This window comes from Oryx dammah, unplaced genomic scaffold (assembly GCF_014754425.2).
Source record: "Oryx dammah isolate SB20612 unplaced genomic scaffold, SCBI_Odam_1.1 HiC_scaffold_1, whole genome shotgun sequence".
Taxonomy (NCBI): Eukaryota; Metazoa; Chordata; class Mammalia; order Artiodactyla; family Bovidae; genus Oryx; species Oryx dammah.
Genome location: NW_024070185.1, coordinates 102,028,691 through 102,100,779, shown reverse-complemented (window position 1 = coordinate 102,100,779; position 72,089 = coordinate 102,028,691). Strand labels below are relative to the sequence as shown.

Below are 72,089 nucleotides of genomic sequence, written 5' to 3'. Positions count from 1 at the left end.
TATTGAGATTTTAGACTGGATAATTCTTTGTTGGGAGTGGGCAAGGGAAGCTGTCCTATGCATTGTTGTATGAGATTTAGCATCATCTCTGGTCTCTATTCACGAAATGCCAGTACCATCCCTCCCCAAGGTGTGACAATCAAAAATGCCTCCAGGTTAACTAATACAAACAATACTGTAAATTAACTATACCTACATTTTTTAAAATGCCTGCCAGTATTGCCAAATGTTGCCCAGTTGAGATCACTACCCTACAAAAAGGATCCAAAAGGACAAAATATATATCCCTCTCTCCCAGCCATCCCCATACCACTTATCCAAAACACAATAAACAAAGAGGGGCAGGATAACCATGATCAATACCTGCTTGGACAGAAAGGGAAACATACGAGAGTTGTAAGTCTAGAGTGGTTCTGAAATCTTGCTAGGCAGACTTCAGGAAGCCTCCTGCTCTGGGTAAGAGGGAATGATGTTCTCTCAGAGCCATCAGTGAGTGTCCATTGTTCTCATGACCCCAGCGTCCACCTTTGGGAGCCACGCATGACCTTTCTTAGAGTGCGTATTAGGGATTATGTTCTGCTGGACATTGTATCTTTTTCTTTGGCAAAAAGGTTGGAATCCCAATAGTTGTTGTGTTTTTTTTTTTTAATTCATTTCTTTATTCATTATAGTTTCATTATCTGCATTTATTTTTTTAATTTTTTTTTATTTTACTTTACAATCCTGTATTGGTTTTGCCATACATTGACATGAATCCACCACGGGTGTACATGCGTTCCCAAACATGAACCCCCCTCCCACCCCCCTCCCCACAACATCTCTCTTGGTCATCCCCGTGTACCAGCCCCAAGCGTGCCGTATCCTGCATCGGACATAGACTGACAATTCGATTCTTACATGATATTATACATGTTTCAATGCCATTCTCCCAAATCATCTCACCCTCTCCCTCTCCCTCTCCCTCTGAGTCCAAAAGTCCACTATACACATCTGTGTCTTTTTTGCTGTCCTGCAGAATGTTCACCGCAGCACTGTTTGTAATAGCCAGGACATGGAAACAACCTAGATGTCCATCAGCAGATGAATGGATAAGAAAGCTGTGGTACATATACACAATGGAGTATTACTCAGCCATTAAAAAGAATACATTTGAATCAGTTCTGATGCGATGGATGAAACTGGAGCCGATTATACAGAGTGAAGTAAGCCAGAAAGAAAAACACCAATACAGTATACTAACACATATATATGGAATTTAGAAAGATGGTAATGATGACCCAATAGTTGTTTTAAGCCTGAAAGATTTTCTAGACCAGGCTTGTGATTTCTTTAGCATTGCATTTCACTACTATAATAGGTTTCTGATCTATTTCCACTGACCACAGCCAAAGCTCTTTTTAAGATATAGTTCTCAAATCTGTCCTTTTCCTTTGCTTTCTCACTCCCTTGCTTCTCTCCCTCTTAAGCTAATGGCAGCTATCTTGAGACTATATGGAAAAAATCAATGAGAAATCTGCTCTTTTCATTTGATCCATCCCCCAAGTTATTTTTCCAACTGAGAGGTCTTACTGGACCTTTTCCACCTAAATCCTTATAAAATCTTATCTTTTATTGTGTGATGTCTTAAGCAGTATGCAATCCAATTTCAAAGCCTCGAATTTCTGGACTCTCTTTTCTTAATTTCTGCTTGCAATCCACCTCAGAATTTCCTGAGCTCTTCTCATACTTATAATACCTTGTCAAATGCAGCCAGGCCACCATCATTCTATTTTCCTACATCTTCCCTGGAAAGACAAGTACAATAAGCTCAGGATCCACATTTTCAAGTCATCACAAGGAGCAACTTACAAATACCTTGCCAATGAATACTCTTACCTCCATCTTTCCTGTCTCCAACACACTTTCCCATTACCTGTCCCAATACTAAGATATCATATATTTTATGTTTTTGTTATGGAGCACTTCACTTCTTATAGAAATTTCTGCATTAAAATAATTAACAGTAGCTGTCAAAACAGATAAATCCTACAGTTTCAGTGGCTTAAAAGAATAGGGATTTATTTCTCATTCATTCAAAGCCCAATGAAGAGAAGATGTCCTTTTCCATCTCAGAGCTACAGAAGAGCCAACTGCTTCAAGAGCCCAAGTGATAAACGATGAGATTTTAAAAAGGCTTTGAATGATAAAGCCCAGTAAAACCTAGGTAGAAAACTCAAATTAAAGGTGTGTTTCCTCTTCTCTCTCTCTCTTTCTCTCTCTCTCTCGGCCTTTGGTAAACCTAGTGGACACATGTTCTAACTATAAGATGGAAGAAGGCCATTGATAGTTATATTCACCAAGTGTTCCATAAACATCACCTCCCTGCAAGCTTCTTGTCCAGTACTAGCTCCTAAACATCAAGAGGAACATCAATAAATTTGGGAGGCCTTAATCAAGGGACTAGCTTCGAGAGCCTGAGACTGCAGTGTGGGATAGGCGACTGTGGCGAGCCACATCTTCCTTCACAAATATCCGCAGCCCCTTCCTGACTGCAGAAGTTTCCTCCTCACCTCTCTGACGGGAGGCTCTGACTAATGCAGCAGGATTGAGGGTGAGATCTGTCAATTCCGCTAGAAGCTTTCAGGACCAGGGTACAGAGGCCTGTGTTCTCATTTTCTTCAACGAATATAGTTGGCAATGCTTTATTTTTGTTGTTGTTGTTGGCTTTGCTTTGTAAACCTTTTAATGCATTCATTTGAAATCTGGGGGCGGGGAGGAGAGGGCAGTTAACTTGAACTTCCCTCTGAAGAAATGACAAAAACATGTTGGGTGTCCCATGCCCTCCCTCGCCTCCACCGGCCAAATAAATACCTGCTAGGAGGTCACTTGCGCTGCCTCTGAAACCCTGAACCAGATATCAAGTGTTCAGGTTATGCGCATGGCACAGAGGGGGCCCTGGACACCTGGCAGACGGACCATCACTGGGTCTGGACAGTTCCGTCGGGTGCCGTGAAAAGGGCGCAGGGGTTCTGGCTGCGCTCGGCCGCCGGCAGGACCCAAGTGCTGCACGGGATTCAGTGCCAATGGAAGGCCGCCTGCAATCTGTCCAGGAAGCCCTCGGGAGCTGGGACGCTGGGACGCCCTCCTTCAGGCTTTGCATTTGTGTGTTTCCACTGCGAGCCGGCTGGGGCGCCTGGCACTGTCCGAGGGGTCTGCGGCCAGGGCATGACAGTGTCCGGTGGACTGCGGGGTAAGGCCTGGCCGCCCGTATGGACCTCAGGTCAGTGGAGAAGCCAAAGGACTCGTGACGGCCAGCAAAGCCTTCATGACCAACACGGGGGTGGCGACCACCTGGGAGATCCCCAGGACATGGTCCGTCTTGTTCGTGGACAGTGGACCTCCACCAGGTGGATGGGCTCCAGGAGCCGGGGCTGGCGGTCAGCACGTGGCCTAAACGCAGCACCCAGCGCGGGGCGGGGGCCCATCCGAGGCCGTCGGCGTGCTGCGTCACATCACAGGCATCAAAGCACATGCTCTGCGGTCCTCCCCCAGCGCCCCCACCTTGGTGGACCAGCTGGCACTCAGAGAGAGGCGAGGCTTGGCCAGATGGGATCCCAGAATGAAGATGAACCCGAGCAGTGGGTCTGGCTCACAAAGTGAACATACAGCGTGAGCAAAGGACAAAGATTCTCTCCTCAGCCACCTCTAGTCAGGCTCCTATGAACTGTCTTCTCAAACAGGCTTTGATTTTTGAGCTTCAGTGCTCATCTTTGCATTGCCAAATACCATCAAGTCAGTTTGGCTAGACTCCTCCATCCTCCATGTCTGACGGCTCTCAACATTTGGTCAGGTCTTCATCCTCCACCACTTCCCAGGTGATGTGTAATCACCCTGGCCTGCCTTCAGTGAGAATCCTGTTAGAGCCAGAATCGCCTTACTTCTGATATTTCTTCTTAGCTATTTTCCATCCACTGATCCCCATTTCCACTTGCCTATGCTATATTAAGAGCTGAATCCAGTCTCTGCAGGGCCTTGAGGTGGTCCTACACCCATTGAAATACCACTTGTCCTCTTGAATGAAGTCTCCTTGCCATTCTTTAACAAGTGTCATGAATGACTTTTTTCTTTACTACAAGGAATAAATGCTTGTTCCTGAGAGCCCCTGAGATGTTGAGATTGTTTGTTAGCATAGCATAACTTAGCCTGTCCTGACTGGTTACACCAGGGGAGGAACTGCAGATGGTGGTCCTGAAGAAGAGAGACCCCATGGGAACATAGCCATTGTCATCAATAGCCTGAAGAGTCAAGTGGAAAGGCAGCACCGAATTTGCTCGTGTGATGTTCCCAAATGGAAAGTCGCAGAGGGGGCTCAGCCTGAGCCTCCCAGAATATTCTGAGAGTTAGTACTAAGTGGCTGGTCTTTGGAGTTCCCTGGAGGGCTGTAAACAGAGTGAAATGGGAGGACGGGAGGTGGCATGCAGGCCTCTTCTGGGACTGTGGTTACAGGGAAAGTCTATGTCATAGGCGACCTTTTACCCTGGGCTTTCCACCTGTCAGTGAGGAAAGCCCAGAGACTTAGGACTCCCCAGCACCTCAGGTAAGCCAAAGAATCCCTCTGCCCAGGAGGCCCACAGGGCCAGAACACAGTCCTTCTCAGGAAGTTTATGTTTTTTCTCCATGAAACACAGCTACCCATTGGGAGTTTGCATCACTGTCCTTTCTTATTCTCTGTCCCCATCTCTCCGCCTCTCTGATTTCCTCTCTCATTGCCCTGGTTTCTGTGCACCTTTGGATCTCCATGGCATTATCTCTGTGTGTCTGTGTCTTTGGGTTTTTCTTTTATGTTGTGTATTTCGGTCTCCATCTCAGTCTGTCTCTCTGCTTCAGTGTATCTTCTCCTCCCTCTCAGTCTTCACCCTGTCTCTCCCTCACACACACTGTGATGTTTATACCACTCAGGCGTTTTTTGATGATCCCCAAGAAACCAGTCCTTGGGCTTCTCTCTCACCAGAACTGGGACTAAAACTAGCTGCTTGTTCAGCCACACCTTCCATCTCTTGATTCTTTTTTTATCACTTCTTTTTCATCCCTAGAGTAGAGCTCCTCCCACAACCAGACATTACTCATCTTTAGCCCCAAAGGCTGGAAACATTGTGCTCAATCTCTCCCTTCTAAATTCCAAAATCATCTCTGGCCCTGGTTCCAGGGCAGTGCCTTGCCCTCCTTCACTGCCTGAGCTCTCTGTCCAGAAATATTCCCCAGAAAGCCCATGACAAGGGTGTGGCCACTGCGGACTTTCTTGGGCGTGCAGGGTGGAGGTTTACGGGCTCTAAACAGAATGTCCCTGACCACGGACACCCACCCTGACCTCAGCAGCTGCCCAGCCTTCTACTGCAGCCTCTCCTGCTCCTCCACACCGTCCTCTGCATGTGTCTAATGGCTCCCGCCCCATGCCTTGGCTCGGAGCCTGACCTCCAATGGCCACACCCTCTGTGCATGGCAGTGTGACGGGACGTCAGGAGCAGAGCACAGGCCTAGGAACTTGGGGCGGGGTCCAATTTAAACTTCAGCTCCAGCTCTACAACTCACTTTTTGGGTAATTCTGAGCAAGTTGCTCATCCCTCCATTGCCTCTTTCTTACTCTTAGAAATTGGAGTCATGGTGCCTATCTGCCAATGTTGTGTGATAATCAAGTAAGATCGTGCATAGGAAGGTTCCTGATGTAGAGCTGATGGTGAAACATTTATTCCTGTTCTACTTCTTCACCACCCAAACCCCAGGCCCCACGTCGTCTCCCCTGTCTGACATACAGCTGGTAGACACCAAGACAGCAATATCAACAATCTGCTTTCAGAGTCTGCTCTGATGGGTGAGCAGGCATGCAGTTCCGGTTGTTACTTACCTTGACTATCCCCACCCCATCATTACCACCACTCCCCCCCACTCTCCCCTTCCCTCTCTATGCAGGCAACCCACTTCAAGGACCAAACTAAACCACGCTCCCTTATCTCTGATCTTCCCTGAACCCCATCCAGGCAGGGATAATCTGTCATTACTTTGAAGTCCCAGTCACTGGGCGCTGACAACAAGGTCAAATGCACGGTGTTCCCCCAACTTTAAAGTAGCATCTCCAGTCTTCCCTGAACTTGGGAGACTTGACAACGAAAAAGGCAGAGTCTCTGCCCTTGAGATGGTCACAGGCTGGTGGGCGGGAAAGCTCTGTAAATAAAGCAGGACAATACAATGTGATACGACTTCAGTAATTGAGGTGTGGGCTGGACACACTGCGAGGAGGGAGCGCTAGCTCTGCCTGGGGCCGCCCCTGTGGATACGGCTCTGCCTGGGGCCGCCCCTGTGGATACGGCTCTACAGTGGAGTCCTCTGCTCCTCTACTGCCAGATCCCCTTGATGCAACGCTGCACGAGGAGCCAGTATTGCCCATGTTGAGAGAAAATAAGCCAAGGACAAAATATTACCAGTCTTCAACCTCAGATCTGGGTCAAATATGCATATCCAGCTTCTGGTTCAGTCTGGGCCACGAGGGTAGGTATCCGAGGAATCGGGGAATACCCACACCCACAGCCAGGCTTCACAACATAGCCACATTCTTGGTTGAAACTGAGTAATACCAGAAAGGTCAGAGAAGAAAGAAAGACTTCAAGGAAATAGTCTGGTTGTTTGGCCAGGACAACTCAGATTCCATCTTCCCTGCTCCAAATTTGTTCCAACACTTTCTTCACCCAAGCACTCTCCTCCCAACCAGAACATTTCATGTATCCAAAGAGGTCTCCTCTATTTTTTTTTTTTTTCTGTAATCGAATTGTCAACAAATACACAATCAGGCCGTTTAAGGGAATGCTGATTTAAGGGAAGGCTTAACAATGGGACCAGGTTCAACTAGACTTCATTTTCTAACAACATCAGTCGCTGGACCAGAACTAAGAACTAAGAAGAAATCAAAACATTCCTTTGTAAGACCAAAGCAGTCACTCTGAAGTCTATGTGTTGAGGCTCATCCATATGACTTGTTGGAGAGTCTTTCAGGAACACACACAGCATCCACTGATTCTTGTTTTTTTGTCTGTTTTTGGATCTCATAAAGACAGAATTGGAATTGTCATAATCCCTGGATCATGTTACACACGTCAGAGTCTATGCTTGGACTGCCTTTTAATTAGTCAGTTAATTAATTAGCAATGTTAGTAATAACATTACCAATTAACGCACGACATAAAAGGAAAGCCAGGACCTTGAGGGGTACCATATGAAGCCTCCTGCCACCACCCATTTACTGTCCCAGCTCAGGGTATTCCTCATCCTAAGTCCTGTGTTCATCATTGTTTTATTCTCCTTTATAATTAGCTGTATTATATGTGTGTGTGTGTGTGTGCGCACACGCATTGTTTTTAACTTCATATAACTTTGCTATATATAGCCTCTGAGAATTTACCTTTCCACTTAAAACATTCTGCTAAGATTCCTCCATATCGAGGCATGCTGTGCTGTTCCTTCTTTTGAACGGCTGTATGATGCCTTATTTGGTGCCTTCAGCACACTCTATTCACCACCTTGCCTGGTGACATCCAGGTTTTTGCCTCCATGGTGATTGCTATGGCAGAGGTTCTCATATGTATCTCCCGTTGAACATGTGCAAGAGTCTCTCTTCGGCATGTGCTTAGGAGTAGACTAGTTGGCTCTAACCTGCTTGAGAATTATGATAAATCTAAAGGGCATGAATACCTAAATGCAAGACTGTAAACCAGAAAACTCCTAGAGGAAAAACTGACAGAACACTCTTTGACATAAAATCATAGGAATATTTTTTCTGAATCTGCCTCCTAAACCAAATCTGTCTCCTAAAGGGGCTTCCCTAGTAACTCAGTTGGTAAAGAATCTGCCTTCAGTGCAGGAGACCCGGGTTCAATTCCTGGGTCAGGAAGATCCCCTGGAGAAGGAAATGACCACCCACCCCAGTATTCTTGCCTGGAGAATCCCATGAACAGAGGAGCCTGGCAGGTTACAGTCCATGGGGTCGCAAGAGTAGGACACGACTTAGTGACTAAACCTCCACCACCACCACTTAAAGCAAAGGAAATAAAAGGAAAAACAAATTAATAGGACCTAATTAGACTTAAATGTTTTGCACAGCAGAAGACCATTGATGAAATGAGAAAAAGTCTAGTAAATGGGAGAAAATATTTGCAAATGGTATGATTGATAAAGGGTTAATATCCAAAATAAATAAATAGTTCATATGACTCCACATCATAAATAGAAACAACTCAATTTAAAAATGGGCAGAAGACCTGAATGAATTGAAGACCGCTTCTCCAGAGAAGACAAGCAGATGGCCAACAGGTACGTGAAAAGATGTTACACATCAATAATCATCAGTTCAGTTTAGTTCAGTTCAGTCGCTCAGTCGTGTCCGACTCTTTGTGACTCCATGAATTACAGCACACCAGGCCTCCCTGTCCATCACCAACTCCCAAAGTTCACTCAAACTCACGTCCATCGAGTCAGTGATGCCATCCAGCCATCTCATCCTCTGTTGTCCCCTTCTCCTCCTGCCCCCAATCCCTCCCAGCATCAGAGTCTTTTCCAGTGAGTCAGCTCTTCGCATGAGGTGGCCAAAGTACTGGAGTTTTAGCTTTAGCATCATTCCTTCCAATGAACATTCAAGACTGATCTCCTTTAGAATGGACTGGTGGGATCTCCTTGCAGTCCAAGGGACTCTCAAGAGTCTTCTCCAACACCACAGTTCAAATCATCAGGGAAATGCAATTCAAAATCACAGTGAGAGAGTGCTGCTTACCTGCCATAATGAGTGTCATCAAAAAGAACACAAATAACAAACGTCGGGGAGGATGTAGGGAAAAGATTGCAAATAGCCAAAACAACCTTGAGAAAGAAAAACGGAGCTGGAGAAATCAGGCTCCCTGACTTCAAATTGTATTACAAGCTACACTAATCAATAAACATAGCATTGGCATGAAAACAGGAATCAGTGGAAATCAGTGGGAAAGGATAGGAAGTCTACAGATAAACCCAAGCACCTATGGGCATCTAAGCTATGACAAAGGAGATCGGAGTACACTGTGGAGAAAAGACAACGTCTTCAATAAATGGTGCTAGGGAAACCTGACAACTACATGCAGAACAATAAAACTGGAATATTTCCTAATACCATACACAAAAATAAACTCAAAATGGACTAAAGACCTAAATATAAGACTGGACACTATACAATTCTTAGAGGAAAACATAGAGCACTCTTTGACATAAATTGCAGCAAGTTTTCCATTCACCTCCTAGAGTAATGAAAAATAAACATAAAAATAAACAAATGGGACTTAATTAAATGTAAAAGCTTTTGCAGAGCAAAGGAAACCATCAAGATGAAAAGGCAACTTTCAGAATGGGAGAAAATATTTTCAAATGAAGCAACTGATAAGGGATTAATCTCCAAAAGATCCAAAAATCACATGCAGCTCAATATTAAACAAACAAACAAATCAAAAACAAACAAACAAACAAACAATCAAAAAATAGGTGGAAGACCTAAATATGCCGGTTGGTGCTGGTTTAGATGCTAAGTCGTGTCCGACTCTTGCAACCCCATGGACTATAGCCTGCCAGGCTCCTCTGTTCATGGGATTCTCCAGGCAAGAATACTGGAGTGGGTTGCCATTTCCTTCTGCAGACCTAAATATACATTTCTCCAAAGAAGACATACAGATGGCCAACAGGCACATGACAAGATGCTCACAGTCGTTAATTATTGTGCATGTGCTTAGTCACTCAGTCATGTCATTAATTATTAGAGAAATGCAAATCAAAACAATAATGAGGTATCATCTCACCTTGGTCGGAATGGCCATCATCAAAAAATCTACAAACAATAAATGCTCTAGAGGGTATGGAGGAAGGGACCCCTCTTCATTGTTGGTAGGAATGGAAACTGGCACAGCCACTATGGAGAACAGTATGGAGGTTTCCTAAAAAACTAAAAATACAACTACTACTATCCAGCAATCCCACTCCGGGGCATATGCCCCAGTGTTTATTGCAGCACTATTTATAATAGCCAGGACATGGAAGCAACCTAAATGTTCATCAGCAGAGGAATAGATAGAGTAGATGTGGCACACATACACAATGGAATATTATTCAGCCACATAAAGGAACAACATTGGGACATTTATCAAGATGTGGATGGACCTAGAGACTGTCATACAGAGTGAAGTAAGTTAGAAAAACAAATATCATATAATACATATATATGGAATCTAGAAAAATGGTACAGATGAACCTATTTGCAAAATGAAATAGAGGAGCAGACACAGAGGATAAATGTATGGATACCAAGTGGGGAAAGGAGAGATGGGATGACCTGGGAGATTGGGATTGAGACATATACACTACTATGTATAAAATATAATAGGTAACTAATGAGAATCTCCAGAGAAGGAAATGGCAACCCCCTCCAGTATTCTTGCCTGGAGAATCCCGTGGACAGAGAAGCCTGGTGGGCTGCTGTCCATGGGGTCGCACAGAGTCAGACATGACTGAAGCGACTTAGCAGCAGCAGCAGCAATGAGTATCTACTGCACAGCACAGAGAACTCTACTCAGTTCTCTATGGTGACCTAGATGAGAAGGAAATTCAGAAAAGAGGGGAAATATGTATTTATGTAGCTGATTCGCTTTGCCATACAGCAGAGACTAACACAACCTTGTAAAACAACTATGCGTGTGTGCTCAGTTGCTAAGTCATGTCGGATTCTTTGCAGCCCCGTGGACTGTAACCGGCCAGGCTCCTCTGTCTATGGAATTTCTCAGGCAAGAATATTGCAGTAGATTGCCATTTCATTCTCCAGGGGATCTTCCTGACCCATGGATCAAACCCAGGTCTCCTGCATTGGCAGGCAAATTCTTTACCACTGAGCAGAAAACAACTATACTGCAAAAAAAAAAAAAAGTGTCATCAAAGATGTAAAGAAAAGGGAACCCTCATACACTGTTCACTGATGGCAGAATGTAAATTGCTACAGCCACTGTGGAAAACAGCTGGAGAGTTCTTAAAAACCTAAAAATAGAACTACCATATGACATGTATGATACATACTGCTGGGTATATATCTGAAAAAAATAAAAACACTAATTTGAAAAGACCCATGCACCCAGCTCATAGCAGCATTATTTACAATTGCCAAGATATGAAATCAACCTAAGTATCCATCAACAGAAGAAGATGTGGTATAAACATACCACATGTAAAGTAGATACAGCATTTTATTACAATGGAATACTACTCAGTCAAAAAAAGAGAATGGAGTTTTACCACTTGTAACAACATAGATGGGCTTGCAGGGTGTTATGCTAAGTGAGATAAGTCAGTCAGAGAAAGACAAATACTGCATGATATCATTTATATGTGGAACCTTAAAAATATAACCAACTAGTGAATATAACAAAAAATAAGCAGACTCAGGTGCAGAGAACAAACTAAGTAGTTACCGAGGGGAAGAGGGAAGAAGGGAGAGGTGATGAGAAATTAAGAGGTACAAACTATTAAGCATAAACTACAAGGATGTGTTGTCCAACTCAGGGAAGATAGCCACTATTTTGTAATGACTATAAACCTTTGAAAATTGTGACTCACTATATCGTAGACTTGTATAATATTATACACAACTCTGTGGTGGTAGTGGTTTAGCTGTAAATTGTGTTCAACTCTTGTGACCCCATGGACTGTAGCCCGCCCCGCTGCTCCATCCATGGATTTCCCAGGAAAAATACCGGAGTGGGTTGCCATTTCCTTCTCCAGGAGATCTTTCCAACCCCAGGATTGAACCCAAGTCTCCTGTTTGGCAGGAGGATTCTTTACCGCTGAGCCCCTTCGATACAAATAAATAAACAAACAAACAAATTTTTTAAAGGAAGAAAGTTCTTTCATCAAATAGCTTATTTCCCAACAGAACCAGAAAGGGGAAGCTCTGCAGCCAAGAACACCATTCCAGGAAGGTGGAGATGTGCCCTGGATTAGCAAACTCCTGGGAAGACTGTGGATATTGCACAAGTCAAGACATACTAAGATGTCAAGAAGTAATTACTGAAAAAATGACTGGTTTTCCCAATTTGGGAAGCAGCAAGGAAAACTCCTCCTCCCTATCCCAGCTCCCCATGCTAATTCCTCATTGCACATTGCGGGGAAGTTACATGGTACGGTGTGGGAAAGGGCTACTCAGCAAACAAGGGTGTGTAGAGACGGGTAGGGGGAACAACCAGTGAAAAGACACAGAGAGACCCTGAAAACATTGACGCCGAAAGCACCCTCAGCAATAATCACAAAGCTCAACTCCTTGTCCCCATTTTACAGATGCAGAGACCAAGGCCTGAAGAGGAGAAATGATCTAGACTGATCCTGTCTCAGTGAGACCAAGAACTGTAACAGACAGCAACTTCAATCATCTCTCTAATAACTTAATTTCTCCTAAAATATCCCCCAGTAAGTGGTTATTCAGGTCTTATTTAGTCATTGGGCAGAGAGCTGCCACCTTTGGAAGCAGCATGGTTTATCATTGAAGAGCATTGATATAGGCTTAAAATTGAGCTGAAATATGCCTCTCAGTAAGTTCCGCTCCTTCAACTCTATGGTTGCTACACAGACTGGCAAAATAATAACAGCACAATGATAATAATGTGTGTGCGCATGCTCAGTTACCTAGCTGTGTCTGGCTCTGTGGGAACCCATGGACTAGCCCGCCAGGCTTCTCTGTCCATGGAACTGGATCTTCCCAACCCAGGGATCAAACCCACATCTCTTGTGTCTCCAGCATTGGCAAGTGGATTCTTTACCACTGCACCATCTGGGAAGGCCTAATGGTAATAATCAATAACCTCAGATATGCAGATGACACCACCCTTATGGCAGAAAGTGAAGAGGAACTAAAAAGCCTCTTGATGAAGGTGAAAGAGCAGAGTGAAAAAGTTGGCTCAACATTCAGGAAACAAAGATCATGGCACCTGGTCCCATCACTTCATGGGAAATAGATGGGAAAACAGTGGAAACAGTGTCAGACTTTATTTTTGGGGGCTCCAAAATCACGGCAGATGGTGATTGCAGCCATGAAATTACAAGACGCTTACTCCTTAGAAGGAAAGTTATGACCAACCTAGATAGCATATTCAAAAGCAGAGACATTACTTTGCCAACAAAGGTCTGTCTAGTCAAGGCTATGGTTTTTCCTGTGGTCATGTATGGATGTGAGAGTTGGACTGTGAAGAAGGCTGAGCACCGAAGAATTTATGTGTTTGAACTGTGGTGTTGGAGAAGACTCTTGAGAGTCCCTTGGACTGCAAGGAGATCCAACCAGTCCATTCTGAAGGAGATCAGCCCTGGGATTTCTTTGGAGGTAATGATGCTAAAGCTGAAGCTCCAGTACTTTGGCCACCTCATGCGAAGAGCTGACTCATTGGAAAAGACTCTGATGCTGGGAGGGATTGGGGGCAGGAGGAGAAGGGGACAGCAGAGGATGAGATGGCTGGATGGCATCACTGACTCGATGGACGTGAGTCTGAGTGAACTCCGGGAGTTGGTGATGGACAGGGAGGCCTGGCGTGCTGCGATTCATGGGGTCACAAAGAGTCGGACACAACTGAGCGACTGAACTGAACTGAACTGAATGATAATAATACAAGTCCACAATCCAAAAATGTGAGGGAAAAAAAAAAAAACCTAAAAATGTGAGACGCAAATGTAAGACGCTGATATGATGCATTTGGCACCAAACCTAACTTGAAAACATAAGTGTGTGGGTGTGTAGATAAATCTCACTCAATATGAGTTGGCTTACAGAAATATCTCTGTGTTTGATTAGAGCACTGTTCCAGACCCACTAGAAAAGTGTTACGTAATATAAGACATCTGGAATGGATAGTTATGATGAAGCATATATATTATTAATATGGGTCAAGAATGGTCTGATATTGGCAATTTCTTATGGTTCAGTTTAATGTTTTTCTAAAATCTGGTCCTAATGACGACCTAGGGCTTTTGGTGACAGAGTCTGAGGCTCTAAAGCACATGTTCCAGCTTTCTTTCGTGTTTAGCTTAGGTTTTGTGAGTGCATTGCTATTTACCCCATGAAATCACGTGTACAACACTCTGCTTTGTAACTGGACTTGTATTATGTCTTTTTTCTGTTACCACCCATTTCATATTAGCTGCACGGTTAGTCAGCTTATAAGTAAATTAACCGTGAATTATTTTAGTGGCCTGTGAAGTAACTAGTCCATTTTGTGGTCTTTTGACACAGTTTTTATAATTTGCATCGTTGGCTAATTAGTTGATACTTAAAATTCTTTGACGATTTCTCTGTGGTTTCATGCTTGATTTCTTTCCAAGTATTTGTGAAAGAACAGTTCTGTATGTTTTCCTTGCTGTTGGAGTTCTCTGATGTGTGTCTGCTTTCATCATTGGTTTTGATTTCCTGTCTCATCCTGTTGTCTGCTTAGTTGTCGTCAATCCAGACCCCCCCTCCCCGCCCCCGAGGCTGTAGTTTACCCATCCATCTCCCCTTCCCCGTCCCCCGGCTTGCTCTGGTCATAGCCATGCTGTGGTCCACAGCGTGTGTCCCCTTAGTGGGGTTTGTGCTTTGTCTTCATGTCTCATTAAATGGTGTTTTTCCCCCATAGCAGTAATTTGAGTTGGTGTATCACTATGCAGTTACAGGAGAAGGCAGTAGCACCCCACTCCAGTACTCTTGCCTGGAAAATCCCATGGACGGAGGAGCCTGGTAGGCTGCAGTCCACGGGGTCGCACAGAGGCGGACATAACTGAAGCGGCTTAGCAAGGACTTTTCATTGACAATCTGTAATCAAAAGAGGAGCCTCCACTTTTTGGCACCAGTTATGTGATGGATTCTACCCCAAGAGTGACTCAAAAATAAATGTCTCCTCCCAAGTCTTTCCCCGGGACTCCAGACTTGCCATCCAACTGCCTCCTTGTAATGTCCTCTCTGCTTGCAGTCTAAAATCACCTTAAAGGGTGCACATCTTGATCTGAGATGTGGAACTCCCACAGTCTTCCTTGTCTCCATCAAGAGCATCTCCATTCTTCTGATGCTCCAGGCAAGAACTTGGACCCAGATTTTTCTCTTCTCTCTCATTCACATTCAGCTCAGTAAGAAATTATGTCTGCTCTATTTCAAAATATATCTGGAATCTGCCATTTCTTGTGATCTTCCCTGCCACCACCCTATCCAATTCACCATTACTCCTCACCTAGTTTACTTCAATAGTTTCTAACCTAGTCTCTCTGATTCCATCCTTCTCCTTTCAGGCTATTCTCAACATAGCAACCAGGATGATCCTTTTGAAGTTGAAATCAGAACCAGCCAACTTTCTGCAACACATCTTCTAAGACTTCCCATCTCCCAGAAGGAGAAGCCAAGTCTTACCCAAGTCTCACCTCAGAGGCCCTGTGTGGTCAGGCTCCTGTGACACTGTTCCAGTCTTCACGACCACCTTGATGCTCCTTAAACACACCTGCTTCAAGGTCAGGAGCAATCTTCTATGATACCAGACACCCACAGGGCTTCTCCTCATTCCAGGTCTTCAATCAAATGTCCACTCTCAGGAAAAGTTGCTTTTTCTGACCACCTTATTTTAAATTACAACTAAGGTAATTCCCTAGCTCTCTTTTCTGTTTTTTTTTTAATTTGTTTTCTAAAGCACTAAGGCCATCTCCTATACCATAAATTCAACTTATTTTTTGTGGTCTACTGGCCATCTCCCCACACTACACTATAAGCTTCATGAAACCAGGGATTTTTATGTGTTTTCATCACTGCTTTAGCCCATCACTTAGAACACTATCTTGCACTCAAGTATAGTAACTCATTATTTCTCTGTAAGCTACTTACCTCTGCCTTGGAATTGAGACTCTCCTTCTGCACTGAGAATCAAGGAGGAAGGGAGAAGTACATTGTAATAGCCAAAACAGATGTTTGTCTCACCAAAGAGGTTATACAGATAGCAATAAAGTGCATGAAAAGATGTTCAATGTTGTTAGCCATTAGGGAAATGAAAATTAAAACCACAATGAGACAACCCTATACACTTAACATAAGAGCTAAAATTAAAAACTGTAGTATCTCTAAGTTCTGGAAAGAGGATGCAGAAAGGATGTTGGCTCTTTCACACATTGTTGTGGGAAGTAAAATGATACAACCACTCTGGAACAGAGTCTGGCAGTTGCCTATAAACTAAAGGCAACTGTGCCAACTGCATGACTCAGCAATTTCACTCTTGGGCATTTACTCTAGAGAAATGAAAACATGTTCACACAAGAACCTGTACACCCGTACATTCATAGCAGCTTTATCCTGCTCTCAAAACTCTAAACAGGAAATAACCCAAATGTTTAACTGGTTAAACAAACTGTGGTCCATCCATACCATGGAACTCCATTCAGCAGCTAAAAGAAATGAAGTATTATTTATGTAATAATTTGGACAGAGCTCAAGGAAATGATGCTGAGCAAAAAAAAAAAAAAACAACCAAAGCCAGCCCCTAAAGGACACAGACCGCATGATTCATTTCTATGATGTTTGGCAAACAGCATAATTACCAAGTTGGAGAGAAAATCTGTGATTGTCAGGGGTTAAGGGAGAAAGACTCTTGAGAGTCCCTTGGACTGTCAGGAGATCCAACCAGTCCATTCTAAAGGAGATCAGTCCTGGGTGTTCTTTGGAAGGAATGATGCTAAAGCTGAAGCTCCAGTACTTTGGCCACCTTATGCGAAGAGTTGAGTCACTGGAAAAAACTCTGATGCTGGGAGGGATTGGGGGCAGGAGGAGAAGGGGACAGCAGAGGATGAGATGGCTGGATGGCATCCCTGACTCGATGGACGTGAGTCTGAGTGAACTCCAGGAGTTGGTGATGGACAGGGAGGCCTGGCGCGCTGCAATTCATGGGGTCATGAAGAGTCAGACACGACTGAGCGACTGGACTGAACTGAACTGAAGGGAGAAAGAGGGGAGGACGGCAGCTGTGACTATACAATGCAGCGCGCCGGATCTCTGTGGTAGACATTTTTCTGTATCTTGACTGTAGTGATGGTCCCGGGAATCGATACATGTGATAAAGATCACAGGACTAAACATATACACAAAGCGTGCATATAAAGCTGGTAGAATCAAAATACCGATGTCAACTTCCTGACCATGGTATTATATTATACTTATGCAAGATGCTGTCTTTGGGGAAAGCTGAGTAAAGGGTATAAAGAATCTCTCTGTATTTTTTCCTCTGTTCCTGAGGACCCTCCAGGCAAGAATACTGGAGAAGGTTGCCATGCCCTCCTCCAGGGGATCTTCCCAGCCCAGGTCTCCCGCATTGCAGGCAGATTCTTCACAGACTGAGGCACCAGGGAAGCACATTTTTCCCTTACAGCTCTATGTAAATGTACCTCTACAATTATCTCAAATAGTTGTCTAATAGGTCTATGCCCTAACACTCTTATCCTTGCCCCACAGGAAGTTCCCCAGGCACAAATTCAGAATCCATTGACCCTTACTTTAAACAGAATTAGAACAAGGCTGTGTGTTGCGTTCTAAGTCGCTTCAGTCGTGTCCAACTCTGCGATCCCATTGCGATCCCATGGACATAGCCCACCAAGCTCCTTTGTCCATGGAATTCTCCAGGCAAGAGTACTGGAGTGAAGTTGCCATTTCCTCCTGCAAGGGGTCTTCCTGACCCAGGGATTGAACCTGTGTCTCTTACGTCTCCTGCACTGGCAAGCGTGCCACCAGTGCCACCCGGGAAGCCCATAACAAGCTTATTTACCACATTTTGCAGATAATCAGATACATCAGAACGAGGAGAGTGTCCTGGAGTTCTGAAGGTCGCACAACCACAAGACTAAAACTGAGGTCTCCAGATACCCTGTCTAGTGTTTTCATTATTCACCTTTTTTCAAGACCTTCTTATATTGAAGACGATAATACATACCTCTTCATTTGAACCCATACATTTACCACTTTTAAGACCACGGCTTGATCAAGCACACCAACTGTCTAAAAATGAACTACAAGGTTAAGTACACATTTATAAACTCCTCCAAGATGATTTGATACTAAGTGTGATTACATGTTTAAAAGTTACAATAGCAAAGATTTAGGTTAATCTCAAGGAAAAGTTTCTTATTAGATTTGTTAAACCAAGAATAGGTAACCAAGGAACACACCCTTGGCTGGGATTCTTTGAGAATATGCTAGATGCTTATTTCAACAGGTGTTGGTTAAGATTCTATGGTGTGACAGTTACTACGTTAGAAGCAACAGGAAGGGACATGTCTGCCATCTTAGATTTGGTACTTTACTGAGCATGATGAAACAGTCACAGTCTAGTATGAAATAGTCAATGATGGGAAGAATGGGAGGCTATAAGAATATAGAGGAGCATCTCACCCCATCTTGGAGGCAGTGAGGTGCAGGGAAGGTTTCTACTTGAAGTTAAAAAAAAAATAGAGGTGTAGGGATATGAAAGGAAAGAAGTGGAAGCTTTCCCAGTGGAGGAACGGCAAATACAACAGGGCTGCTAGTCCACAGTGCATTTGAGGGAAGCACAGCTTGGAAAATAGCAAGAGAAAAGCTGGACGTTAAAGAGAGGTGACGGTGGGCAGGTCATGCAAGGTTTTTCCAAGTAGCCTGAAGGGTTCCAGCTGTGATAGAAGCAGAAGTAGTCGCTGAATGGAGGCACGAGTCAGACTAGTCTCCACCATATGCCACAGGACACGCTTACGTATTCCTCTTTCTGTAACCGGTCTTTTTGTAGGGCCCTCTCTTCTTCTCCAGTATCACCCTCCCTAAGTTTCAGGGTCTTGTTCCAACACCACCTCTTTCTCCAGGAAGCCTTTGCAATCTGTACCTGGAAGGGATGACAGTCTAGGTAGAATGGGTGTGGGTGTCCGTGGATGTGCAGTGTAATGTAATGGTTAGGAGTCTGGAACCAGCCTGCCCCGGTGCCAAGCCTGCTTCTATCCCTTATTCTCTACTCTTTTCTTATCTGTCAGGTGGGAAGAGCAACATTTCTACACCAAAAGGTCATCTCAGGACGGAATAATTTCATTGATAGATTTCACTCACTCAGAAGAGTGACTGGCACAAAGCCAGCATTTAATCAGTGCTAGCCTTTGTTACATGTGATGGCCCCCAGGCACGCCCAGCTTGGGCTCAGTCAACTTTGGACTCATCAGAGGGTGTCCTCCCCGTATAGACAGTCACCTCTTATTACCTCATCCTCTTGCCTCAGACAAACACAGGTTGGTCAACACAAACTAAAAATACACTTTCCTTTCATAAGCAACTGTGTGAAAGAAGCTTAAAACGTGATTTGGAAGAAGTAGATCGACTTCCTAGCTCCTGTGTCTTAATCCCTGGCTGACCTAGGGCAGCCTTTTCATTTCAGGACATCAGTCATCCCATCTGTGCAATGGGAATAAGCTCCTAGGAGACCTAAAAAAGTAGAGGGCTTGGCAGCACTTTGCAAAGTGGTGATGCAAACATGATTTCCATCTGCCACTCCTCAAGCCACAGGGCACACCTCCCCATCCTCACTTTCACTTCCAGAAGACGCACACTCCCAGATTGGCACGTGGGCAGGCCTCCAGCAGTCCAGGGAGCAGGTAAGTTTTCATTGGCTCCACCTGCTGACTTGAATTCTTTTTCTCCTCCTCCAGGGACTTTCCTGACTTCCTTCTATAGATGAAGGAAGGAGCACATGAGCACACTGTATATAAATATGCTTGGGAAAGCTTTCTTCTTCTTCTCCTTCTCTTTTTTTTTTTTTTTCTTAAACCAAACTTGGTTTCTGTTGTAGGCGGTACATTCCCTAGCGGGGTGGGGTGGGGCCAAGTGTGTTGTGGAAAGGGGGAGGGGGGAGGGCGGGCAAGGGGAGGAGTAGGCAGTGATTAATTCGTCCACTGTGAGAGCTGGGCTTCTATTTAATGGAGGGTCTCTCTGCCCAGAAGGAGTTGGCGGCAACTCTAGGATCAGCAGCAGCATGGCAGAGGGCCTGACGCTGGGCTTCGGGGAAACGGCCAGTGTGGAAATGCTGCCGGAGGATGGTGGCTGCAGGCCCAAGGCCAGGGCTGGGCTGGCGTCCAGGAGGAGCCGTGCACACTGGCCTCTGACCTGCTGCCTGCTGTCAATCCCCATCCTGGCCGCACTCACCACCTACCTGCTCGTCGGCCAGCTCCGGGCCCAAGGAGAGGCCTGTGAGCTCCAGGTAAGTGAGACTTCTCTGGGACCTGGGGGTCCGCAGACCTCCGGAGGCCACCTGGCCACTACTGCAGCTCTGGACAGAGCTCCAGGATCCATCACAGTGCTTGCTTCCACATGCAGAGGAGAGGTAGAATGTGAGGGGTGGCGAAGTCCAAACTGGTTTTTACTCTCAACATTTTCAGGGTATGAATTGTGCCTTTGGATGTTTATTTTGGAAAGAACTTCAAGCCACAAATTTAGATACTTATAATGTACTGATAATTTGGGGATATTCCTTCTCTTTAAAAAAAGCTAAATTATTGGGGGGGGAGTGCGAAACTAATACATAGTTGTCGAAAAAAGATTGAAAATACAGATAAAGGGAAAAAGATAATTATCATTACCCATAATGCATGGAGGTGACTACAATTAACATTTTGGGGTATATAACTTCATATTTTTCAATAAGATGGGTTTATTTTTGCATCTCCTAATATATTGTGATTTTATTTATTGTTAGTAAATTCACAGCAGCATGATGACATAGATGGTTGTATTATATTGCTGTATATGTATGTGTTATACTGTATTTAATCAACCCCCTTTCTTGGGTTTGGAAATATTCTTTATCAAAGCTCCAAAGAGCACCTCCTACTTGATTATTTATCTCTCTGATCTTGGTCGGGGTGGGGTGTCAAGGAGCTTAGTCAGAGAACATTGGGTCTAGGAAAGCAATGATGCAATGGTTTGAGAGTGCTGACAGGTGATGGGGGAAAACAGTTCCAGACTAGGAACTCAAAAAACCTCAAAGCCTGAAGAATGTGTCATTCAAGCAATACCCTTTAAAAAAAAAAAAAACTCTCCTGCATAATCTGTGATAAGTTATTTAACTTCAGTCCAAAGTATTAAATTCCAGAGAGGAAAACAGGTTCCTCAGTTGGTTTAACTGGAAACCTGTTCTCTAAGCACTGCTGGTGACTTGAAAGCAGAGACATGCTGAACCAGTCGTGGTGAGCGTAACTCTCACCACCCGTCAGGAGCCACAGAGATTGGGACCCTGAGACGACACCGGCTGAGATTCGGACACCAGCATCCATGGCCACATGCCACCACTCAGGAAATGTAGAACAGGCAGACAACCAGAATTGCTGCTCATAATTACAGGAGAACAGGAGGGCCTGGGGGTCTGGGCTGTGACCCCTAGACCACCATGGGGCTGGTTCCTACAAAGTCAAACTGTAGAGTCCAGTCAACATTCTAGACTCTGCCCCTCTTTAGCCAGAAAGAGTCGGGTGCTCTTGAATGAGGCACTAAGTGCTTTCTACCCTGAGCTCTCCTTGGTTCTGATGCAAAACCCTGTCTCTGCCCCCAAATGACTGCCCAAGGGGTGTTGATCTAAAAGTCCATCAGGCGGGATGCTGTGGTCCCACGGGGGCAGTGATGTACCCAGTCAGGAAGAGAGTCGAGCCGCAAGCTGGCACTAGACAGGAAGCTCTGTGAGTGGAGGAATCACGTGCCTGCCCTGTTGCAGGCACTCAAGAGACGCAGAAGTTAATATTCCGTTCTGTCATTGCTAAATCAATCTCCCTGGAGAGTAGACATGCGGGGACTTTTGGAGCTGTGGTTTGGTCAGGCTATACAAATTCTTGGTCAGAAGAAAGAGAAAGGGAAATGAGGTTAAGGCTGGGGAGCATGCAGGAACTGGAGTCCTAAAAAGAAACACCAGCCCTGTTCAAAGAAAAGACTTAAATAAGAATGTTTAAAGAATTTAAAAGGGGTTCAAAGAAAAGTCAATTTGCTAAGACGGATTAATGGGAACCACAGGGCTGGCAGCATCCTGGTGCTATCAACGGTATAGAGCTGGTCACCGCCTCTTGACCTGAAGAGGCAAACAGAGGGAGGCGCTTTAAAAGAACCCAAGGAGACCTAACTTGTAGAAGAGGGCCTGCCTGGAGGGGCAGCAGGGAGGCAACAGAAAGCGGGCAAGGGAAACTCTAAAGTGTCTGGTCCCAGCCTCTCATCCCATTGGACAGAACTCAGCTGGAAGCTGGGTTCAAAAGAGCCAGGCAGGCAGCCTGCCAGGAGGGCAGCCTGCCAGGAGTGCAGACTCGCCAGGCACAGGACAGAAAGTGGACCCAGAGAGGCTAGCAGATAATAACCAGCTCAGAGGGGATGGAAGACAGTGGGATTCAAGAAGGAAAATCAGTTTACCAGGACAGCTTGGGTAGACATCGCAATGAAATGTCAAGGTTCTTAGCCGCCTGACTTTGAAGCCCGGCTCAGTAGCTTCCAGTTGTGTGCATAAGCATGAGGCTTCTGTGTGTGTGTGTTTGCCTGTTTCTCTTTCTGCCAGAAAGGATTCTAATACCTGTGTTCTGACGGCACTAATAAAGCACGTGCAGGTGCAGTTTACATGCTGGAAACATGGGGAGAGCCGCAGGAACATGTTCAGAGGACTTGCCAGCACCGGCTGTCACGCAGAGTCCATCCAAACTTCCTGTAATTGGAGTGACAGCTGTGGTCGCTGATTGGTTTTCTCTAGAGGAAAAGTCAACTTCTAATTTCTCTATGACAGAAGGTAGTTTTGCAACTCGGAGCAAGGTACCCACCTAAATTAGGTACCTACCTTTGTACTGTAACTGGGAGGTGGGGGCATTATCTTTCCTGATGTTCACATTTCAGAGAGATGCTCCCAGGTCCAGGGAGGGGGTGGCGAGAAGAGACCTATGTGGTCTTTGAAAGAGTTTCTATACATTTCAAAGCAGAGAGAAAGCACTTATGAGTTTTCTAACATAAATGCTCGAGGAAAGAGGAAGGGAAAGAAATTTCCCTTATTTTGAACAGGGGGAACAAAGCTTCTTATTTTTCATTTGCACTTGTCCTTATGACCTAGATGCCACAGTTATTAAGACCTAGAGCCACATCTCAAACCCAGATCTGTCTCTCTCAGAGCCTGAATCATTCCACAAGCCCTACAGATACAAAGCCCCGTTGTGATCTGCCTGAGGGGACTGCCCCAGATACACCTAGGGGCAAATCACCACCTTCCCCACCCTCCTCTCCACGGGCTTCCCTTCTGTGTCCCTGTCCACTCCTCCTCCTCCTCTTTACCACCCCCACCCAGCCCCACAACCACCATCTTCTGCCAACAGCCTTCAATGAGATCCATGGAATCTGAGCTTGTTTAAGGAATGATTTTTCAGGCCCAGGCAAATCAATGCTAACACAAGAAAAATTAAGAGAGGAGGGTCACCCAGACCTTCAAATACATTCACAGGCCTGAAGAGCTGGCTGAGCAGCAGAGGATAAACTGATGATAAGACGTTAAACACAATAATGACAATATGCTATGAGCTCCCATCTCACACGTGTAGGGAGAGTTCACAAACATGATCCCACTGGATGTTCATCCCAACCTAGAGAGGCAGCAAGAGGGGGAACAGAGGCATTTGGCAGACGGGGAACTTGGAGCGAGAGCATCATTGGAGCACCCAAGTCGCAGACTAGGGGGATGGAGCAAAGCCTCAGAGTTGACAAATCCAAGGTGCCTTGGTTTCTTTGTTACCTCCCCTCCTCCACCACCCCATCCACAATCAAGCTTTCAGCCAACAAAAGCACTTTCCATGTGCCCCTTTGCATGGATGAAAGAGGGGATCACCCTCATGTACTGGGGAGTTGAGGAGCATAGGTAATAGGAGAACTCTTCAAAATGAGAGATCCTGTAAAGAGGAGCCTGACCCTGAGTCTCCCCATGGGAGCCACAGTGATTCTCAGGAGCCTCTTCTCTGCACTGTGTCCTGGCCCCACCGCAGTGGCTCAGCTTTCACCCCTCACCCTCTTTCCTGTGTCTGGCTCCTCAGCCCCTCTGTCTCCCCGAGGTCCTGTCACGGCCCCAGTGCTCTTGCGCTCCAGGTCATCTTGTGCTCCAGGTCCTCACCTGGCCTCTTCCCCCTGTGAGGGCTGCACTGAGAGACCTCATTCCACCCATGGAACAACCATAGGAGGCCAGCATCCCTAAGGATCTTTTCTAATCTACCTCAGAAGAGAGCTGAGGCTTGAGAAGAGGAGGCTCAAAGGGGCTTGAAAGGAAGAGAGTGAGCAATGCGCAGAAGCTCCCCAAGATTCCGTTTTCCCATCGTTACCCACCCCACAGAAGAGCCCTGAGGATTCTAAGGAAAATCCATAAAGCCCCTTGAAAGTACTTGGCAATCTAGGCACTGTTGGGTGTTTGTCCCTTCCTTCCCCTTAGTAGAAGAGAGATTTATAGAAATTAAAAGATGGAAATGCCCTTAGTCCAAGGGTCAACAGCTATGACCCATGGGCCAGATCTCACCCACTGTGTTTGGTGGAAACACAGCCACACCCATGCACTTACACAATGAACACGTTCACACTGGACACATTACACACCGGACGTTTTCATATAAACAGCAGAGTTAAGTATTTGCGACAGGCCCTGTGGTCTGCAGAGTTAATATTTACTATGTGGCCCTTTCCAGGAAGTGTTTGCTGACCCTTGATCTAGTCGAATGTTCTCCTTTTACAGCTCAGGAAACCAAGAATCAGAGAAGGGAAGGAAAAGTCCAGGGTCACAGAGCAGGTTAGGGGCAGGCCTAGAATTAGATCCTATGTCTGTGTTTGCTTGGCCTCACTACCAGAAAACAGGACCACTTCCTTTCTTGCTGGGTCCCTAGACTAGACTTTGGAAAAGCAACAGCAACTTGTGAGTAGTCTTCCAGGTTTTTCTTAGAAGCAACAAAAATGGTCACCAATACTGTTAAAAAAAGAAAATACTTTAAATATTAAAATACTTTAATACTTCAGGAAATGTGTTAGGAAAGATTCAATGTGACATATTATCCAGTAAGTTGAAGAGAAGAAATAAAAATGAGATTTGAGAAGGTTGGGCTAATTGCCTTTAGATGAAGTGATCATAAATACAGCATCAATTAAATATATCATGGTCCTTTCATGCAATGGGAAACTAAAATGAAGCATCTCTGTATGAAAGGGTGGGAATTTCTTGAAGATGTATGTTAGGTGAAAAAAACCAAAGTACATAACAGCATATACAATGTGAAATACTTCATTTTCTGAAAAAACAATGTATATTAATATATATGAATGTGTCTATAAATGCTTAGACTATCTCAAGGAAGATGATCAAATAGACTGATAACTCTGTTAGTATCCAAGTGGGAAAACTGGGTGGCTGGGTAACAAAGGAAATAGGGAGATATTTTTGAACCCATAACATTTTGGACAAAATATATTTGTTACCTATACAGGAGAAAAAAAGAAAGATAGACACAGTGAAGCATTTGAGACTCTTGAAGCATGCTAGATAGATTTGCATTGTGGAAAAACCATGAGTCAAAAATTCAAACCCAATTTGAATTCTGGCTTAGCCACTTCTTAGCCATGTTACCTAATCTTCCTGGGCCTCAGCTTTTTAATGTATGAAATAGGGATAATTAGAAATAAAACACTTAAAGTATCTGGCAGGGTGTGGAGTATTAGCAGTTGTAGCAGCTAGGCCCCGGGAATTTCCCTGCTCATTGAAATTACGTCACAAGAGGACGATTTCAGCAGCCTTCCTGGAATCTGCCATCAGCAGTCCAGAGAGCAGGTTCTGGCACTGGAAGGCTTTTCTTGGTCTCTTTTGATATTTGTGAGCTGTCTCCATACCTCCTTCTCCACGCTGGTCTTGCCCGCTTCACCCACACTCCAATCCATCTTCTCCCGCTGCTGTTGAACACGGCCTGGGCGTTCTTTTGGCCTTTAGTGGCAGTCTACGTCCCCGACTCTGGCCCACAGGTACCCGGAGCCTAGGCCTTCATCTTCCCTCCAGCACAGAGCCTGTGCTCCAGGCATAGCTGAATGCACCGCACTGGCTCAGCCCGAACTCAGCACAGATCCGCAGGTCGCGCCCTCAGCACTGTGTGATGAAGAGTCAGGAATGCCACGGGAGGCATGGCTTCCCAGGGCTGTACCATCGTCAGTTTCGGTCCTTTCCTCCAGGTCCTACTTCTAGAATCATCTGCATGCACTCTCCTCACCTCTCCTCAGTCCCTCCAATCTCAGTTCCAGCCCTTCCTGAAAATCCCTGCAAGGCTCCTGGTTCTTGTTCTCTGCACCCCTCTTTCTCCTACACATGGCCCCTGAGACGTCCTGGTTTTGCTCCAGATCAGCGGGACCCAACAGTGATGCCAGCTCAGGCTTCAGCATGGTACACACTACAGGGAAAGCCATGGCCCTTCCAGGCCACAACTATGACCTTATTATAAGTTATGGGCTTCCCTGGAGACTCAACGGTAAAGAACCCGCCTGCAATGTGGGAGATCTGAGTTCAGTCCCTGGACTGGGAAGATCCCATGGAGGAGGGCATGGCAACCCACTCCAGTATTCTTGTCTGGAGAATCCCCATGGACAGAGGTACCTGGTGGGCTACAGTCCTTGGGGTCACAAAGAGTTGGACATGACTGAGCGACTAAGCACATTATAATTTATTATATACCAGACTCCATTCTAAGCTTTTTCATATTCAGAGTTTTGAGACAAGCACATGAGGTCACGCCTATAAAGTTCTTAATGTGGGATCCAGCATGTAACACGTGCAATGAATGTTTACTGTTGATGTTTAGTGCATCATCTCAGTTAATCCTTGAAATCACACAATGAAGAAAGTACCGCTATTATCTCTGTTTTAGGGAAGATGAATCTGAGGCTTAGAAAATCTAAACCACACAGAGAGCAATATTGGGATCAGAACCCCCCTGCATGTTCGTTGCTCTTAACCGTGATGCTTGTCTGCCTTTGAGTATAAAGCCAGCAAATTATTCACTTTCTGGGGGTAGTCAGAGAGAATTTAACAATGATACCCTAGAAAATACCTTTCACATAATAAGTGCTCAAAAATACGACTTCTCTTTCTCCTCTGGGGACACCTAGCAGTCCCTAGCATACAGAAGGCACTCATAAGTGTTTCCTGGATGGAGAGAAGAATGGAAGAATGCACAAAGTACCTGACCTCCCTAAGCCTTAAACTCCCCATCTATAACACAGAGAGAGTAACACATTTTCTTCCTAGCATTGCGTTGAGCATTCTGCACGATGTCCAGAAAGCTATTGCCATATGGTAGATGCTCCACAGACATCATTTCTCTGCTGAGGCCTTTAAGTGTTTTATTTCACTGAAGCTGTTCCCTCTGTTGGATGAAAGGATTAAGCCCCTTTGCTTGTCTAGAGGAAACATAGTTGAGAGAAGTGCTTTTTGTAAACTGCAAAACCCTGAGCACTCAGTGACTGCCTCTGCTGTAGCCTCAGGGAGTCTGGGCACAACTGGAGGAGAAGCCCAGCCCATTCCCAAGGTCAAACCAGAGGCAAAGTGCAGAGAATCCAGAGGAGGTGAGGGTGCGCTGCAGAAATGACAGCATGGGAGGGCAACTGAGCTGGTATGTGAATTGCACACTTCCGCTGCAACTCCTGGCTACTGACTCCATGATCCATCCATTCCCTCTTTAAAATAAACACACATCACTCAAGGCCAGCGTCCTCTTCTAAGAGAGCACAGGCAGCCCTGCGGCAGCAGCACCGTGGCTCTCAGAGGTCACCCCCCAGCCTGGTGTCCTTAACGATACCCCGCAGCTGAAAGCAGCAACAAGCATGGGGTTTGAATGGGTGAGGCTGTATCCTAATCCTTCAACTCCTGTAGACTCTGCAAGGGCAGGAGTCTAGAAGCAAACTGTGGGCTAAGGAGGCCTCTCCTGTTGGGAGAAAGAGAGAGCCGTCCAGAGCATCAAAAGGATCCAGATGTGCCACCAGGCATAAAGAGACCCAAGGGTGGCTTCTGTTTACCGCTGCAGTGGTGGAGATGAAGGGAAGGTACGTGAAACTGTTGTAGCCACACGTGCTGGGAAACAAAGTCACTCAGAAGGACAACGCAGATAGTGGAGTGCAGTTCATTACACCGGCGGGCCCAAGGCAGAGTCTCCTCTTACCCAAGGACCCCGACCAGTTTTTGTGAAAATACCCTAAGTGTACGTGCCCAAACCCACCTCCCCAAATTCCCTGAAACTAGTCTGAACAAAGGAAAAAGAAAGATACAATCAAAGTTAACCCATGATTCATATGCCTTAAGCCTGAGTACTGGAGTGGGTTGCTGTTGCCGTCTCCAGATAGTTAACAGCGGACAATTATCAATAGGCTTCTGGTCATATCCCAATAAGCATAATAGAATGTATGATTCTATTTGGTTGCACAGATAATTAGGGTATTCTTTTAGGCAATGGAGAGCCCTGGGACTCTTCCTTCCGAGGGCCTGGTTTTCCAGTTGGTATGTTGTTTCCATAGATACTGGGCATAGAGTTCAAAGTCCATTAGTCTGGCCCAAGATGGAGTCCTGCTTTCAAGACAGAGCCTGTTCTGTTTCCTCCTTCAGAACCAACAACACATACCGTAAAGACTGACTGAGCCCAAACAAAAAAGGAAAATGAATCGGCTTTCTACTCTGTGCACATGGTCTTTCTTAGCCATCACAACAGTCTTGGGAGGAAAGAATCCATTTGCTTTTATTGATGAGACTGTCTCATTAAGGTTGTCACGTGTACGTGCTCAGTCACGACCAACTCTCTGCGACCCTACGGACTGTAGCCCATCAGGCTCCTCTGTCCATGGGATTCTCCAGGCAAGAATACTGGGATGGGTTGCCAGTTCCTCCTCCAGGGGAATCTTCCTGATTCAAGGACTGAACCCACATCTCCGGCATCTCCTGCATTGCAGGCGGATTGCAGGCAGGAAATAATACAGCTGAGATTTCCACCTTTTGTTGGGCTGCAAACACCACATTCTTTGCCTTGTACCACTTGGAGTGTTCCATGTAAAGCTCCATCCAGTGTACCTTGGAGGTGGATGAAATGAAATGGCTTTGGCATCAAACGTTTCCGGGTTGGGTATATCCTTGTGCAAGTACCAACAGGAAATTACAAAAGGAAAAGGCAAAGCAACAAGCATCTGTGTATTTCTCCTAGAAGTTCTGGGAGAATGTTATGGGTCATAAAGCATTTATGTCTTTACAATTGTGGTATTTATGATGGTAAGAAATAGATGTCTCTTCCTGTTTATGAATTTACTATGGAGTGAGTACAGACTATGGGAGAAAAGATAAGTGGGTCATTAGTTAAAATATGCTCAAGGGATTTTGAGGAAATGCCAATGAGAGAATCTCAAAGACCATATCACTTCAGGCTCATCCATCATGTAGTCAGCTAATGTTTATGGGGCTCCTGACATGTGCCAGTCTGTACTTGGTCTAAAGGTTCAGATCCCTCGCCCTCTTTGCCTTTGACTTATAAAGATGATAAACAGGTGATAACCTCTCCTGAGAGCAACTGGAGTACTAGATGAGGCCAGCACAAAAGCACTAATAGTACCTGGCACCAAGGAGCCCTCAACTAGACTGCAGTCTCCTCCTTCCCTCCATCCTTCCTTTTTCCTTGTTGGAGGTATTACAGAATTTCCAAAATGTCTGAAGTAATAGGTCATGGTTAGTTTGAGTTGCTGCTGCTGCTGCTAAGTCACTTCAGTCGTGTCCGACTTTGTGTGAACCTATGAACTGCAGCTTGCCAGGTTCCTCTGTCCATGGGGTTTTCCAGGCAAGAACACTGGAGTGGGGTACCATTTCCTTCTCCAGGGGATCTTCCCAACCCAGGGATCAAACTGGGTCTCTTGTGTCTTAGCTGCATTGGCAGGCAGGTTCTTTACTACTCAGTTTCCCAGATGGAGCAGTGGTAAACAGTCTGCCTGCCAATGCAGCTAAGACACAAGAGACGCTGGTTCAGTCTGCAGGTTGGGAAGATCCCCTGGAGGAGGGCAAGGCAACCCACTCCAGTATTCTTGGCTGGAAAACCCATGGACAGAGGAGCCTGGTAGGCTACGGTCTGCAGAATCGTAAAGAGTGGATCCTGACTGAGCATGCACACGTTATGCACACACTATGGAATCTACATGCACCGCCCCCTCAAAAAAAAAAAATCAAATGCAAGTGAAAATTCTCTGATCTATAAGAAATATCTTCCCTGGTGACTCAGATGGTAAAGAATCTTCGTGCAATGCAGGAGACCCAGGATCGATCCCTGGGTTGGGAAGATCCCCTGGTTGGGAAGATCCCCTGGAGGAAGAAACGGCAACCCACTCTAGTATTCTTTCCTGGAAAATTCCATAGACAGAGGAGCCTGGCGGGCTATGGTCCATGGGTTCCCAGAGAATCACAAGTGACTGAGCAACTAATACTTTTCACTTTTACCTTTATTAACTAACTTTATAAGAACTAAAGGGGAAAAAGCATGAGTTTGCTTTGCTCGGGCTAATAAATACCAAAGTAGCAAGCATCCTACTTTCCCATGAACATATATACTGGTGTGTAGACACATTTGCATCTTCTGATTCTGATCCTGGCCAGCTTCCACAACTTTCAACAAATATTTCTAGGGCTGTGACTAAGCAGAGAGCAGAGCCTGATGAAAACAACCTCTGGAGGCCTCTGTACTAAATGACGATGGCTATCCACTTCCACCTAATCATTTTTTCTTTTTTTTAGATTTAAACAAAATCTCAAAACTTTGCGTTCAGAATACGTGCAAAGTTTTGGATTTCCTTTTTTATATATAAATTTATTTATTTTAATTGGAGGCTAATTACTTTACAATATTGTATTGGTTTTGCCATACATCAAGTTGTAAAATTTTAAAGTCACTGAAACTGAATCTTACTCCATTTCTGCTCTCTCTTCTGTCTGTCATTCTGGTGCATGGGCATCAATTGGACAACCCAGTGGGAGAGCCAGGCACTGTCTGAGGTGCTAGGAATGTGGGGATGAGCAAGCCAGACCAAGTCTTGCTAGAGAGATGAAGCAATAAGCCCACAAATAAGCAACAACAATTCAGGGAGGGATAAATGCTCTCAAGGGGAAATAAAACTTGGATCGTTGTTCTCAGCCAATGATTTGAGAAGGCATTTAATGGGAAATAGATATGGGAAAGAGAATTATATTTCTCAGGGGTGCTCTTGGATTCCGTATCTATTCAGATTTGTGAGCTAATGTTGCAGTAACCAGCACTTCTCAGGAGCCATCATCTCCTTGGTACCCCAGAATAACCAAAAGTGATAAACAGGAGTCAGGGCTGGAAGACAGTAAGCCACTTACTGACATTTTTTCTAAGCGACCACCTTGAGAGCAACAGGCATTGAGCCAGGACACGTGCATAAACCTTGCCTCGAAAACTTTCTGTTTCATCCTCTCAAATCTCCTGTGTATTCACTCCTGCTTCACATCACAGTCATCTTCTTTCCATGATAGAGTGATTATTAAGAGAAAAAGTGGACTTTCCTGGTGTTACTGTGCATAAGAATCCTCCTGCCAATGCCAGGGACACGAGTTCAATCCCTGATGCAGGAAGACTCCACATGTCATGGAGCAACCAGGTCCATGGGCCACAACCACTGAGCATGCGCTCTAGAGTCCATGAGTTGCAACGACTGAGCCGGCGTGCCCTAGAGCCTGTGCTCCTCAGCAAGAGAAGCCACCGCAATGAGAAGGCCATGCACCACAACACAGAGAAGCCCCCGCTTGCCACAACTAGAGAAAGCCTGCGTGCAGCAACGAAGACTCAGTACAACCAAAAATAGAAATAGATAAATCATTTTTTAAAGAAAGAGAGAGACATAGCAATGGAAGGCTTTAGATGCTGTTCATGGAAAGAGAGTCCCAGATGACCCTCTTCTTGGAGACTCTTGGAATGTTTTGTTCTTCAAACCTGCCAACTGGCAGGCACTATCACAGCCTCCAGATGTTTGGTAGCATGCTGGGTGGGCCACTTCAAACCCACAAACATCCATCCATCCATACATGAAAATAAAATGTGTGCCCAAGTTACAGAAATCCAGCAGAGCAAATAGGGAAATGTGTTCACTCCCAAATTCTTGCTAAAGACAACAGGACTCTGAGCCATGAGAGATGCTCCAGACTCTTAGCTGAAAGTCTGCTTAGACAAAAATAAGCAAGATGTTCACAAAGATCTCTCAGTGAAGAACTAAATGAAGTAGAAGGCCAACCGGGGAAGGTACCGTTTCCTACACCAGGGGATGCAACCAGGCTACCCAGTTCTCTCTGAAAACTCACCTTCAGTTTCCTACCTTGCCAAAGGATCAAGTCCTTCATCAGCTGTGTCAATAACAAGTAAGGAAACAGGCTACAGAGTAAGCTCATTTCTAGGCTGCTTCCCTATCAAGCTCATCTAAGTTCTTCATGCTGGATAAGTCATCATGTTGATTGGGTTTAAGTGTTCAAAGACGATTGTGCTCCTGGCGCTATGCTAAAAGCATATAATGTGTTCATTTGGCAGCAGAAACCCCAGTTTCCCAACTGCTCCCATGCTCTGTTGAGCCTCTTCACTCTTGCACAAGCTTCCGGCCTTGTCCAAAATGGTCATTATCTTTATTACATGGCTAATACCTGTAAGACTCAGTTCAAGGGTAATTCCCCCTGATTCCCCCACTTCTGGGCCACGTTCCTGTTTTCTGGACTCAGAGTCTCCCTCACTGCCACAGTGCATGGAACCTCTGGCACTTATCCAGGCACCTCAGCAGATAAGGAACTTGCCCAGAAGTTAGAAGGAATAATGGCTGAGGACTAAGCATTCTGGAGTCAGTTGGCCTGGGCTAAAGCCCTGCTCCTCCGCTTTCCAGGTATAAGACCCTGGGCAAGTTTCTTAGTGTCCCTAGGCCTAATTTTCAATATGAGGATATAAAGCGCATCCACTGCAGAGACTCACTGCCAGGATGAAGGAGGTAACGCACATGAAGGGCTTAGCACAGCACCGTGCCGCTCCTCAGGCAATAAATAAGGCTGCATTTACGGCCTTTGTCGGGTCTCTTGAGTCATTCACTTAGTTGCCTCTCATGCCTGGAGTAGAGAGAACCTACTGCTTCTCTTGCTCAGTCGCCCAGTCGTGTCCGACTCTTTGTGAACCCGGGGACTGTAGCCCAGCAGGCTCCTCTGCCCATGAGATTCCCCAGGCAAGAATAGTGGAGTGGGTTTCCATGCCCTCTTGCAGGGGATCTTCCTGATGCAGGGATCAAACCTGTGTCTCAAGTGTCGCCTGCACTGCTGGCGGATTCTTGACCGCTGAGCTACCAGGGAAGCCAAAGAGAACATGGAAAGGGATAAATAGTGGATAACAAGGCTGGGGTGGGAGCTGGGACTTCAATTCCAACACAAGCATTTAGCACTGTGTCTGAAAGGTTAGAGGGGGCACTGAAGGTTTAAAAACAGAGTTGTGTCTCAGAGTGATGCTTTAGAAAAAGCCCTTTGAAGGCAGCTTAAGAGATGGGTTCAAGAAGAGAAGGAACCAGGTGGAGGAAGACCTGTTAGGAGGCTGTGGGAAGGATCGAGGAGAGCAGTGTGCTGAAACCTGGAGTAGAGGCATGAATGACAAAATTTTCAAAATAAAAATAATACTTGGGTTTGTGTAAGAAGAAAGAAGCCAGCAAATTTCAGGCTTGGTAACTGATGAGAAGCAGTAGTGGCACCATCAACACAACACACAACTAGGAAGTGCACAACACACAACTAGGAAGTGGAGAAAAGGGCGCTGGGAGGGGAGAGAGTCATCAGGCAATTCGGGTGCGGGGCTTCTCGTAGACGTCAGGCAACGTGTCTTGGGAGTCACACAAGCCTGGCGGCCTGGGCTCTAACAAGATCACTGTTATCACAGAACTGCTCCGACCTAGACCCACCAACAACCCAGTTACATCCCTAAGACCACATGTGCATGTGCAGAGAATCCACACACACAACGTGTAGACACACAGATGCAAAAACACATTGACTTACACCCTCTCCCACTGATAAAACTGTCTTCTCTCTTACTCACACGGTTTCTCATTCACAAGCACACACACACATACACACATGAATTTTAAAATGTAAAATTAACCAAGTGTTCATGGTGACACAATGATCAGTGGTCACGTGGATTATGTAGCTACAAGAACCAAATGAGAAGACCCTGAGTTGAGTCAAAATTGTAGCAGAGAAGAGAACATTGGATAATGTAAGACAGTGATCTTATTCCTAAACTAAGAACTTAGTTTTGCTCCTGAGTTCGTATGCAGGTCTTATGAGTGGTGGTTCTTCATTTCCTAGGCCTTCTCCACACTGACTCATACATTTTCTTCATCTCTGACCCATGGGTTATCTGTTGCTGGGGATGTTATTATTCCCATTTTTCAAATGAAAATGCCAAAGCTCGGAGTGGAAGTATCTTGCTCAAGATTATACTGTTAATAAATGGTAGAACCAGGATTCAAATCCAGTCTGTCTACCCCCCAAAGCAGTTACTCTTTAACTACCCTTTGGTATCTGAAATGGCTCACAAACTAGGGTTGCAAGAATGGAAAAGTCTTCAGATATTACAAAGCAATAAGGCAGAATTATGGAGGATGATGATGAGAGTATAGTCATTTCTTTTTCAGTCTCATTTTTTGCAACAGTTCCAATTTTTAAATTGTGCTGAAGAAAAGAAAATAAAGCAACTGTGGCTATTTGTTCAAATAACAGAAGCAACGATAAGATGTCAGAGCGCCCTAGAATGGAGCAGGAAAAGCTCTCAGGACAAAATTTTAAAGCTGAGCTTCAGAGACAAGCCTAGGAGAGAGAAAGGTCATTGGGGTGCTGGAAGAGGAAAGGAGAGCGCTTGGGTGCAAGACTTCCATCAACCCAATATTCCCATGCCCATCTCCCTCATCTCTGAGGACCAAGGCTGGGTAGCAGCAGCATCTTAACTGTGCTCATGATATGGGCAGTGGGTCAAAAGGACCACAGATGACCTGAACCATGTCTTTCTTTCCCAACAGACTCCAAAAGAACAGGAGATTGGACCTTCGCATCAGCGAGCTTGTAAGTGTGTTCATATTTTATGCCATTTCTTGTGGGGTGCAAGAACGTTTCTTGCAGTTCTGGTATGTGGGAAGTTCAGATGCAGACTCAGAGGAAAAGTGAGGCTCCTCCTCAGTCACTAGGAAGGCAGAATGGTGCCATGGCCAAGTGTATGGCCTGTGGAGTTGACAGTCTTGAAACAAATAATTTCACCTTCCTCAGTCTTAGTTTACTCACCTATAAAAATGGTGATAATAGTACCAACCTCCCAAGGTTAGTGTGGATTAAGTTAACTCCTAGAAAGGTATTTTTGCAATACCTAGCACATCAAATGTATGCAGTAATTTTTCTTTTTATCATCAATAACATCATCTTTATTACTACAGTTAGAACACAGTTATCCAGTATAATCATCTCTGAGAACTGACAGGGAAACAGAGGTCCAGAGAGGGAAGAGGATTTGCCAAGGTCACGTAGCTACAGGGCAGTTCCCAGCTAGTTCTGTTAGCGCATTCAGATGGCTCAGAGAATACAGTTGAAAGGACTGTATGAAGAAGGCCAATCAGCTCCCACAGAACAGACAGAAGCAAAGGAAAGGCAAGAGGAGCTCTGCTGAACACCAACCATGTGCCAGGAGTCATGTTGAGCACTCATCATCCGTGGTAGGAATTGATGTGCCCATCTTAGATATGAGAAAACAGAGTTTCAGGGTGGATAACTTGGTCAAAGTCATGGGGTCAAGATTCACCTGTGTTCAAGATTATTTCTTCTGAGGCTGCCCTGCCCCTGGGTGGAGGGAACCCTGAACCAAGCTGGAGGAGAAGAATGCTTCTCTCCGGTGGCAGGCACCATGCAGCTCCCCAGATGCCGTCTTCACTGCAGTCACCCTCCCACTCATACAAGCATTTTTCTCCTCTCCTTACAGATGCTCCTCCTGGGACTGACAGGGAGAAGCCAAGGGCACATCTGACAGGTGATGTCTTCTGAGTGGGAAGAGGCTATGGGCCATGGACCTGAGGTTTCCTTCAGTGTTTGCCAAAACTCAAGTGTGTAGCTTTCAAACTGAAACCACACCCCTTGGTAACAAGATTCAGTCAAGGGTTTTCAGATTTCTTCCTCCCTTGAAGGGTCCAAAGCCCCTTTGTTTCTTGGGCATTTTCTTTCAGATTCTATCAGCTCTCCTCCTTCTCTATCATTTCCCCCTTCATTCTCACACTTGGTCATTCAGAAATGACTTTCCTCAGATTCAGAGAGTCATATAATTATAAATCTAGTCAAAGATGAATGCTCCCCTGAGTTGCCAATTTATTGAGTCCATCTGTGCTCTATTCAAGATGAAGTTATTGGACATTTACATTCAGCTAGGTATTTCTAAAGAATTTTCACTTGTGAAAAGATTAAGAGCAGTCTCTTAGCATCACCAGTTAGTCCGCTTCCCAAGTTTAGTGTTGACATTACTGACACCTTGTGTCTGGAGTCACACATACTTCTAAGACTCCAGAGACGAAAGCAAGACAGTGCAGAAGGATATATTAAAAACCCGCTGAAATACTAGAGCATTAAAAGAAGCATATTCTTCTGACCTATAACAAGGTCTGCAACCCACAAAGGGATATCCCTGTGGCCCACATTTGCCTTAATGTTTGACCAAGTGGGAACTGTGGTGAGTCCTAAGTGAGGATGAGGGCCAGGGAGATGTCAGTTGCTATCACTCACCACTTACCTATGAAAATGGGAGATACTGAACAGGCTTGGCAGGAAAATCCTAGAAACCAAGTATGGAGATGCCACTCCTTTTCCTATTGAATGGGGGGAACGGAAATTGGAACAGGAATCTATCCCAGGTTTACTGAGCTTTTAATATGTCTCAAGCACTGCTGTTTTCCCTAGTGGCTCAGGTGGTAACAAATCTGCCTGCAATGCAGGAGACCCGGGTTCGATCCCTGGGTCAGGAAGATTCCCTGGAGAAGTGAATGGCAACCCACTCTAATATTCTTGCGTGCAGAATTCCATGAACAGAGGAGCCGGGCGAGCTACAGTCCATGGGGTCTCAAAGAGTCAGACACAACTGAGCGACTAACACTTTCAAAAACTAAACACTATGGTAGACATTTTACATTCACGATCTCTTTCAAGCTGCATATCAGCCCAATAAGATGGGGAAATGGAGGCTCAGACAACTAAATTCACTTTCCCAAGTCACAGGACGAGGAAGACTTGAGATTTGAGACCGACTCCAACTATTTCCACTGCAACATACTCGCTCCTCAAAGTCCTGCTCGCTGCTGTGTGGACCTAGCTAATTGCATACCAATTTAACAGAACTGACTCTGTCTAGAAAATATATGCTTTTGCTTCTAATCATCTGAAATTAAGTTTGTTTTTTTTTTCTAATTTTTGACTGCACTTGGCATACGGGATCTTAATTCACTGACCAGGAATGGAACCCATGTCCCCTGAAGTGGAAACGTGGTGTCTTAACCACTGGACTGCTAGGGATGTTCCAGGAAATGACTTTTTTAAATCTATTGCATCACCCACAAAGAAGGAGTAGAGACTATCAGAGGTGACTGGTAAAAATGGCTTTTACAGATTTTGCAGAGAAACAACAGAGCTGCCAGGGCCCACTCAGTGCAGGGATCAGGAAAGAACACACACATTCTAAACATGTGTCGTAATCGCAAAAGAAGTCACAATGTAGTCAGCAATGGGAAAGACACTTTAGAAAATCCGGGAACCAGGTTTTGGTCACTTAACAAGTGAGAAGTTTGCTGAACACTTCTTTAAACATAACCTATCCACAAACTGTGGCCAACAGTACATAATGGTTATTGCTATGAATTTCAAAAGCAGTTGTAGGAAATTAAAATGTGTTTTTATTTTTTCTGAAAAGCACCAGTTTTATTGCGGGTTATCTTATTTGCAATCAATGGTTTGAATCAATGGTTCGATTCTATTCATTTTTTTTCTGCTATCGACAAAGCCTCATAAAAAGCGTTCATTCATATGTTCTATATAATGTATGTGAAAATGAAAATGTTAGTCGCTCAGCTGTGCCCAACTTGCAAGCCCATGGACTGTAGCCCGCCAGGCTCCTCTGTCCATAGGATCTCGAGGCAAGAAAGCTGTAGTGGGTAGCCATTCCCTTCTCCAGGGCATCTTCTCAACCCAGGGATCAAACCCAGGTCTTCTAAATTGCAGGCAGATACTTTACTGTCTGAGCCACCATTTTAAATAATGCAAACATAAACACATAATAAAGTATATATAAAATGAAAAAGGTTTATTTCTTAATGTCAAAATGAAAGAAGTTAGCTTATTTGGGGAAAGAGCATAAATATATACAGAAGTAACACTGTATCCAGCCATCACGATAAAAATATCCACATCTCTTCCATTCGTCTGCTCTTTAGAACAAGACTATGAGAGAGCTCTGTCTCCAGGTCACAGACAGGAGGCTGAGTTTCAGACAGAAGAGCCTCCATGTTATAGAGTCAGGATTAGAACAGGGCCTCGGGGGCCCAGAGTCCTGGTCTCTTTCACTCCTCAAGTCTGTGGTATTTTGGCTTATATTTTGGCCCTTTTGATGTGGGAGAAGCATTGCAAAATCTTTTGGATCTCTGGTGTTCTGCATGCTAATTTTTTATTAATTACTGCCTATGTTTCACGTGGCTTTGGAATAGGCATTGGAAGGGAGTGATAGGGTACATGACTCTCTCTGACATCTCTCTCAGTAGCTGAGCATTTCTGAAACCAAAAGGCTAGTAAAAGTGAATGTAGTTTAGAGGATGCTCCTAACATACATTATCTCTTAATTCTTTCTACTGGTATTATCTCCTTTTCATTTTCATTTTTTTAATGTTCTTTTTTTGGTGTTTTTTAAGGAAAAGTACATAAAAAAACCCAAATCCTCTTTAATAAATACTTTATGCAAAAGGATTATTGCAAAGTGGGGAGGTCAGAGAGGGAAGAGACTTGCAAACGGAAGGACCTCGGACCATAAAGTCTGCAAGTTTCTCAAGAGATAGGCTGAAGGGTTTTCCTTTTATAGAAGGGAGTACATACAGCTAAAAAGAACCATGTATGCGGAAGTGGGATGGAAGTTTGGCTTGATCAGCTCAGTGAATACTTTATCCTGAGGCCAGCATATTTTCAGGAGGCTGGCTCAGGTTGAGGATCAGGTTGAAGGTGGACAGAATTTCAGGTGCCTGGAGAAAGGAGAGTAGGAGATTTTTTTTAACCTTCTTTGGTTTCCAAGATCAGAGGGCTCAGAAAAAATTCAAATTTATCAAACAAGAAAATTCAAGTCCAGAGAGGCAAAATGATTTGCTTGAGGTCACCTGCCTAAGATGCTACTCTCTGAACAGAAGTGTATGTCCGTTCACACATCCTCTACTCATTCCTTCTCAAGGAGACTGTTAGCATTGGTTTTATCCAATCTCTTTACTCTTTGAAAATGATGTAAGATTCTTCTTAGGAAATTCCTTAGGTTCTGACACAAGCAATGAAACCATCCTCTTGTCTTTGCAGTTGTGAGACAGACTCCCATGCAGCCCTTGAAAAATCAGTTCCCAGCTCTACACTGGGAACATGAACTTGGCTTGGCCTTCACCAAGAACCGGATGAATTACACCAACAAATTCCTGGTGATCCCAGAGTCAGGAGACTACTTTGTTTACTCCCAGGTGACCTTCCGAGGGACCACATCTGAGTGTGGTGAAATCAGCCAAGGGAGGCAACCAAACAAGCCAGACTCCATCATCGTGGTCATCACCAAGGTAACAGACAGCTACCCCGAACCAACCCAGCTTCTGATGGGGACCAAGTCAGTGTGTGAAATAGGCAGCAACTGGTTCCAGCCCATCTACCTAGGGGCCATGTTCTCCTTGAATGAAGGGGACAAGCTGATGGTGAATGTCAGTGATATCTCTTTGGTAGATTACACAAAAGAAGATAAAACCTTCTTCGGAGCCTTCTTGCTATAGTGGTAAGACAGATGTCATTGTATGGAGGTCCTCTGCTTCTTAGGTCCTAATTTTCCTCACTCGTAATTATAACCAGGAGGCTTTGTTGGAGCATTGATAGAGACAGCGGTTAAGAAATTTAGGGGCCAGAAATTCATACTTTATGTACCTGACTGATGAGAATACTAATCAGAAAAAGGCAGAGGAGAGCAGACCTATTATCAGAGCTGCCTGGAAGAGCAGTGAGTTTCTAAACATTAAAACACTGATCGCCAAATGAATGGAACATTGCCATGCCTGGCTCCTATGCATTTGTCAAGAAGAGGGCCTAGGTACTGTTCAATTTTATTATGCAGCATTTGCTTCAGTTCAGGAAACTTAAAAACAAAATTCAAAGCCCCAGAAATATTCCAAACACTTCAGAGGCAAAATCCTTCATCAGTTCCCCCAAATAATGCCTTACCGAAAAAAAAAAAATGAAAAAAAGAACTGATATTTCTTATAAATGTTCTTCAAGAAAATGAATTCATTTTCATGCCATCTGTGCCAAATGAGAAAAACTACCTTTCTCTTTATTATGTATACATGCATCAAAACAAGCAACTGTGAGTTCAACATGCATATTAAAAATACAACAGCACCTATTCAGCACAGTGTTCTTGAATACCTTTTATGTGTGTGCTAAACCAAAACACGCTATGAAGAACAAGACAGACTCTACCCAAATGTATATGAATACCTGGCTCCTGGTCAAATACCACTCAACGTATTTCAAGGTCTAATTCCAACTCCTAACAAATATCACCGGATACTGTTAAACATAAGATTTCTGGAGCTCGCCTCACTATGTAAGACAACCAGCTGATTCGGCCATTCAGGAACCTTGAAGACAAGAGTTCTAGCAAACAGACCAACCATATAACAAAGCTGATTGATCCCAAGAGACGATGGACTTATTCCCTGGGGGGAACATGCCAATCACCAAATCTGGAGATGTTAACTGAGATGTGCTTTGAGGTTTGACTCACTTTATATGCAGAGTGTTATATGGGTACTTTGAAAATATTCAAAGGGATTTAAATGTGGAATTGGCTCATCAGCCCAGCCAAGGCGTCTTTCCTGAAGAAGAGGCAGAACACTGAGGTCCTTCCTGTGCTTCTATGAATTCATATCCTCTATGATCCTCAAATCTGAATGATTTTCCTGCACCCATATGTCAAAGGCTGGAGGGACATTCTTGTTCTCTTAACCTCTCTTGATTTGTCTGTAAAGGAGGAATCTGTCAATTTGTTTCCCGGGATCAAATGAGCTCACGGGGATGAAACACGTTAGCTTTGGGCATTCTGTGAAGCCCGCGAGTAGTCAGTGTGACTTGGGGAGTGGTCTCCAGCACCGTGGCCTTTGTTACAGGGATCCCCGATTGTGAGAGACCTCACAGATGGGTCTGCAGGTAAAGCTGGCAATGACATCACTCTTACTTGGGCCTCCCTGGTGGCTAAGCTGATAAAGAATCCACCTGCAATGCAGGAGACCTGGGTTCGATCCCTGGGTTGGGAAGATCCCTTGGAGAAGGGAACGGCTACTCAGTCCAGTGTTCTGGCCTGGAGAATTCCACGGACTATTCCACAGGGTCACAGAGAGTCAGACACGACTGAGCAGCTTTCACTTCACTTCACTCTTACTTGTTACCGCAGAGGCAGAGACGTGTATGATGGGCTTCCTGAACACGATGACTAGTGGAGCAGTACTTGACCAACGCTTGTTGAGCTATACATAAGTAAATAAAAATTAATTTCTAATTTCTTAGTTGGGAGGTTAAGGCTCTGAAGCCCTCAGTTTCTCCAGTCAGCAAAGGGCTCAGCATGAGCAAAGAGCAGGGCGTGGTCCCTTCCACCTGGTTCAAAAGTTTCTTTACAAGGGAAGTGAAGCTTGAGCCCTGAAAGGAGGTGGGCGGGCAGCAGATGGCCTGGGGAAAGAGCATGTCGGTCAGAGGAATTACCCTTTACTTAAAGCAGAAAGGAAAGGTTTCTCAGTAACTACAAAACCCGCTTGATGAGAGAATGTTCCCTCCTCCAGCTCCTAGAACAATAGTTATTTGCAATTCAGGAATGTTTTTATCAATGACTCCAGCCTGGCTCTAGATCAGAACTAACATTCTGTTAAGGAAATAAAATGCTCTGTCTGCATCTGCATGTGAGCACCAAGCAACTTGGGATGTGGAAAAGGATTTTCATAGAGGTGCCCAGGGTGGCCTGCTCACTTTCTCCTCCTCTGAGAAGAACCTCTTACCAAGGGCCTTCAAATCTTCCCTCTGTTCCATAGGGAATCTGGTGAATTTGGAAGTTTATCTGAAATACAGGAGTTTCCTACTCTCCTAAAAGACTTAAGGCTTTGGAAAAATCCCCACCACATATATGTTTTGCTCTTGATTATTGAAGATTGTATTTTGCTCAAGTTTTCATTGCTGAAATGAAATGTTAACTTCTCTGTTAATGCTGAATTTGTTAAATCCTCTTTGATATTCCTTTTATTGTTTAAGTAGGCCAAACATTGCTAGTGGGACTCAAGTCAGAACTTCTGTTTCCTTGGCATTATTTCCATGACAAAAATTAGTACACTTAGTTGTGAAAATGAGGTAAGGGAATGCTTTTTAAGTTCGTGATGGTCCCCTAAAAGGAGTAAATGGGGTGCATTCAAAGATTTAGAAGGGGAAAAGGAACATGCTTACGTGCTTTGGGAAATAGTTAATTTAGGGAGAAAATGTTTTACTGGTTCTAAGTCTATGAGAAGGCTGAACTCAAATCAATTCCACAAACATTTACTGAGTACCTACTTGTCCTGGGGATACAAAGATAAATTATTTTCTCTTCAGATGTGTTCATTCTAACTGCTTAGCGCCCCCACTGTCGGTAGATCTTTTAATTTATTTTGGTTGTATTAGCTAATTAATTTGCTAGCTTTAGGCATGTGGGTATTTTCTCATTATGAAAATGGGTACCATTTGATGAAGGATAATCATTAACAAAATGACTTGTGCTTACCCTAAGTGGTTTTTTAAATAGCTATTCAAGGACAGTTCTCCATAAATAAAAGGGGAGAAAACAAAGATACTTTCTATGGTAAAATCCACTAGCTAAGCCACATACAGAAAAAGGTTTTTACTATCTCCTGAATTAGAGAAGATAATCCATCAACACCAATGACGCTATTAGAACTTTAAGGATAACTCAGATGTTTTGAAAAGCCTGTGTTTCTCAGCCAGTACAGGAAACGCCATCAAAATGCATGGGGTCACTAGCATTTTGACCCTGGTTTAGATCTATTTGGCAGAACAACCTTGCTTAAGCTACTAAGCCTCTTGAACTGTTTGGCTAAGGTACAGTAGGACATGAAGCGGTGCACTGTCACCTTCTGAAAAGTGTCTGGTTCAGTTCAGTAACAGGGCGTGCCAGAGCCCTGGGCCCCATTTCAATCAAATCTACACGCCCCAGGGGAAATGCCACCCCTGTGGTTGTTGGTAACCCCTCTGGAGTGTGAAAGTTCAACTAGCTCACTGCATAGGCCACGTCTGTTGCCAAGTTTCTCTTGCCAGGTATCTTCCCAAGTCCTTTCCCAGTCGTATTTTCATGATTGTGACACTGGGGATTCATTCTTTAGGTCAGGACTGTTTATACGCTGCATCTTGCAAAACACATGTAGAAGTCACTTTCCTCAAGATTTCTCGCTCTCCCAGGACCCAGAGCCTGGGAAGGATTCTGCCGTTTTTAGAAGAAATTTTTTAAAGGATGCACCACTATTCTGGATGTTAAGAGCTATTACATCCTGTTGGCAGCTGGGCCTGGGAAGAATTCAGTGGACTATTAACCCCTGAATGCTTTTGCTCCAACAGTGAGAGAGTGAGGGTCAGAATAGTCACATCTATGCCCTGCCCCACTCTGACAACCATATTTACAACTTTCCAAGCTCTGATACACATTTGCCCCCTGCCATCCCTTCTTCCATCATCCCATTTTAAGAAAAAAGTACCATACCAGCCCATTCGGAACTTATTCAGGACCACACAATGAGCTAATGGCAGATCTAGAGCTGGGATACCAGCTTCCTGAATCATAATCCTAGGCTCACCAATTACCCTGTGCTCTTATTAAATAGTATTCCTCTTAATAACTGGAGGAGAAATTAGAGGAAGACGGGAGAAATATCAAGTATCAATGGGGTGATGTAGAAAGGGGAAGAGATTTCTTTCTTATTTCCCTAGAAAAAAGAACTAAGGCTAAGAAATTGAAGTTACAGGGTCACCATTTCTGCCTTGATATCCAAATGAACTTTCTATCCCTGAATAGAATGTTCCCAGAGAGTGATTGTTTAGTCCCAGAAGATATTCAAGTGAAGGACTCATCTTAAGGCTTTTGTAGAAACCATTCCTTCATTGAGGTGAGAAGAATTGAGTCAAAGGATTTCTGAGGTCTTTTCCAAATCTTTGTGGCCATTTTTAAATTGATTTATGTGTGTTTATTTGATTATTAAGAACCTGGAAGGCCTTGTCAATGTTTCAGGGCTTCTAGCCTAGAAGTCAGAGAAGGTGATGGCACCCCACTCCACTACTCTTGCCTGGAAAATCCCATGGACGGAGGAGCCTGGTAGGCTGCAGTCCATGGGGTAATAAAGAGTCGGACACGACTGAGCGACTTCACTTTCACTTTTCACATTCATGCACTGGAGAAGGAAATGGCAACCCACTCCAGTGTTCGTGCCTGGAGAATCCCAGGGACGGGGGAGCCTGGTGGGCTGCCGTCTATGGGGTCGCACAGAGTCGGACACAACAGCAGCCTAGAAGTGGTTGCCATTTCCTACTTTCTCAGAGACTGTCCAACACAAATGACTCTGAGATTGTGACCAACAGAGCATGTCATGGAATTTTAGAGGACTGTAGAGTTTATTTGCTCCAAGTTATATCATTTTAAGGATGAAGGAACCCAGACTCAGAAAGGTGATGTGAACGGCCCAATGTCAGGCAGTAACAAGTAGCAGTGTGAGGCTAGAAGGCATATCTCCTGACACCCAGACTAGTAATCTTTCCATGTCATCCATGGCTCACTTACTTTCTTGCGCATATCTTACATGACAGTGCTTACCTAGATGCTGAAGGGTCGAGACAACAAAGAATATGACAGGCGAGTCCCACTCTCATGCCGTATGAGTTCAGGTGGAGGGAGACCAACGATGCTGAGTAATTAAAGAAGCTGAACTTCATCAGGTGACTTTATTTGTAAAGTCAGGAAATATGTAATCTCCCCCCTTTTGTTTCAGGGGTGAAAAGATTAAACAAATGTAGGTGTTTATTTGGTTTTAATGATAAGCCCCATGTGCTTTTATTGATTTTATGTTTTATGTTAAAACATCACAAACCCAAGGTAAACTGCATATTGTATGTATGTTCTTAACTAATCCCATGTCTTCTGGCACTACTGTATGTATTCAATCACTGTGAATGATATGTTGTACATGTTAAAGTATTTAATAGATGTAACTTAATAAACTGGCATTGAAAGCCACAGAATTTTAATAATTAGACCAATTCTTTTGTCCATCTGTGCATTTATTTTTCTTTCTAGATTAAGGTCCAAAGATAACCTCTTGAAGTTTTAAAATGCATCTAGTTCTCCATGTATTTGAATCCAAAATCGCAACTGATTTTTCACAGGTTATAATAAACCTTATGACAAATTGATTGTGAAGCCCAACAGATTGTACCACTCTGGTCAGATGGAGGAAAGGAAGAAGAGCACAGACTATGATGAGTTCCTTTCATGAATTAGGGGATTCTGTAGTTAAGCGGCTTAAGCTCACACTAAACATCCCTAAAAAAGGAGAAAGAAAGACCAGAGAAAGTCATATTAGTATTTGATAGAGCCAGAATTTGGACCCAGATCTTTGAAACCACACATTGTCACTCATGACAACAGCAATCAGCCAGAATTGAAGGGGTTAAACTCATTCATCTCTTTCCATTTCCAGAGCAGTATCTGGAGTCACCACTGGTGCTCAGTCAGTATTAGGTTGGACCATATTAAACTGCCATTTCTGTGGGTCAAAAAATGGTCACATTGAAATTTCATTTGTTTCCAGCTAGTAGTTGTAGGTAAAATGAAACATGCATTGAGGGAGAAGACGATAAATTCTCCTCCAAAAACGCAGTCTCAAAAATTTCCCTCTCCCTGGTGGCTCAGATGGTCAAAGAATTTGCCTGCTTCATGAAAGACCTGGGTTCGATCCCTGGGTTGGGAAGATCCCCTGGAGGAGGGCATGGCAACCCACTCCAGTATTCTTGCCTGGAGAATCCCATGGACTCATGAGTCCATGAGGTCGCAAAGAGTTGGACACGACTGAGCAACTTTCACTTTCAACTGCTGGGAGTGATAAGAATAAACCATTTTTTATACTTGTGGAAAAAAATGAAATATTTGCCCTAAATGTATTAAAAGGCAAACATCCACAAAAGTCATAATACCAAAGTCTCCAGATGACAAATACTGGAGAACCAAATTCCGCTCCCCAAACATAATTTTTGTTCTCAAAAGGACTCTAATCCCTAGGAACTTCAGAACAAAGAGCGAAACTAACCAAGTGTTATAGACTTTGATTGCCATCCCTGTTTACATTGCTTCTACCCACTCCCCCCGTACACACCAAAATAATAACAACAATGATAATGACAATAATAATAATGCTTCAGGGTGGAATTGTAGAAAACACAGTGGATTAGAGCCAATGAACTTTGTTCCAGGCCCCGGTTTGTCAGCCAGCAAATTCTGCCACCTTGGGCAAACCATGTTATTTCTATGAATCTCAATGTCCTCCTGTGAGAATCATGAGTGAGTGCATCCTAAGTTGCTTCAGTCGTGTCTGACTCTTTGCAATCCCATGTACTGTAACCCACCAGGCTCCTCTGTCCAGACAAGAGTACTGGAGTGGGTTGCCATGCCCTCCTCCAGGGGATCTTCCCAACCCAGGGATCAAACCCTGCAATGCAGGGGGATTCTTCACTGTCTAAGCCACTAGGGAGGCCCGAGAATCGTGAATAGAGAAGGATCAAGTGAGCTAAAGCCCCTTCCATCTGTAATTTAGAAACAAGTCCCAATAATTCTATGCTCATAATGCTTGACTTTCAAGTGAGCTTCCCTTTTTCAGTGTATTGGGGGAGAGAAGAGGGTTTCTCCAAGAGAAAGCAAAATTCCCCATGTACCATATATTTTGAGTATGTTATACTTGGCAAATGGGGACTTTTCACTTGTCCAGGGCAGGAAATGGAAAGGTGGCTGGAACTGAGACATACACTCTAGGGTCAGTGAGTGGTGTGCCATCTTGACAGCACTCTTCCTGCCCCTCTGCTCCCCCTGCCGCCACCATCACCCACCCCCGGACTTTCCACTGGGTTTGGTAGCCCTTTCACCAGCTTGGGTTTCTAGGTTCACTTCCAGCCTAAGATTCTAGGTTCACAGCTAAACAAGCCAGAATTGTGATCATCCTCATAATACAGATGAGTAAAGTCAGGTCTTGCTTTTAAAGGGAAATCCTACCCAGAGCCCTCTCCTCTCCAGGTTGTGCATTTATCCCAGGGGACCATGATGCACTATCATTAAAGCCTTTCCCAGGAAGTTCTGCCCCCAAGCAAAACTGCTTGACCAGCTCTATGTTTATCTCTTGCTTTTCAGGGCAAAAAATCTCAATCTTGACTACGCATTGGCAGAAGTGGGAGATGAGGCTAGATTTAAAAAAAAAAACAACCTGATGTCCAGGCAATATCACAGACTAATTAAATCAAAATAATAGAAGGTGAGGTTTCCCAGGTGGTGATAGCAGTAAATAATCCACCTGCCAATGCAGGAGCCACAGGGGACATGGGTTCGATCCCTGGGTCTGGAAGATCCCCTGGAGGAGGAAATGGCAACCCACTCCAGTATTCTTGCTGGGATAATCCCATGAGCAGAGGAGCCGGGAGGGCTACAGTCCATACAGTTGCAAAGAGTCGGACATGACTGAGCACACGCACACACAATGGAAGACAATCAAACGTATTTTTTACTCAAGGTAATTCCAACGTGCAGCCAGAGTTGAAGCAGAAATTTCTTTTTATTGGAGTATAGTTGCTTTACAATGTTGTGTTTGTTTTTGCTATACAGAAAAGTGAATCAGTTATACATATACAAACCCCCTCTTTTTTGGATCCCTTCCCGGGACACCACAGAACACTGAGGAGAGCACCCTGTGCGGCGCACTCCGTTCTCATTAGCCATCTGATTTACACCCAGTGGTGTGTATATGTGCATCCCAATCTCCTAACTCACCCCACTCCCTTTTTTCCCCAGTTGGTGTCTATATGCTTCTTCTTTACATCTGTGTCTCTATTTCTACTTTGCAATAGTGAACCCAAATTTTTGAAACACTGACATAGGAAGCAAAGAGCAGGGCCCTGAAGCTGGACGGACCTGTGTTGCATTCTCAATTCCACCACGCTCCAGCTATGAGACCTCAGACAGCTGAGTTAGTCTAGCTGAGCCTGGCTTTCCTCATTTGCAAAATGAGAAGGAGGGCAGTGCCTGCCTTAGGTTCCCTCATGAAGATAATATGAGACTTTGCCCATCAAAGTGTATGGCCTCTTATCAGAGCTCAGTAAATGACAGTCGCCCTTCTGTCATAATACAGAGATTACGCTCTCTGTATTTCTTCTCTTCTGCCTTTAAGGAAGGAAAACCAGGTTATAGAAATTATAATGAAATGGGGTAGAGTAAATGATGAGCTACAGATTGGGTTATTCATTCTTTCAACTGACACTTAATAAGCACCCTCAATGTATCAGTCTCCTGTTGGGAGCTGTGAGTGAAATTGACATGCCTATTGAGCTCACCAACTTTCCAAGCTACTGGATTGAAATTATGAAGGGGGAACCATAAAGAAATAAAATAATGACAATACATCCTGATAAGTCATCACAGAAAGGAAACAAACAGGGTGTGAAGACAGAGAACCAAGAAGAGGGATCCAACCACAGAGGCTGATTCAGTGTGTTTGATTTAGTTAACATTCGGACTGATGACTATACACACAATTACTGATTGATAGCAAGCATGACTCATCCAGTGAGTACTGCCAATTACTAGGACCTGCAGGGGCAAAGAATAAGATGACTGAGCACTGGCCAGCTGCCAGCTGTCCCTGAGCCAAAAGCAAATGGGTTGCACCTTGGACTCTTCTGGCATGGCTGGTCACAACCACCCCACCAATCCCTAGCACTCCATTCCATGCTTTCAGACGGGAAACATTTCTCTTGCACCATGGCATGGATCCAGAACCCTTCTTGGCCCTTCTTGCCATTAAAAAAATATATATTTATTTACGTATTTGGCTGTGCTGGATCTACGCTGTGGCACGTGGGATCTAGTTCCCTGAGCAGGGATGGAATCCAGGCCCCTAGTATTGAGAGCGCAGAGTCTTCACCTGGATCACCTGGGGAATTTCCAATTTTTTTTTTAGGAATGATACCAACTGGAGTTTGCTTCCTGCACCAGGGACCTTTCCCTATTGTCCTTCCACTGGGAAATACAATTTGAAACCATAAGAAAAAGTACTGGCATGTATCTCTTCTGTCAAGAGTGCCATGGGGAGGAGAATCGGGTCCAGAGGACAATAACAATTTTATAGAGTAGCAAACAGGCCTAGAGGGGAAACTGTCAGGCCCAATGGAGCCTGATCAACCTCTCAGTACACTGTTCCCAGCTCCTGTAGTGCCTCCCTAGAGGGTACGGCCCCTGAGCAAAAGGGCCAGAGATGTCCCACGCTGGAAGTCTACACAGCCAAATTAAACCCCTGTAAGTGCCTGTGGGTGTGATACAGACAGGAATACAAGAGTAAGGACCGATGCACTGGGACCTCTCACGTCTCCAAGACCTTGTCTGGTCTTTTCACCGTGAGCATCTTTGCCATTGACATCTTTGCTGCAAGCATTTTTACCATATAACTACTAACAGGTTGTAAGGCAATTTTGCCATAAAAGATAAAATAACAAAAAAGAGGGACTTTAAAAGGATATAATGACTTATTTACAAAACAGAAACAAACTCACAGACTTAAAGAACGTATGGTTACCAAGGGGAAGGGTCAGAGGTAGATTGGGAGTTAAGAATTGACATGAACACACTGCTGTATTTAAAAACAGATAACCAACAAGGACTTACTGTATAGCACAGGAAATGCTGCTCAGTACTCTGTAATAACCTAAATGGGAAAAGAACTTGAAAAAGAGCAGACACATGTGTATGTATAACTGAATCACTCTGCTGTACACCTAAAACTTGGACAACATTGTTAATCAACTATGCTCCAATACAAAATTTAAAAAATTCAAATCTACAAACGACCTAATGGGGGTGGGGTGGGGTGCGAGGAATTAGGAGATTGAAGAGATTGACACATACACATTATGGGAGCATGCGACTCCCTGACAGGCCCCCTGCATTGGGAGCAGGGACTCTCAGTCACTGGACCACCAGGGAAGACCCACATAACTCTATTGATACTATGTATACAATAGACAACTAATGAGAATCCACTATAGAGCACGGGGAACTCTGCTTAGTGCACTGTGGTGACCTGAATGGCAAGGAAGTCCAAAACAGAGAGGAAATATATATATATATGTATATAGCCAATTTATTTTGCTGTATAGTACTTTGTCAACAAAGGTCCGTCTAGTCAAGGCTATGGTTTTTCCAGTGGTCATTATGGATGTGAGAGTTGGACTGTGAAGAAAACTGAGGGCCGAAGAACTGATGCTTTTGAACTGTGGTGTTGGAAAAGACTCTTGAGAGTTCCTTGGACTGCAAGGAGATCCAACCAGTCCGTCCTAAAGGAGATCAGCCCTGGGATTTCTTTGGAAGGAATGATGCTAAAGCTGAAACTCCAATACTTTGGCCACCTCATGTGAAGAGTGGACTCATTGGAAAAGACTCTGATGCTGGGAGAGACTGGGGGCAGGAGGAAAGGGGATGACAGAGGATGAGATGGCTGGATGGCATCATCGACTCGATGGACGTGAGTCTGAGTGAACTCCGGGAGTTGGTGACGGACAGGGAGGCCTGGTGATTCATGGGGTTGCAAAGAGTCAGACACGGCTGAGACTGAACTGAACTGAACTGATAGTAGAAACTAACCCAATATTGTAAAACAATTATATTCCAATAAAAAATTGATTTAAAAAAATTAGAAATTAAAATGTCAGAATGTGAAAATGAATGAATAAAAATTTTAAATGACATAAACATGAAGACATGAAAAATGAATAAAAAATTAAAGACTTTATTGCAAACTATAAAATATTCAAATATGTTAAAAATTTCTGTAGACTCATGGCAATACTGCTCAAGGAACCAATTTTATTTTGTGGGTTATACCTAAACAGTTGTCTTCCAAGCCTTTGTTCGTGTATTATACATTTTTTGGCTTATTGACTCGTCTCCTCATTCAGCGTCATATTTTTTCTTTTTGGCTAAAATTTCTTCCTTCGTTAAGAGAGATTTTCAAATACTGGGATGCATATTTGTAACTGAGCTCTGTATTGCCTGGTGAATGCCTATTGCTTATTCTTGGAGTATTGTCATATGTCTGTTGATAGACATTCCATGGGAAAGGTGGGTTCAACTCTGAGCCTTCAAACCCCTTGACCTGTTTCACTCCAATATAGTGTGTTTCAAAACAAGAAACCAATTCTTGGGGGCAAACTTCCATGCTCTGTCAGCTTGATAAAGGCACCATTAACGAGGCTAACTTAGAAAAACACTATTCATTCCGACCATTTGAAACCAACCTGTCAAACCAAACTGTCAGCCAGTTATTTTATCTTTCAGGGCAAAGCTGTCTTCCAATCAATTAGTTATGTAGCAAAAATATTTTTAGCAAAAATGCTGTGGCAAATATGTTTACAGCAAAGAACCTCCCAGCAAAAATATCCATAATCCCCAAAGACATTTTCCCTGTCCATATATTCATGAGCACTAGCACTTCAGAGGCACCACCATCTTCCACCAAGTGTCCAAAAGAAGAAAGAAGGAAGGAAAGAGCGGGGGAGGGAAAGGGTATCTACCATCAGTGAGAACCTCCCCTGAGGCAAGCATGACAGAGGTGGTTTACCCTTGTTGATTCATTTAACACTACCTAGAAGATAGGCATTCATATTCCCATTTTACACACAAAGAAACTGAGGCTTAGAGAGCTTAAGAAAACTGACAACTGCTGCACATCTCATAAGCACTAGAATCAGCTTTCAGAGCCCTTCTTTCTTCCAAGGTTTACATGTCTGACCTGATGCAATCTTCTAACCCAACTTCCTGCACAGTCACTCCCAGGAAATGGCTTAAATAGAGATTTGACAGTTCAGCATCAACTTGAAAGACTGTAAAGCAATCAACAGTCGCTCCAGAAGGACCAAGATAAACATTCATATTACTCAGGAAGACAGAGAAGTAGCCTCTGATTGCATCAGAGAGATGCTCTAAGCAGTGTTCCGTGGCTTTGGTAAATGAAGAAGGAAGCTACAAAGATAGTACTGAAAAACACTGGACATTTCCCTGTGCTTCCCCCATAGTCCCCCAAAGCGAATCCTGAAAGGTTAAAAGTGGTTTCATCACAAATGTGGTTGTCAGTTTCATAAAGCAGGGAAGAAAAAGTCATTCATGGGGAACTTAAGCCTTCTTTTTACAAAAATGGACCCTGGACCCCTCAATTCATAACCAGAGAGAGAAGACAATGAAGCCCCATACAATACAGCATAGAAAAGCAAGTGCAGGAGGCCAGAAACATGGGGTCCATACAACAGTCCACCACAATCCCTTATCCAGGTCACTTAACAAAATTACTGTGCACTCCTTCAGCCAACACCAGCACCTGGCTCGAAACACTGCTCTAAGCTCTGAGAAAACAAAGATTAGGAAGACAGTGGGCCCTCCAGCTCTAGCCATGCAGAATAATGACTAAAAGACCTCCTGTCATAACAGCTGTAAAACCGGACCAAGTTTATGAAGCAACGACTTTTGGGGATTGGGCAACAGATAACATAGTTCTGTGATCTTGAGAGAAAGGAAATATGCGACATGAGCTCCCCGTTCATCTCAGCTTCCTGCCTGTGCAATTTTCAAATGGAGACAGGAAAGTGGTGCCCAAAGAGAAAGCAGCAGTCTTACAAGGAAAGGAAACAGATATCAGCTTTGGGGGCTGCTGAGGCAGCTAGAATTGGTGAGGAACGATACAAGAAAGAAGGAAGCTGTGCAGAGAAGCAGCAGAAATTTTTGTGTAGGTTCCTTTGGTTAAATGTTAAACTGCAAATGCAGAAGCATCAGGAAACAGCTACAGGGAACTGACAAGCTGAATGGGGATTACAGAGGTCACACACTACTGGGATATCACGGAATTCTGACCAACTGGAGTGGAGACAGATGACAGTAAGCCCAGGCATTCAGTTGAGATCCCAGAAAGACCACATTTAGGTAGACATTTGTCTCATCCTACCAAGCCCTTTGTTTCCCTGGTGGCTCAGAGGTTAAAGTGTCTGCCTGGAATGCAGGAGACCCAGGTTCGATCCCTGGGTCGGGAAGATCCCCTGGAGACGGAAATGGCAACTCACTCCAGTACTCTTGCCTGGAGAATCCCATGGAGGGAGGAGCCTGGTAGTCTACAGTCCATGGGGTCACAAAGAGTCAGTTCAGCACTGAGCAACTTCATTTTCACTTTCACCAAGCCCTTTGAACATGCCTTGACAGTATCAAAAGCTCCGAGAAAAAAACACACATGTGAACAACAACAACAACAAAAAAAACTCAACATTTTTCAAAAGAAGACAACAAAACCCCTGCATTTCGGCAATTTGGCATCCACAATATCCAGCACACAACAAAAATTACCAGCCATGGGAAAAAGGAAAAATGTGACCCACAGCCAGTAAGAAAAAGATCTCTGAAACATGCCAGAAATGGCAGAGCTGTTGGAATTAGGGGACAAGAACTTTTAAACAGATATTATATACCTGGTCATAACTGTAAATGAAAAAATGGATATAACAAGTAAATATCTAGGAACTCTCAGTAAATGAAAGCTATAAAAACAATCAAAAGAGAATTCTAGCAATGTAAAACACCACATCGTAAAATTTTAAAATTTTGGGGGTGGGTTTAACAGTTTATGGACATTTCAGAAAAAAAAATTGTTAACTCGAAGACAGGTTGATAGAAATTAATCAAATTAAGACATAAAGAGAAAAAATACTGAAAATATTAACTTGAGGGACAAAATCAGGTCCAATATATGTTTAATGAGAGTCCCAAAAAGAGAGAAGAAAACTAGTTGAAGCAGAAAATGTACATAAAGAAATAACAGCAAAAATTTTCCAAATTTGATGAAAAAGAACAACTCATGAACCCAAGAAACTCAAAACCACTGACAGGATACATTTTTTAAAAAGAAAGAAAGAACACCAAACAAAGGTTTATCACATTCAGATGAATGTAGAAAAGTCTTAAAGTAATCAGAGAAAAATACACATTACATTCAGGGAAACAATGAGAGGGATGACATCTAATTTCTCAACAGAAACAAGACAATGGAATAACATCTTTAAATTGCCAAAGGAAGAAAAGTACGTGTCAACACACAATTCTGTATTCAGTGAAGCTCTCCTTCAAACATGAAGGCAAAACAGAGGTTAGATTGCAGCACGCCAAACAGGAGAGAATCACAGTAGTCTAGGGCTGTCTACAAACGACGTGAATTACGGCTCTCAAGCCCTTACATTAAAATCTCAGGGAATGAAAGAGATGATGATAACTTTACTGACTCACCATCAGAAGGGCAATTTCTTCTAGTTGCTCACCCAGAAATAGCTTTTGACTACCAAAAATTTTTGAAAACTTCTCTATGGAAAAAGTTTCTCTTGGAACCTCAACAAAAGAGACAAAAAGGCACATTTCTCGGGGGACAGTGAATGAAGAGAGACCTCCAGCTTACAGTACAGAGAAGCTCTGGACAGGGTTTTCAGGGAAACCATACAGTAAACACGATCAGAAAGCATTCTGTGAAGTATCTAGGATTCCCTTTGTAAAACACTCCAGAGAATCTCACTAGGGGAATTTTCCTGTGACTGACAACATTATCAACAGAAAGGACCTGTGGGCTTGAAACCATTGTAGGAGGCCAATGCCCATGGTGTGGGAGACCTGGCTTTGATCCCTGGGTTGGGAAGATCCCCTGGAGGAGGCCATAGCAACCCACTCTAGTATTCTTGCCTGGAGAAGCCCCATGGCCAGAGGAGCCTGGTGGGCTACAGTCCATGGGGTCACGGAGATTTGGACATGACTGAAGCAACTAAGCACAGCACGGCACACGAATATTCCACAAAGAGTGTTAATTCTATTCCTCAGATGCATGAAAGCTATGAAACATGTGAAAATATTGCAGCTTAAACTTGATCACCAAAAAGAAATTTTTTAAGCCACAATATATCTGCACTTTTTCCTCTTTAATGGAGAGCTCCATATACTGAATTTTAACCACATGTGATTTCTATTTTGGTAACCTTAAGAATTTGATTTTTTATCTAACCAAATAACTTCAATTGGTTGATAGTTATTTTAAAAAGAGATACATCAAGATCAGAGGGATATAATGGTTTGGAATTAAAGAAAACTTTAGCTTTAACAAAGCTTTGATGAAGATGGAGACAAATGAGAAGAAGATCCAGAAAAGAGGAACTCCACATTTTCTTGACATTTGTAAACTTTTGGGTAGAGGACCAAAACACGAACACACACACACTAAACACATACACTTATTTACACACACATACACTTATTTACACACACACTTATTTACACACACATACACTTATTTACACACACATACACTTATTTACCCACACATACACTTATTTACACACACCTCTTCTTCTCCCTCATGGTTCAGTCACTAAAGAATCCATCTGCAATGCAGGAAACCGGGGTTTGATCCCTAGATTGGGAAGATCCCCTGAAGAAGTGAATGTCTACACACTCCAGTATTCTTGCCTGAAGAATCGCATAGACGGAGGAGCCTGGCTGGCTACAGTCCACAGGGTCACAAAGAGTCGAACACAACTGAGCGACTAACACTTTCACTTTCACACACACCTCTTGAGACGTGCACACAAACAAATGTACCAGCATCAAGTTGGAACTAAAGAAGAAAAAAGTATCTAATAAGCAATGTGAATGCTAATTGCAAGTTAATAGTATTGGATATTTTGACAGCCAAGACTGAATATCAAATGAGTAATTACATAATAGAACTATAAATTGCTTCTAATTTCCTTAAAACATTATTAATATTGTCATTATTTGGTGCACTACTCTTTTATTTCATCCTTATGAAAATAAAAATACTTAAAAGAGAATCATGAGGGCAAAATAAACCATCTAAAATATACAACAATTAAGAGAATTTATCAGTAGTAGATCTGGACTGAAAGAAACACTAAAGGAATTTCTTAAGGTTCAAGGGAAATGGAACCACAGAAAACAAAGATCTATGCAAAGGAATGAAAACACCAAAAAAGGAAAATATAAGAGGGATTATAAAATAAATTTTCCCATATTTGTTCTTCTTTTAAAGACAATTGGTCATTTAACATAGAGGTCATCAGGTGAAGACCAGCAGGCCAAATCTGGTAAAGCCCACAAAATAGAATGGCTTTTATATTTTTAAATGGTGCATGGCTGAAAATATATCAACAGAATAAAAACATTTCACGTGTGGCAAATTATCTGAAATTCAGATTTCAGCATCCATAAAAACACTGCATGGAACCCAGCTCTGCTCATTTGCTTAGGGAGCATCCATGGCTCTGCCTTGCACAATAACGGCAGAGTGGACCAACAGAACAGTATTTCTCACTCGCATCGCCTCTCACATTCGTGTGGAAAACTGTAAACCCATGATGTAGTTATAACTTAATAGCATTTCCAGTCTATCTGCAATGCAATTTTTTTAATATTAATAATGCAAATCTGTAATGTTAAAAAAAAAGAAAGAAAAGTGGACTTCCAATGTCTCACTTTAAGGTACAGCGGAGTGTGGATTATTTTTTTGTCAAATAGATGGCTATAGTATGTTTATTATACAATGGCACTATAACTGTATGGAAAGAAGACAATATATCTCAACATTACTAGACTAACATTTGTCACAATATTCCCTATTCACAAGCTAGCAATAGAAGAATTAGAAAATTTAAAATAACAAATCTCCTCATAGAACAACATCTTCACAAAAATGATAAATGGAAATGAAGCCACAATCTAAGTTCCAAGTGGCTCATTTGTTACACAAGCAGGGAAGATCATTCACCAGTGATGAGTTAATTAAATTATGTTTGCAGAAGCTAAAGAAACGTGTCCAGAGGAAATAAACTTGTTTAAGACTATTAACCTTTTGGCAAGAAGAGTTGATTGAATTGTTGAGGACACTAGGAGCAACATCAATAGTCAATTAAAAAACAAGACAAATGATTTCAGCTATTTTCCTTGGCTGTCTATGAGTTGACAGATGTTACAAATACTGCTCTGTTGTTGTCTATTCAAGAAGTCACTGCCAAATTTGAAATGACTAAAGATCTGGCCTCATGACTAGTTTTTGTGCAACAACTACAGGTAAGAATATTTTCAAAGAGGTTGAGAAAACACTAGTTGGGATAATCTGAAGTGGAATCTGATAAGATGGGTTACAACTGATGGTGGTAAAAATGTGTGCAGAAAAGAAAATCTCTTACTCATACAAACTTACAAAGCTAATGAAAATGTGAGATGTTTGAGGTCAATGGTTTACTTATCAGTAGTTACTTGGCTATTTATCAGTAGTTACTTAAATCATCCAAGTATTATTAAACTACTAGTGTTATTGGTAGACTCCATTCACTTCCATATGAATGAAGTTTCATGTCAGTTTCACGAATTTTTGGTGAAAATAAAAGGGAATATTTTCACTTGCCCTACCACATAGTAGTTTGACGGCTTAACAGTGGTAAACATTTATTGCAATTTCATATCTGACTCTTTTCGACCCCATGGACTGCAGATCTCCAGGCTCCTCTGTCCATGGGGATTCTCCAGGCAAGAATACTGGAATGGGTTGCCATGTCCTCCTCCAGGGAATCTTCTCAACCCAGCGACTGAACCAAGGTCTCCCGAATTGCAGGCGGTCTTTAGGATCTGAGCCACCAGTCCATGGGATCCCAAAAGAGTCAGACATGACTTAATGACTAGACAATAACAAACAAAACTACTGTTATCCAACATTTCAATGTTTTGCTGAAGATTCAATGATGTTTCTTAGTGAATTCAACTTAAAATTACAAGACAGCATAGCTTGTATCTGTGGATCGTGTACTGCAACAAAGTCATCTGACAACAAGCAACAAAATCTGAGTCACAAATAATGTCAAGCTGCTTGGTGTACTACTCATGCGTTCAAAACTTAAGAAGGAAAATCTCTATTTCACACAGATTTGCAGCTTACTTATTTTTTGAGCTCAAAGTACAGTTCCAGCTGTGTTTCTCAAACCTCAGCACAAGTGCAAACAAAATGTCCATTTTCAAAATCCATTAAAGTGGACAGTTGAGGAGATTCCCCCTAAATGTCAATTGAAAGCAGTTAATAAGAAAGGCAATGCCATAGAACGTTCAAACTACCCTACAATTGTACTCATCTCACATGCTAGCAAAGTAATGTTCAAAATTCTCCAAACCAGGCTTCAACAGTACGTGAACTGTGAATTTCCAGATGTTCAAGCTGGATTTAGAAAAAGCAGAGGAACCAGATCAAACTGCCAACATCCATTGGATCATCAAAAAAGCAAGATAGTTTCAGAAAAACATCTACTTCTGCTTTATTGACTATGCCAAAGCCCTTGACTGTGTGGATCACAACAAACTGTAGAAAATTCTTCAAGAGATGGGAATACCAGACCTCCTTCCCTGCCTCCTGAAAAATCTGTATGCAGGTCAAGAAGCAACAGCTAGAACTGGACATGGAACAACAAACTGGTTCCAAATTGGGAAAGGAGTACATCAAGGCTGTATATTATCACTCTGCTTATTTAACTTATATGCAGAGTACATCATGTGAAGTTCCTGGCTGGATGAAGCACAAGCTGGAATCAAGACTGCCGGGAGAAATATCAATAACCTCAGATATGCAGATGACACCACCTTTATGGCAAAAAGCAAAGAACTAAAGAGCCTAATGATGAAAGTGAAAGAAGAGAGTGAAAAAGTTGGCTTAAAGCTCAACATTCAGAAAACTAAGGTCATAATGTCTGGTCTCATCACTTCATGGCAAATAGATGGGGAAACAATGGAAACACTGACAGACTTTATTTTGGGGGGATCCAAAATCACTGCAACTGGTAACTGCAGCCATGAAAGTAAAAGGCGCTTGTTCCTTGAAAGAAAAGCTTTGATCAACCTAGACAGCATATTACAAAGCAGAGACATTACTTTGTCAACAAAGGCCCATCTAGTCAAAGCTGTGGTTTTTCCAGTAGTCACATATGGATGTGAGAGTTGGACTGTAAAGAAAGCTGAGTGCCAAAGAATTGATGCTTTTGAAGTGTGGTGTTGGGAGAAGACTCTTGGGAGTCCCTTGGACTGCAAGCAGATCCAACCAGTCCATCCTAACGGAAATCAGTCCTGAATATTCATTGGAAGGACTGATGCTGAAGCTGAAACTCCAATACTTTGGCCATCTAATGTGAAGAACTGACTCATTGGAAAAGACCCTGATGTTGGGAAAGACTGAAGGCAGGAGGAGAAGGGGACGACAGAGGATGAAATGGTTGAATGGCATCACCAGCTCGATGGGTATGAGTCTGAGTGAGCTCCAGGAGTTGGTGATGGACAGGGAAGCCAGGCATGCTGCAGTCCATGGTGTCGCAGAGTCGGACATGACTGAGCAACTGAACTGAGCTGAACTGAACTGAATCTGCATTGTAATGACATGCTAAAAGGGAAATATCAAGAGGAGAATCTAATAAAAATTTTAAATACCTTCCAAGTGGTGAATGTGTTTACTTATAATCTCATGCCAGCAACCTGGTGTTAGTATTCCCTGTACCACCTATGAGATAAAACATTTTTCAGAATTAAAATAGATAAAATCTCATTACCGATCAGCACTCACAGATGAACGTTTGCTGACAGAGAATACTGCCTCTGAACTCCAGTTAAGCAAAATGTTATCCCTCAAAGGAAAAGAATTCTATTCTTCTCATTAGTAGACCAGTATTACAAAAAACACTGTACTCAATATTTATAATTTTTTCAATAAAAAAAATTGTTGAAATTTGTTTTCTTTCCTCTTACATGAGAACATAAATAATATCTGATTTTTCATGTTGGCCCACAGAGTCTAAAATATTTAGTATCTGGTCCTTTACCAAAAAAGAGCTTGCCAATTTCTGCTCTACACTGAAAACTAGTAAACAATGTTTAGAAAACTTGAATACCATAAAAAACAGAGAAATTTACCACTTCTTGGATCATAAAACTCAATATTGCTAACATGTCATTTCTCTCTGGGTTGATGGATAAATCTAATATAATCCCAATTAAAATCCCATGGGCTTTTTTATAGAAAGTGATAGATTGATTTTAATGCATAAGGAATTACAAACGACTTAGAAAATTCAGTGCAATCCTGTGAAAGAAAATAGTTGGAGGATCTAGCCTGATTTCAAGACTTATGATAAAGTTAAGGTAATCAAGACAAAGACACAAAGATAGATCAGTGGAATAGGGTCCAAAATATTCCTACATTTATACCTTCTATTGACTTTTTATAAAGGGCCAAATAATTCAAAAGGGAAAGGAAAGTGTTTTTGCAAATGATGCAGATGTGTATATGAAAAACAATAACACACACCAGCCACCAAAAAAGTATTTGAAATGAGTCACAGACCTAAATATAAAAACTGAAAGTAAAGAAACATCTCTTTCCAACCTTGAGGCAGGCAAGATCTATTAGATAGGACACAGGAAACACTAACCATAAAGAAAAAATAAGTTAGACTTCAGAATATATGAAGAATTTCTACAAGTCAATAAAAAAAAAACCAAAATGAAAATAGGCTAAATCGTGAACCATATATATCACCAAGGGTGTTATTTAAGTGACCAATAAGCACATGAAAAAAAGCTTGAGATCATTATCATTAGTATAAAACAAATGAAACCACAATGAGAAACCAGAGTACACCCACTAGAATGGTTAAAATTAAAAACAGCAATAGTACCAGTTTTTAACACTTAATAGCATCAAAACAAATGACTCACTTTAAAAAAATGGGCAGAAGACCTGAATAGACATCTCTCTAAAGAGGACACACATATGGCCAATAGGTGCATGAAAAGATACTCAAAATCGCTAGCTATTAGAGAAAAGTTCAACTCTTTGCCACCCGATGGACTACACAATCCATGGAACTCTCCAGGCCAGAATACTGGAGTGAGTAAAGTGTTCCCTTCTCCAGGGGATCTTCCCAACCCAGGGATCAAACCCAGGTCTCCCACATTGCAGGCAGACTCTTTACCAGTTGAACCACCACGAAAGCCCAAGAATACTGGAGTGGGTAGCCTATCCCTTCTCCAGTGGATCTTCTCAACCCAGGAATCAAACCGGGGTCTCCTGCATGGCAGGCAGATTCTTTTCCAGCTTAGCTACCAGGGAAGTCCCAGCTATTAGAGAAATGCAAATCAAAATTACAATGAGATATCATCTCACACTGGTCAGAATGGCTATCATCAAAAAAATCCACAAACAACAAATGCTGGAGAGAATGTGGAGAGAAGGGAACCGTTCTTCACAGTTAGTGGGAATGTAATTGGCACAGCCACTATGGAGAACAGGAGGGAGGTTCCTTAAAAAATTACAAATAGAGCTACCATATGACCCGGGAATCTCACTCCTGGGCACATATCCAGAGGAAAATAGTAGCCTGAAAGGATCCATGCACCCCAATGTTCACTGCAGCACTGTTCAAGAGCCAAGACATGGAAACAACCTAAATGTCCACTGACGGAGGAGTGGATAAAGAAGATGTGGTGTATATATCGGAGGAAGCGACGGCACCCACTCCAGTGCTCTTGCCTGGAGAATCCCAGGGATGGAGGAGCCTGGTGGGCTGCAGTCCATGGGGTCACTAAGAGTCAGACCCGACTTCACTTTCACTTTCACTTTTCACTTTTATGCATTGGAGAAGGAAATGGCAACCCACTCCAGTGTTCTTGCCTGGAGAATCAATGAAATACTACTCAGCCGCTAAAAAAAATGAAATAAGACTATTTGCAGCAACATGGATGGACCCAGAGAGTGGCATACTGAGTGAAGTAAGTCAGACAGAGAAGGAGAAATAGCATATGACATCCCTTATATGTGGAATCTAAAAAGAAATGGTACAAATGATCTTACTTACAAAACAGAAAAAGACTCACAGACTTAGAAAACCAACTCATGGTTGCCAGGGTGCGCGGGGAGGTAGGGGGAAGGATAGTTAGTTAAGGGCTTTGGGAAGGTCACTCACACATTGCTATAATTAAAATGTATAACCAACAAAAACCTGTGGTGTAGCACGTGGAACTCTGCTCAGTGTTATGTGCCAGCCTGGATAGGAGAGGAGTTTGGGGGAGAATGGATGCATGTAAATGTATGGCTGAGTACCTTTACTGTTCACCTGAAACTATCGCAACATTGTTAATCAGCTATTCCCCAATACAAAATGTTTTTGGTGTTAACAAAATGAAATTAAAAAAAAATCAGTGATAGTACCAAGTATTTTAGGGACTTTTCTGGAATGGTGCTGATATATCTTGGTATGGATGTGGGTTACATAGCTGTATGTATTTGTTAGAACTCATGAAACTGCACACAAGTTCTGTGCATTTCACTGTATGTAAATTAGACTTCAATTTTTTTTAAAAAAAAGACCTTAACATTGTCCTAAACTGCTCAGCATCCTCTAAGTTCTCAGAGAATCTTATATATTACTATTATCTTTATATTAGAATTCTATCCCCTTGGGCTGAACACTATCTAACATTTTCACGCCCTTCTCGCATTTGTGCAAAATATGCAACAAGGAAAGTCAAAAATTTCTTGAGGGGTATCAGCTCACAAATGGCTTGAGTCAGCAGTTACAGGCAAGCTGGCAGCTCTGCTTTTTCCTCTTCTGGTACCATGAACTCCTTTCTATCTTGTGTCATCTGCCATGTAGACTCAAGACTATCAAAGCAAGTTAATTTAAAGGTTTCCTACAAGAGTGAAGCAAGAATCCTGGAGAGACTGAGATAAGATGCCAGGTGTTTCTCTAGACAAAGGTACTATATTGTGAAATCAGTATTAACCCCTCAGCTTCTGAAACAAAGTGACACCTCAGGAAGTATACTCATTATTGCTTCACTGTGTTGGCTCCCAGGCCTCCCTCAGTCTCATTCCAATTGCAGACACATAACACACACACACGTTAGTTCCCCATGCTTGCACACACATACACACATATTCACACACACAATTACACTTGCACATGTGTCAGTTCAGTTCAGTCGCTCAGTCGTGTCCGACTCATTGCAACCCCATGAATCGCAGCACGCCAGGCCTCCCTGTCCATCGCCAACTCCCAGAGTTCACCCAAACTCATGTCCATCGAGTCAGTGATGCCATCCAGCCATCTCATCCTCTGTCGTCCCCTTCTCCTCCTGCCCCCAATCCCTCCCAGCATCAGAGTCTTTTCCAATGAGTCCACTCTTCACATGAGGTGGCCAAAGTATTGGAGTTTCAGCTTTAGCATCAGTCCTTCCAATGAACACCCAGGACTGATCTCCTTTATGATGGACTGGTTGGATCTCCTTGCAGTCCAAAGGACTCTCAAGAGTCTTTTCCAACACCACAATTCAAAAGCATCAATTCTTCAGTGCTCAGCTTTCCTGACAGTTCAACTCTCACATCCATACATGACCACTGGAAAAACCATAACCTTGACTAGACAGATCTTTGTTGCCAAAGGTCTCTGCTTTTCAATATGTTATGTACGTTGGTCATAACTTCCTTCTAAGTAGTAAGCGTCTTTTAATTTCATGGCTGCAATCACCATCTGCAGTGATTTTGGAGCCCCCCAAAATAAAGTCTGACACTGTTTCCACTGTTTCCCCATTTATTTCCCATGAAGTGATAGGACCAGATGGTTCTGAATGTTGAGCTTTAAGCCAACTTTTTCACTCTCCTCTGTCACTTTCATCAAGAGGCTTTTTAGTTCCTCTTCACGTTCTGCCATAAGGGTGGTGTCATCTGCATATCTGAGATTATTGATATTTCTCCCAGCAATCTTGATTCCAGCTTGTGTTTCTTCCAGCCCAGCATTTCTCATGATGTACTGTGCATAGAAGTTAAATAAGCAGGGTGACAATATACAGTCTTGATGTTCTTCTTTTCCTATTTGGAACCAGTCTGTTGTTCCATGTCCAGTTCTAACTGTTGCTTCCTGACCTGCATACAGGTTTCTTAAGAGGCAGGTCAGGTGGTCTGGTATTCCCATTTTTTTCAGAATTTTCCACAGTTTATTGTGATCCACACAGTCAAAGGCTTTGGCATAGTCAATAAAGCAGAAATAGATGTTTTTCTGGAACTCTCTTGCTTTTTCCATGATCCAGAAGATGTTGGCAATTTGATCTCTGGTTCCTCTGCCTTTTCTAAAACTAGCTTGAACATCAGGGAGTTCATGGTTCACGTATTGCTGAAGCCTGGCTTGGAGAATTTTGAGCATTACTTTACTAGCATGTGAGATGAGTGCAATTGTGTGGTAGTTTGAGCATTCTTTGGCATTGCCTTTTTTGGGACTGGAATGAAAACTGACCTTTTCCAGTCCTGTGGCCACTGCTGAGTTTGCCAAATTTGCTGGCATATTGAGTGCAGCACTTTCACAGCATCATCTTTCAGGATTTGAAATAGCTACACTGGAATTCCAGTGGTTGGGGCATAGGCTTGCATTATCGTGATATTGAATGGTTTGCCTTGGAAATGAACAGAGATCATTCTGTCGTTTTTGAGATTGCATCCAAGTACTGCATCCACTAGCTTTGTTTGTAGTAATGCTTTCTAAGGCCTACTTGACTTCACATTCCAGGATGTCTGGCTCTAGGTGAGTGAACACACCATCGTGATTATTTGGGTTGTGAAGCTCTTTTTTGTAAAGTTCTTCTGTGTATTCTTGCCACCTCTTTGTAATATCTTCTGCTTCTGTTAGGTCCATACCATTTCTGTCCTTTATCAAGCCCATCTTTGCATGAAATGTTCCCTTGGTATCTCTAATTTTCTTGAAGAGATCTCTAGTCTTTCCCATTCTGTTCTTTTCCTCTATTTCTTTGCATTGATCGCTGAGGAAGGCTTTCTTAACTCTCCTTACTATTCTTTGGAACTCTGCATTCAGTTGCTCATATCTTTCCTTTTCTCCTTTGCTTTTTGCTTCTCTTCTTTGCACAGCTGTTTGTAAGGCTTCCCCAGACAGCCATTTTGCTTTTTTGCATTTCTTTTCCATGGGGATGGTCTTGATCCCTGTCTCCTGTACAATGTCACAAACCTCAGTCCATAGTCCATCAGGCACATCTATCAGATCTAGTCCCTTAAATCTATTTCTCACTTCCACTGTATATAATCCTAAGGGATTTGATTTAGGTCATACCTGAATGATCTAGTGGTTTTCCCCACTTTCTTCAATTTAAGTCTGAATTTGGCAATAAGGAGGTTCATGATCTGAGCCACAGTCAGCTCCCAGTCTTGTTTTTGTTGACTGTATAGAGCTTCTCCATCTTTGGATGCAAAGAATAGAATCAATCTGATTTCGGTGTTGACCATCTGGTGATGTCCATGTGTAGAGTCTTCTCTTGTGTTGTTGGAAGAGGGTGTTTGCTATGACCAGTGCATTTTCTTGGCAAAACTCTATTAGCCTTTGCCCTGCTTCAGTCCATACTCCAAGGCCAAATTTGCCTGTTACTCCAGGTGTTTCTTGACTTCCTACTTTTGCATTCCAGTCCCCTATAATGAAAAGGACATCTTTTTTGGGTGTTAGTTCTAAAAGATCTTGTAGGGTCTTCATAGAACCATTCAACTTCAGCTTCTTCAGTGTTACTGGTTGGGGCATAGGCTTGGATTACCGTGATATTGAATGGTTTGCCTTGGAAACGAACAGAGATCATTCTGTCATTTTTGAGACTGCATCCAAGTACTGCATTTTGGACTCTTGTTGACTATGATGGCTACTCCATTTCTTCTGAGGGATTCCTGCCCACAGTAGCAGATATAATGGTCATCTGAGTTAAATTCACCCATTCCAGCACATGTGTACACACACACACACACACACACACACACACACACACACACACACAGACTTTGCTCTTCCTCATAGAGAAACTGTCCCCCACACCAGTGGCCTCACCAGTCCCTACATTTGGAGAGGGAGCAGAAAAGCCCCACCTTATGAATCTTGTTGGGGGTTCAAAGGATCCTACTGGGAGATGCCAATCAAGGGAAGGAGTAGAACTGATTTGAAAGTTGCATCTCAGGATCACTATCCTCGGTCATATCAATTCTGATATAATAGCACTGAAGGTTAGAACGAAAGTGCACAGTCTTTCTTCCCAAAGTGCCCTTTGTACTCTGTCCCCAGAACATCTGGTCCCGCTGAGCCACTTCAAGCTCCCTCAAAAGCTCCTCGATAACTTCATGCCTTTGCACAGGGTGTTGCAAAGGTCTGGGAAGACTTTTCCCATCTTCAAACCTCTCTCCTCCCTCAGTCTCCTCTGGCTCACTCCTAACTCATTGTGTGGGACCCAGAGAAAACGTCTCATCTTCTAGGAAGCCTTTGCTGATTTCACAAGTGACAGCTGGGTCAGTCCCTCCCTCTTTGCTGCCTAGCACAGGGCTCAATACTCCTCCCATTGAAAAGGTTAAGAAAGTGGCCAAGAGTATTACAAAAGCTGAACATTTTATAGGATTTTGGGGTGAATACACTAATTCCCCTTAGCACTAATGAAGACAGCTCAGCCTTGGAAATGGAGTCTACGAGGTTTAGGACATGGAAATTCTAAAACCATACACCAATTAAAGATCCATTCAGATCAACTAAAAATAGAGAAAGAAGCTGTTTTCTATTTGATTATTGCTAAGGAATATATGAGATAGATACTGAATCCAATGGGGAAATCTCGGATCCTTCTATGGAGAACAGTAGGGCTTCCCCAGCAGCTCAGTGGTAAAGAAATCACCTGCAATGCAGGAGCCGCACAAGACTTGGGCTCAATCCCTGGGTCAGAAAGATCCCCTAGAGGAGGAAATAGTAACCCACTCCAGTACCCTTGCCTGGAGAATCCCTTGGACAGAGGAGTCTGACGGGCTCCAGTCCATAGGGTCACAGAGAGTTGGACACGACTGAAGTGACGCCGTACGCGCACATGGACAAGAGTAAGGAACCGTCCAGTCCTGTCTGATGGCCCATCTTTGCAACAATTCTCTTCTCACCTCAAAGCTCAGCCAAACATGTGCTGGCCACAAGACCTGGGACTTTATCTGCTTTCTTGCATGCCTCTTACAAGGTATAAATGTGATAAGGTGCATAAAGTACTATCCCAGTACCTGAGATATAGCAGGTACTCAAACAAACAATGGTAGTGGTTTTAAGTTTCTGCTATCATTTCTGAATTTAACCATCCTGCTGCATTAATTGTAAGCGTCATTCCCATCCAAGCAGGAAGACATATCCTTAATAAACAATGATCTTAATTTCTCTATTGTAGGCATTTTCAGCAAAAGGGGAACCCAGCAGAGGAGCTGCACAGCAGAAACATAAGGAAACACTCAATACTCCAGTCTTCAACAGTCTGATAAATCAGAATCCCTAAGATTGGGCCTGGACCAGTATTATTTCAAATCTTTCTATGTGATAAGATTCAGAATCTCTGACCAATTCTTCTGCAGGGGAATAAGTTGATGCAACAAGCAAATAACAAATGATCCCATTCTCATGCTTAAAATCTTCCAATGGCTATACTCACAGATATAGCCGACAAACTAGTGGCTATCTGTGGGGAGAAGGAAGGGGGAAGGGAAACATAGGCGTAGGTGATTAAGAGGTACAAACTATTAGGTATAAAGTAAGTTACAAAGATATATTGTGCAACACAGGAAATATAGTCACTATTTTATAATAACTGTAAGTGGAGTATAAATGGAGTATATAGAGAATCACTATATTGCAGACCTGTAACTTACATAATATTGTACATCAACTATATATTGAATGAACTTTGTTTGAATTTTTAAAAATCGTATTTTTTTATCAGCTGTGTTTCTCCATCCACACTAGAATGTAAGTTCCTTGAGAGTTGAGGCCCTGCCTATACTGTAAATGGTTACAGCCTAATGCGTATAGAACACTGCCTGGCAAAGGTAAGTACTCAACAAATATTGGGTGAATGAACTGAACGTGGGCTTTCCCAGTGGCTCAGTGATAAAGAATCTGCCTACAATGCAGAAGACACAGGTTCAGTTCCTGGGTTGGTAAGATCCCCTGGAGGAGGGCATGGCAACCGACTCCAGTATTCTTGCTTAGAGAATCCAATGGCTTGAGGAGCCTGGTGGGCTATAGTCCATAGTTAACAGAGTTGGACCTGACTGAAGCGCCTGAGCACGCACCATAAACTGAATGCGCTGGCCTCCTAAAATGCATAGTCAAGTTAATCATCAAGTTCTTCCTGATGATATATTGCAAATTCCAGGAAAATTTCCCTCCTGAAATCCACTGGGGTATTTTAATAAGGGATTGGAAACCCTAATTACTCAGTTCATGCAATGCTTAGTGACTCTGCTTTCAACTTATTCGACTGGGAACCTTTTTTTCTCTTCACCCTGCTGATTTAATAACCTTACTTTCTGAGAATTTAGAATATAAAGGGGGAAAAAAGCACTTTGATAATTCTTTTTAGCCAAAACAGCTTGACTTAATCCTATGTATCCACATTTCTCATGGTTGTATTTATAGCGCAAGGTGATGAATTCCCTGCTCCTAGAGCTTGAAAGTAATAATTATATGCTGTGGGCCTCCGATCATCTCCAAGACATATTACATATGCATATTGCATAATGCAAATTCAGCAAATTGCTGAAGCAGAGCAATATGTGAAGCTGTGGTTTCAACATGTTAATAGCAGAGCCCTGTATTTAAATGAAATGTAAGATGCTCTGTAAACAAAGCAGTCAGTGGGCAAAATCCCAAGCTACCTTGGTTACTGCCCGCAAACACAAAATCAGCAAGTTTGATTATGTGGGACTCTGCCAGTCATTCCACACCAAGTGAGCAGGTGTGATGCTGCTGGACCCTTGATGTGTGGGTCTCAGCCCGCACTTCCTTTAAGAGCATGAGCTGAATGTAGCTCCTTCATTTAAAGGTATAGATACGCACTGTCCAGAGAACGTGTTCAGTTAAGTGGACGACAGTGTTGCTCGACTAAAGGGACAGTATTCCCTCCGGTGATAAAACTGGCTGTGCAGTACCTAATGAGAGTCACTTTCCAGAGCCGTGCCTTCTGAAGGGGTTTGCACAGGGTGACTTTAAAAATCTCACCCTCATTACAATGGGATTCTACCATACAACAGATAAAGCAGAGTTGCTCTGATTAAGTGACCTAGGAGAAATTTCAAGAGCCCCCCTTCCCTCAAGCAGCTCCCCCTGACTCTCTTTACCCCTCTAGAAACCAAGCCCAAGGTCATCTCTCAAAGGCATGTAAGGAATGGTGCCTGGCCTGTGAGGCTGCCCAACACTGATGACTCAACAGGCCTGACCTGTGGTGAGAGCTCAATAAAGGTGTGCCAACCTGTTGAGGCGGGGCTGAGGGTGGATTTTGCAGGATATGTTGAGATAAAAAGAACAGGCATTTTCGATAGGTATACATATAGCTGATTCACTTTGTTGTACAGCAGAAACTAACACAACATTGTAAAGCAATTACACTCCAATAAAAAATTAAAAATAAATAAAATAAAAGAATAGGCATTTCCGTTGTAGGAATAATGGAAAAGTACAGAAACAGGGAGAAGACAGGGAGAAGAATCGGATATATAAGACAGAGAAGATGAGTTTACAGGGGAGAAAGAGCAGCACAGAGCAGCAATGGTGGGTAAGATTGGAGTGACAGGTGGCACTGAGCACGGTTCCCCTTGATTTCAGGCTTTGTTGAGAGAGTGATGAGAGTCATGGATGGTGTCAGGCAAGATGATGCTTCTGGGAGATCCTCTTCTTCTAGACTGCTCCTTGCCCTGGCAACTTACTGATGTTTTCCCTTTGTAACAGCATTTTATTTATCTCTGGCTCAAGGGGAGCAGAGACAAATGAGGACATGAAAAAGAACGGTTATTTTAGTGAATATTTATTGAGTATCTGCTATATGCTGGATATTAATGGAAGTACTAGAGACACCATAGTGAGCAGGTGGATAACATCTGTGGTCTCCTGGAGATAATATTCTAGTGGGGGGGAACTGGTAACAAAGTAACCTCTACAAGGAAAACTAAAATATGGTGATGGAATCAGGAGCAACTGGGTGGGCAGAAAGGAACCAGCTAGCGTGCGTTGATCAAAGAAGAGACAACTCCAGGCACAGAGAATAACTAGTGCAAAGGCTTTAAGTGTGATGAGCCTGAAGTATTTCAAGGAACCAACAGAAAGACAAGTAATGGGTGGGGCATGGGCAGGGGGCAATACAGTGGGAGAAAAGGTCAACGAGGAAGATAGGGACCAAGTCACATAGTGCTCAGTATAAGGAGAAAGAGTTGGGCTTTGGTCTATAAGCAATTGGAATCCATTATAAGTAAGCAATGTAGTGATACAATCTGAGTTATATTTTCAAAGAGCAATCTGTCTGAAATTTAGAGACTAGGTCATCGAGATGCAAGAGTAGAAAAAAAGAAAGACAATCAATTAGGAAAATGTCTGAATGATGCAAGACAAGAGAAAACGGGACCATAGTCTATACATGTAGATTCAAGATGAGTGGTGGATTCTTCTGGATCACATTTTTCAAAAAGGTTTCATATGACTGAACACTAGATTGGATGCAGGGGCTGAGGAAGAGAGAAGTCAAGGTTTAGCACCTAGCTTTCTGGGCTTTAATATCCGGGTGGCTGTTACTGCCTTTTACTAAAGTCAACAGACAGACAGTTGACTCTCTGTGGGGAGAGATTCTCTATGGGGAGAGTCCAGGGTTATACTTTTACTGTATAAGTCTGAGGAAGTTTACTGACCAGCCAGGTGGAGTCAGCAGACAAGCAATGGGCAATATGAATCTACCGACCCAGAGAGAAATCAACCTGTCTGTGTGTCTGAGAACCATCAGCACAGAGATATTTTTTAAGCCATGGGGCTTAACAAGGTCACCTGGCGAGACGTGTATAGCTATAGATGGAGAAGGAAGCCCAAGACCACTCTGAGACACACTAAGAGTTAGAGGACGAGTGAAAGAGAAGGTAAAGGAAACTCAGAGGTGTCAGCCACTCAGGCAGGGGAAAATTCAGGAGAGTGAGAGGTCACAGAAGCCAAGAAGGGATCCAGATCACACAAGGGAAGACCTAAGAAACGACCATGGATCGCACAGCATGAAGATCATCAACACACCTGAAAAGTAACGCGTCCTTGTGGTGACGGGACTCTGTTTCAGCTGCATGTCACTTGTAACAAATCATCAAGTACTTAGAATGTGGCTATTATTCCTCATGACTCTGTGGTTTGGCAGGCAGATCCTCTGTTCCACAGAGTATCAGGTGGTGAGCT

General features: G+C 43.3%; 1 protein-coding gene and 1 non-coding gene across 2 annotated transcripts; both read left to right on the top strand.

The window, feature by feature from the left end:
* The first annotated feature begins 19,950 nt into the window (after positions 1 to 19,950).
* Positions 19,951 to 41,946, top strand: TNFSF15 (TNF superfamily member 15). The gene is made up of 4 exons (XM_040237577.1): positions 19,951 to 20,273; positions 35,162 to 35,204; positions 36,109 to 36,156; positions 39,714 to 41,946. Exons 1-4 carry the CDS (start codon positions 20,049 to 20,051, stop codon positions 40,166 to 40,168), a joined length of 771 nt encoding a protein of 256 aa, XP_040093511.1. The 5' UTR covers positions 19,951 to 20,048; the 3' UTR covers positions 40,169 to 41,946.
* An 11,774-nt stretch (positions 41,947 to 53,720) lies between these two features.
* TRNAS-GGA lies at positions 53,721 to 53,792 on the top strand. Its single transcript has one exon. It is a non-coding gene; the product is annotated as a tRNA-Ser (tRNA).
* Positions 53,793 to 72,089: the final 18,297 nt, after the last annotated feature.

What these genes read in the sequence shown, in the direction of transcription:
- TNFSF15 (XM_040237577.1), top strand. Translation starts at nt 20,049, where the DNA reads ATGGCAGAGGGCCTGACGCTGGGCTTCGGGGAAACGGCCAGTGTGGAA. An exon ending in ACCTTCGCATCAGCGAGCTT is followed by an intron (nt 35,205 to 36,108) that starts GTAAGTGTGTTC and finishes CTCTCCTTACAG; the next exon opens with ATGCTCCTCCTGGGACTGAC. An exon ending in GCCAAGGGCACATCTGACAG is followed by an intron (nt 36,157 to 39,713) that starts GTGATGTCTTCT and finishes TTGTCTTTGCAG; the next exon opens with TTGTGAGACAGACTCCCATG.